Source organism: Oryctolagus cuniculus, unplaced genomic scaffold (genome assembly GCF_964237555.1).
Source record: "Oryctolagus cuniculus unplaced genomic scaffold, mOryCun1.1 SCAFFOLD_80, whole genome shotgun sequence".
Taxonomy (NCBI): domain Eukaryota; kingdom Metazoa; phylum Chordata; class Mammalia; order Lagomorpha; family Leporidae; genus Oryctolagus; species Oryctolagus cuniculus.
The window spans coordinates 247,435-319,523 of NW_027208284.1; the positions used below are offsets into that span (position 1 = coordinate 247,435).

The 72,089-nt window shown below is 39.3% G+C and overlaps 2 pseudogenes; both read left to right on the forward strand.

Moving 5' to 3' along the window:
* Positions 1–11,180: 11,180 nt before the first annotated feature.
* LOC100358844 (inducible T-cell costimulator pseudogene) lies at positions 11,181–51,071 on the forward strand (annotated as a pseudogene).
* On the forward strand, positions 34,836–34,959 carry LOC138848122 (U4 spliceosomal RNA; annotated as a pseudogene).
* Positions 51,072–72,089: the final 21,018 nt, after the last annotated feature.

Sequence of the window (72,089 nt, forward strand, 5' to 3'; positions counted from 1 at the left end):
GTGAGTGCTGATATGCAGCCAGAGAGGGTGGAGAGCCAAAGCTATGGAAAGCCAGAGCTGGCAGCATTCTTGAGATGGAGGGAGGATAGACTGTACCAACCCATGAGGTTAGAGCAGAGAGAGAATATGGTGTGTGTCCAGACTGGAGTCCAGGATGCTGGTAGTTGCTGGCAGTTGTCAGTGGTCCTAGTGGAAGTGTAGAGGGTTGTCCAATTCCAATCGATCACTCCAAAACAGAAACTGTGATCCAGCTGAGAGAGGGCAGGTGCCATTTTAAAACAGGGCAAAACTACAGAAGCCTACAGGTGTGCACATAACAGCTCACTGAGACAGGACACTTGAAGTTAGTGCTGGCAGCAGTGGCAGGCAGGCATTCAGCAAGTGACTCTAGGGTGTGTGTGATCCAGAACTTCAAACAGTGGGCATGGCCCACAGCCCCCACTGACTCAGAGCTTGGCTGGGAGGCAGCTGGACAGCAATGAAGGACAGATGGGTGCCTGTGCCAGCAATGTCCTCTGGACTCAACAACTGTGGGAGACTTGAGTGCTGAGACCACGGGGACTCGGTGGCTACAAGTAAAGGTGTAGGGCATAGCTGGGTATTGATTTCCCCCATGCTCCTGGAACTTAGGTGTTACCCTGGAAACTTGCCCCACCCTAAAGCATTGGCCAGAGCCCCTTGGCCACACTCACCATATACCTCCTGTTAGTCACTGGAAGGGCAGGCATTCCAAGAAGCCACAGAAGCATATCCCAAAGACAAAAACAAACAAAAGGAAAAATTAAAAATCAACTCCACAAATGCTGAAAAATAAGAACCAAAATGCAAGAAACTAGAATAAGGAAGTCACCATGACCCTCCCAGAGGAACACAACATTTCAACATTGGAATGCTAAAGTAGAGATCAAGGAAATGCCAGAAATGCAATTTAGAAAATTAATCATAGGATGAGTCACTCAAAAAAAAAAAATCAGAAGCAAATCCACAAAAGAAAATGATACATGACATGAATGAAAATTTTTTCCTAAGAAATTGAGAACTTAAAGAGAAATCAAAATGAAATTTTAGAAATGAAAATTTAAATGATCAAATTAAAAAAGTGGTGGAAATCCTTAACAGCAAACTTGATGAGGCAGAAGAAAGAATATCTGAACTAGAAGACAAACTTTCAGAAATCTTACAATCAGGCAATAAATAAATAAATAAATAAAACAAAAAGAAATTAGAAAACCTAAAAACAGTGTTGGAGATTTATGAGATACTCTCAAATGACCCAACATGTGCATCTTAGGAGTTCCTGAGCGAGTGGAAAGAGAGAAGGGAATAGAAAACCTATCTAGTGAAATAATTACAGAAAACTTCCCCAATTCGGAGAAAGAAAGAGATGTTCAAATAGAGGAAGCACATAGAACTCCTAACAGACAGGACCAGAAAAGATCTTCCCTACCACACATTGTAGTCAAACTTTCTACAGTGAAACATAAAGAAAAGATTCTAAAATGTGCACAAGAGAAACATCAGATTACCCTCAATTAGACTCACAGCTGACTTCTCATCAGAAACCCTACAGGTTAAAAGGGAATGGTGAGATAGAGTCCAAATCTTAAAAGAAAAAAACTGTCAACCCAGAATATTATACCCTGAAAAGTTCGCATTTATGAATGAAGGTGAAATGAAGATCTTCCATAACAAACAGAAACTGCAAGAATTTGGCAACACTTGTCCAGCCTACAAAAGATGCTTAAGTATATGCTACACACAGAAACACAGAAAGATAGCTAGCATTATGAAAGGATGAGAAGGCAGAAATCCAAAGTCAACAATAGGAATATTTATGGAAAATGGAAGAACCAAGTTATCATTTACCAACAGTCACTTTGAATGTAAATAGCCTCAGTTCTTCAGTTAAAATATACAAACTGGCTGAATGACTGTAAAACAAGAGCCATCTATTTTCTACTTAACAAGAAAAACATCTCATCAACAAAGATACAAGCAGATTGAAACTGAAATGATGGAAAAAGATAATCGATGGTAACAGAAACCAAAAAACAGCTCATGTTGCCATCCTAAAATCAGAGAAAATAGACTTTAACATAAAAACTGTTAAAAGAGATTAAGAAAGGCACTATGTAATAATTAAGGGATCAAACCAAGAAGAAGATGTGACTACAATAAATGTATATACACCCATTACAGGGCACCTGGCTACTTAAAAAATGTTAATAGACCTAAAGGTAGACAGACTTCAATACAATAGTAATGGGAGATTTCAATACCCCACTTTTAGCAACGGACATATAATGCAGACAGAAAATTAGCAGGGAACAATAAAGTTAATTGACACTATAGAATACAAATTCTTCTCACCAGTGCATGGAACTTTCTTTAGGATAGATAATATGCTAGGCCACAAAGCAAGTCTCAGCAAATTCAAAAAAAAAATTATTCCATGCATCTTTGACCACAATGGAATAAAACTAGAAATCAACAACTCAAGAATCTCTAGAACATATATAAACACATGGAGACTGAACCACAAGCTCTTGAATGAACAGTGGGTCATTGAAGAAATCAAAAAATTTCTGGAAACAAATGAAGGTGATAATACATCATATCAAAACCTATGGGATACAGCAAAAGCAGTGTTAAGAGGGAAGTTCATAGCAATCGGTGCCACCAGGAAAAACTGAAAAGGTACCAAATAAATGAGCTATCCATGCATCTCAAGGACCTAGAATATCAACAACAAACCAAACCCAAAACAAGTAGGAGGAAAGAAATAGTTAAAATTAGAAAAGAAACAAAATTGAAACAAAAAATACAAAAAATTCAGTGAAATAAAAAGATGGTTTTTTAAAAAGATTTAAAAAAATGATACACCATTGGCACAACTAACCAAAAAAAAAAAAAAAAAAAAAAAAAAGAAGAGACCCAAACCAATAAAATCAGAGATGGAAAAGGAAATATAACAGCAGATATCATAGAAATAAAAAGAATCATCAGAAACTATTAAAAGAGCAGTATTCCAACAAACCAGGTAACTTAGAAGAAATGGATATATTCCTAGAAATATACAATTTACCAAAGTTGAGTCATGAAAATATAGAAAACCTAAATAGACCAATAACCAAGATGGAAATTGAATAAGTAATAAAGACCCTCCCAACAAAGAAAAGCCTAGGACCAGACAGCTTCACTGCTGAATTCTAGCAGATATTTTAAAAAGAACTAATTCTAACAAATAGGAGGGAACCATCCCAAACTCCTTCTATGAAGCATACATCATCTTAATGCCTAAACCTGGAAAAGATGCAACAGAAAAAGAACTATAGATCAATATCCCTAATAAACATAGACACAAAAATCCTCAACAAAATAGCTGATTGAATCCAACAAAACATCAGAAAAATCATTCATCATGACCAAGTGGGATTTATCCCAGTATTCAGTGATGGTTCAACATTCACAAATCAATTAATGTGATACACCACATTAGAAAACTGAAGAAGAAAAATCATATGATTATCTCAATAGATGCAGAAAAAGCATTTGATAAAATACAATATTCTTTCATGATGAAAACCCTAAGCAAAATGGATGTAGAAGGGACATTCCTCAACACAATCAAGGCAATATATGACAAACCCATGGCCAGTATCCTATTGAAAAGGTAAAAGCTGGCAGAATTCCTCCTAAGATCTGGAACCAGACAAGCATGCCCACTCTCACCATTGTTATTTAATCTAGTCCTGAAGGTTTAGCTCTAGCTAAAACCTTAGGCAAGCCAAAGAAATCACAGAGATACAGATCAGAAAAGAGGAAGTCAAACTATTCTTATTTGCAGATGACATGATCCTATATATAGGAGATGCAAGACTCCACTGAGAGACTACTGAAACTCATAAAAGAGTTTGGTAAAGTGGCAGGATATAAAATCAACAGAAAAATCTATAGCCTTTATATACACAGACAATGTCATGACTGAGGAAGAACTTTTAAGATCAGTAGCATTCACTATTTGTTAAACTCTTTACTTAGTGTAGGGTTAATCTTATGAGTATAAAGTAAAATGAAAATATATCTTTATAAAAATTAAGACTGCAAAAGGAGAGAGGAGGAGGGAGGGTGGGATGAAAAGTATCAATATGTTCCTAAGTCAGTATATATGAAATACATGAAATTTGTATACCTTAAATAATTTTTTTTAAATCAGCAGTGAAGCCATTTGGTTCTGGGCTTTTCCTTGTTAAAAGGTCTTTATTACTGATTCAATCTCCATCTTGGTTATTGGCCTATTTAGGTTTTCTATGTCTTTGGGAGTCAATTTTGGCAGATTGTATGTGTCCATAAAACATTCCATTTCTTCTAGGATTTTCCAATTTATTGATGTATAGCTATTTGTAGTAGCTCTTCATGATTTTTTTAAAGATTTATTTATTTATTTATTTGAAAGGCAGAGTTGCAGAGTCAGAGAGAGAGAGAGAGAGAGAGAGAGAAGGTCCTGGCTGCTCCACTTCCAATCCAGCTCTCTAGTGATGAACCTGAGTAAACAGCAGAGGATGTCAAGTCCTTAGGCCCCTGTCCCACCATGAGACCTCAATGAACTCCAGACTCATGACTTCAGATTAGCCCAGCTATGGCAGTTGCTGGCCACTTGGGGAGTGAACCAGTGGATGGATGATATATGACTGAATGAACAGATACTAACATGTCTCCCAGGAATGAGAATGTTCTTGTGAGAGGAGAATCTTAATGTCCCTATGGGTTAGCTCTTCAGATCAAGGATATACCACAGCTACTTCTCAGGCTTAGGGCATAAGCTACTACCTTGCTTTCTTCCAGAAAGAATGAGCTAGGATTAAACTGCACAGTCCTAGGGACTGAGCCACTGGGAGCATCTTAGATCACCACTCACACAGTTTTGAAACTTAGGACAAGGAAAAGAGTGAAGGGAGCTTTCAGGAGACACCACCTTGTAAACTTTACAAGGGAACAAGCCGACAATTCATGATGAGATATCTGCATTTATGGTAGCTAAAAGGACATGTGCAGATATTTTTTAAAATTATTTTACTCATTTGAAATGTAGAAAAATAGACAGAAAAAGAAAGAATTTTTTTCCTCCTTCATCGATTCACTTCTCAAATGCATGCAACAATGATGACCAGGCTGAAGCCAGAAGCCAGAAACTGAATTTGGGTCTCCCATATGGGTGATAGAGACCCAAGTATTTAGGCCATCATCCACTGCTTACAAGAGTGTGTAATAGCAGCAAAGTGGCTTGGAAGGAAGGCTGATACTCTGATATGGAATATGGACATCTGAAGTGACATCTTAACACCTGTTGTAGAATCAAAATCAAAATGGAGTGAGTGTGGCTAAGATATGATTTCAGATCTCTTGCTTCTGTACATATTAGCTTTGCTTGATAATGGCTAATGGTGTATCTTGTAAAACTATGTGGGCCAAAATTCCAAGGAAATAAGTTGAGAGAAATGTGTCCTGCACTGTTATCTTGCAACCATATTTTATAGTTGTTATTGTTCCTGGGTTTGTTATTGTTAACTGTTATCTTACAACCATATTCTGTTTTTTTTTTTTTATTGTTCACTGCATACCAGGGGTTTGAAATTGTGAGCCTTAGTGGAAGAATGACTGTAAAAAACTGTGTAACTCGCTGTTGGGGACCACACTCTGGTAAGGAGTGATGGTCCCAATCAGAGGCCTTGCCTCTCATTTTCAATTAAATTCACATATGACTGTCACTTGTTTTTGTAATATTCTATTTTAGCTGATGAATGGATGCAACACTGCTCTAAACATCCACCAAAGCAGAGTTTTTACATGAGAATGATAAATAGATTTTCTCCACTGTCTTCTTATGTGAAATGTTCACAAATAGAAAACAAACCATTTTTTATTCCTGGGGGAAAATCCTGATTGTTCTTTGGAAAAATGCTGAAATACTGAAGCTGAATGAAAGGTATCATGGCAGAAAATATTTAATAGTGTTGGGAACTTCAGAGGGGAAGGTGCCATTTGACAATGTGGGGCTAAATGCAGATATTTAGGATTTATTTCCACATATAATGGTTTGTCCCCTTTGAAACCCGTGGGGAAATTTAATCCAAATTATCATAGTAAGAGATGAGATCATGTGGAACCTGAGAGGAGGTGATTAGGATCAATTCTTTCATGTGATTAATGGGTTGCAGGTTTATCTCCAGGGGTCTGTTTCAGCAGTCACTTTACATTAGCCTCTCCTATACTCAGCTTTATTGGTCCACATGGTTCTTGTGCTAGGCCTTTGCCAATAAGAAGGCCAGCACCAGATGTTGCCCCCAAACCTGGGACCTAATCCTTGAGCCAAATAAAACCATTTCTTTGTAACTTACCCAGTCTGATACTGTGTCACTAACAAGAGAATACAGATTAAGGTCCCGAGGAAGAGCCATGCTGAGAGGTCAGGGTCATGGACTAGAAATCTTGTTTCCCAACTCAGGGGGACCAGATCACCCCAGGTATGAGAGGAAGGTTTAAGGATCCTACAGATAACAGCAGATCCCCCCAGTGAATAGCATATCTGCAGACATACTCCCTCTGAGGACCTCTCATCCTACCACACTATTTAGGGAGATGTGCGGCTATCCAGAGGGCCTCCAGCGCTGACCAGAAGTTTCTGTGTGCAGGAACAGGACAGAATGCCCAGGGGCCCAGCTACCTGCTCAATTCGAGCAAACTGGCCCAACACACTCACCATTTCCTTGCTTCCGTGATATTCAGGCGCCCTCTTGAGGGGTCTGGTGATGACCGAAATTTGCAGAGCAACGGAGCCAGCTAAGGCCTCTCTCGGGAGCAGATCCGGGGAGTTGAGTACAGCGGTGCCAAAAAATAATATTGCACGTGGTTCCCCAATGATGCCCCTGGGCGCCTTGATTGAACAATTTGCCCAACCGGCAAGAATGCACGAAGTCAGAAAAGGTGTAGCCAATCAGAATCCCGTTAAGGTTCCTTGCGACTATTCCTGGAGAGGGGAGAAGCTTGGACTTAAGCTGCCTCCTTCTCTCAGATGGCAACTCTTCTGGCGGTAGGAGGCACTTTCCCCTCTTGATAGTCCCACCTCCTTGGATCCCCCCTCTTTCTCCTTCCCTCCAGTGATCACAATCCTACTGAGATCTCGTGATCCTGCGCTTGCAGTAACCTGCTTCACATGAGCTACAATTTACAAAATGTTGGCTGGATTGTGGGCCTTTCTTTTTCTTTGTATTCATAGCTTATGTTATGAGGTTGTTTGACAATTTTTTATATTGATTTTAAGACTAAAAACATTATGTAGGTTAGTTTTTTGTTTCATTTCTCTTATAAGCATTTGATTTCTAGTCTGTGTTTTGTCCTTTAAAAAGTTTTCCATTTGTTTCTTGCTGGTACATAGTAACCCAGTTGATTTTTATGTATTTATTTTATACCTAGTAAGCTTAATTCTCTTATTAGTTTTATTTACCTAGGGATTATGTTGTATTTTCTCTGTATACAGTAGTATCATCCAATATATTAACAATTTTGTTGCTTAAAAGTTTATCAAAAATTTATACCTAATTTTCCTTTTTTGTTGTTTTATTTACCTGATTATACTTCCAAGATGAAGTTGGAAAGAAACAATGAGAAGAGATAGACTTATCTAGATCTGTTCCCAGGAAAAAAGCTTGCAATGTTCTGTAGTAATTATGCTGCCTTAGGTTCATTTTATACAATCTTAGTCGGAATGTGGAAGTTGCTATTTTAATATTCTATTAGTTGTTGTGTGTTTATGGCCCAATGATGAATTTTATTACATGTTTTTTAACATTTACTCTAAATGATCACATTATTCTCTTGTATTTTTCACCCATGTGAATGTTTACTCTATTTGTTCTGGTCTGTTAACCTCCTTTGAACATTTTAGTATATTCTGTTCATTATTAATTTATTATCATTTCATATTTTTGCAGAACAACCCCCCAAACCAGTTGGAAGTGTTGTTTTAGAACCCCAAACATGGCCTACTTGTCCAACATGCCGAAAGCCAATTACTGACATCAATGTAGAAGGAAAAAGGTGTTTATTTTAAAGACAGAGCAAGAATCCATGCAGCTATTGCTTAATTCCTAGACTCCCCAAGGAGTAAGGGTTGAAGGTTTTTATAAATGAAAGCTAGGACTGACAGGTGGAGGTTTATCTTGTGCGCAAGGCCCTGGTGTTTCAGTGGTACTCATGACCTTCCTTTGATTGGTGGCATGGTGCACTTTAGGGAATTTTTTTTACAATGGCTCAGTGGGCTTCAGTTAGTCTGGGGGACTACATATAAGTGGTGGTTGTCTTTTGCCCAGACCTGGAATTTCCATGCTGAACCTGGAATCCCCCTAAACAAACCCATCCAGGGAATATTGACCAGCAGGATTTGATCTACTACAGGAGCAAGTGCCTCCTTGTACTGTGGGAGAAGGGCATTTAATTTTAATCATATCCTTTGCCTTTTACATTAAAAGCATTCTAGGTGCAAGCACATAGGTGATGAATGATGTAATAAAGTATATTTAAAAGGTAAGAAAGCAAGCACAAATATGAGTGGGCATAATTGAAGAGTAGAGTTGGTCAGAGAGAGAATGAGTAGGGGAAAGGAAATACAGAGATGGCACCTCATCACCTGCATTAGTCTTGATCTCCAATGGAAGACAGCATAAGCACCTCCCAGCACCTCCTTTTATGAGATAATGTGGTCACTTGTGAGGTATATGGCAGCTCCATAAAATTCCAAGTGGAGCTCAATATACATATTTACATGACTTTCCCCTAGGTCCCAGATGAAAAGAAGGTTTCCTGGGAAAGGAGGTGTTCTGACAAATATTGTAGAATTACACGGGGACAAGGCTTTATGGCTTTTGACCTCCAGCTCACTTAGCTACCTTATCCCATATCACACGAGCCTGATGATTTGTCAGTACAGCTGTATCACTTCTTCAATTCAGTGAATTTCTTTTGCTAAAGGACAAGCAAGGACCTTGGTCTAGGGAAACAAATGAAATGATGGGTCCTGCCTTTACATTATAGGAGTTCAGTCACAATATGTAATTTAATATAATAATACTTTGTTTAAAATATTTGTATCTCTTATATAGAGAGATGGTCCTTAAGTTCATTTTTATTTCATGTCCTTGTCTGACTACGTCATCAATGTAATGCTGATTCACACCAAAACTATTTCCTGTTTGGTTCCACTTTGGATGAATCTGCAAAATTTAGAAATTTTTTTCTTCCTTAAAAGTTATCTCACTGTCCACTCTGCCTGTCAAAAAAAAAAAAAAAAATTGGGGGCTGTTCCATAAATCTGGGATTGAAATTTTGTTTGTAGAAATGGTTTGTTGTCTCTTTTCATTTGTAAAATATTGATTCACCCTGTTTAGTTCATAAGACATTTTCCTATTTATGTTACATTCACATTTTAATATTTTGAGTTCAAAAATTTGGTGGACTTTTGTGGTGCAATGAGAAGGCTATGCCAAGATGGCTGCTGGCAATGGAAACTGCCTGGCAACAGGCTGTGATTGGATGGCTTTGGAAACCACATGGCAATGGAGCCTGCCTGACAACAGGCTATTATTGTATGGCTTTGGAAACTGCCTGCCAACAGGCTGTTATTGGTTAGGGCATAGACAGCCCCTTGACCAGATTGGCTGCCTTGGCTATTTAAGCTGCTGTACCAACTGAAATAAATGTCTGTGGGCTGCTTGCCTCAGGCTGACTCCCGGGGTCTGTGTGGTGGCTCCATGCCTCCTCTCTCACAACACTCCTCCTCTCAGAATGCATCAACCTCAAAATCTGGTGCCCAATGTGACTGAGAGAGAAATAGGCTGTCAAACTCGACAAGGTCCCCCCTTGATTTTGGCAAGTAGGCCCCTCGGTGTTTTGTGTGCTGTTTGGTTCTGTAAGGGTGAGCACAGAACCCCCTCCTATGCCCCTTTCCTTCTCTTTGTCCTCAGTCTAAGTGCCCCAGGTAGGCACACATCACCCAGAAGTGTAACGCTCCTTCTCAGCTCCTCCTTTTACTTTCAGGTTGCCCGTCAAATTCACATAAGGGGCTGATCATCCCAGAATTCAGAACCAAGTCATCTTCCCTCACTTGACAGAGGTGACACTCCAGAGACACCATGTGGGCATATGGCCTTGACCTAATGAATCAAGGAAGTCCCCACTAAGCACAGGACATATGTACAATCTGATACACCACAGTCTGTCCGTCTAAGGCAGAGAACCCCTGCAGAATGCCATCAGCCACTGAGGTGCTAGCAATTTGTTTTGTTATGGCAGCAGTGCTGTGCATGTCTCCTTTGGCTAGAATTGGTGTGGCACACTGCTCTTAAGTGTTCAAACATGGGAAAGATACCCCCCTCTCAGAAGCACACACATATTACCAAACACAACGAATCTGTGAGTAAAAAGAGCCTGTCACTCCAGGCCTCTGCCTCACAGGCAACAGTTGATGATTTAGGGAGAGAGAGTTCCCACAGTGAAAATGACATGGCAGCAGACAATGCAACAATACCTAGTCAGCCACCCCCAAATACTCATGGAATGAACTTAGACAACCTCGAGGCAATAACCCATGCAAGGTCATCCCATCCTCACCCAGTGAGGACCCCCACACTTGTGGTAGTCCTCAGGCACCTCAGGCTCTCAGGGCAGCCCCATCCATATGTTTGCCATTAATGTAGGAGTGGACACAGAATTCAGGACTGGATGACCTTACTATGCTAAAAAATAAATGATCTTGGCCAGCACCACAGCTCACTTGGCTAATCCTCCACCTGCAGTGCTGGCACTCTGGGTTCTAGTCCCGGTTGGGATGCCAGTTCTGTCCCAGTTGCTCCTCTTCCAGTCCAGCTCTCTGCTGTTGCCCGGGAAGGCAGTGGAGGATGGCCCAAGTGCTTGGGCCCTGCACCCACATGGGAGACCAGGGGGAAGTACCTGGCTCCTGGCTTTGGATCGGTGCAGCACACTGGCCGTAGTGGCCATTTGTGGGGGGTGAACCAATGGAAGGAAGACCTTTCTCTCTGTCTCTCTCTCTCTCTCACTAACTCTGCCTGTCAAAAATAAATAAATAAATAAATAAATAAATAAATAATTTTTTAAATGACCTTACTATGCTAAAAAAGGCTTCTCAAGAGTCAGGCCCTGACACTCCCTACTTTGAACAGGTGCTCACACAATGGGCAGTGAATCTTCAAACTCATTTTGAGTGGATTACACTGCTCAAAGCATATCTGTCAAGACCACAGTTCTTACAGTCGAAAGCCTCCTATGAGGAAGAGGATGAAACCGTGGTGAGGAATAATGCTGCCTATGGAATAGCAGTAACCTTTGATATGCTTAGAGGCCGTGGCACCTACATATATTCTCATGAACAGGCCCTCATTGAAGTAGTTGCCTGTTTTGACCAGGTCAGAGATTTGGCACTTAGAGCCTTAAAAAATATAAATCCTCCTAAATATAGTCAGCTCTTTAGAAACCTAGTTCAAGGCCCAGGTGAATGGTTCCCCTATTTCCTTTCCAGAGTATTGGAAGCAGTAGAGAAAAGATTACTGCTTGGACCCAATCAAGAAAATCTGGTCAAACAATTAGCTTGGGAAGGCGCTACTAGAGGCAAAAGCTGCAATTGCCCCAATCTGTAAAGAAGACCTTTCTAAATGGATAGTAGCTACAAAGGAGGTAAACCCTGCTGATACACCATACAAGCCATACAAGCCCTAACTGCAGCCATTAACAAACTGAACACAAGGAAGTCTAATGACCCTCCAGTTTATTGGGGATGTCGGGAAACAGGACACCTATGGCAAAACTGCCCAAACACTGACAGATGGGGCAAGCCCAAAATGCTGTGTCCCAGATGTAAAAAAGGCTTTCATTGGGCAAAAGATTGCAAGACCAAGCCTTTAAACACTCCCAGTGGGGCGGCCCTCAAGCCAGCAAGTAAGATATTGACCATTAACTGGTCAATATCTTCAATCTGAGGCCAAAATGGACCCTATACTTAGATGACATTGCCTTTGTGGGTTTAATTGATATGGAGGCAGATGCCACTATCTTAAAAGCTAGGGATGCAAGAAAAATTCAACATTAGAAGACAGCGCCCAGGCCCAACCTCCAAGGTGTTGGAGGATTAAAATTGGCTGATCATGTCATCATGCCTATAATGTGGTGAGATGACAGCAGAGATACAGGAACCCATCCAGGGGCCATTCCTAATGGATAGCACATAGTTACCATTGATATCAAAGATTTCTTCTTTTCCATTCCCATCATGGAGGAGGATAAGGCCTACTTTGCCTTTACAGTATGGGAGCCCAGTTTCAAGCTCCCTGCAAAAAGATTTCTCCCACAAGGCATGAAAAATTGCCCTGCCATTTACCAAAGATACATTTCTCATGCGACCAGCACACTTAAAGGTCACTGCTTGGTCATACATTATGTGGATAATATCTTACTTGCTTACGAGAATGCAGCAACTCTGAAGGCCTGTCTAATAGAGACAGTAAGAAATTTACAATTCCGGGGCCAGTGCAGTGGTGCACTAGGTTAATCCTCCACCTGTGTCACCAGCATCCCATATGGGCACTGAGTTCTAGTCCCAGTTGCTCCACTTCCTGTCCAGCTCCCTGCTGTGGCCCAAGAAGGCAGTGGAGGATGGCCCAAGTGCTTGGGCCCCTGCACCCACATGGGAGACTGGGAAGAAGCTCTTGGCTCCTGGTTTTGGATCAGCATAGCTCCAGCCGTTGCAGCCATCTGGGGGGTGAACCAAGGGAAGGTAGACCTTTCTCTGTCTCTCTTTCTCCCTATTTGTAACTCTACCTGTCAAATAAATAAATAATCTTAAAAAAAGAAATTTACAATTCCTGGGTTTGTCTATTGCCACAGAAAAGGTACAACATTTTCCTCCCTTTCAATTCTTGGATTATCAAATCTCCTCCCATATATCTCCAATGGGCCCAAACCTAAAAATCAAGCATAAATACTCACTTAATGAACTTCAGCAACTATGCAGCCAAATCAATTCGCTGAAGCCCTTCCTTCCCCTAACACCTGCAGAGCTTAGACTGCTATTCGATTTACTAAGGGGAACAGCCCTTCTTCAAAAATTATATTGACACCAGCAGCCAAATCCACTATAGGAAAGATCAACACCCAGTTGTCAAATTTTAAAACATTTAGATATGACTCTCAGGTGCCTCTGTTTGCCATAACCATATGTACCCTCAAGACCCCCTTAAGGAGTTATTTGGCAACAACACAGACCACTTTTTTGGGTGCACATAACCTGGAGCAAGTGTCATAAAATAGTTAACAAAGAAGATGCCATCCTTATGATGGGACTTAAATTAAGATAGTATGCCAATAAGATATTTAACACAGAACCAGACATAGTGGTCCTATCCCTATCACAATTAGAACTGTCCACATTGATGCAGAATAGCATGCTCTTTCATACTTTAATGACAAATTTCCCAGGACAGGTTGACAATCACCTGCCAGTGGACAGGCTACTCCAGATGTTACAAACCTCGGAAATAGACTATCCAAAACATGCTTTCCCTGCTAATCAACCTATACCCATGGCACCGTGTGTGTTTACGGATGCCAACACATCACTGTTTGGAATAGTGATCAAATCCTCAACAGAAAAAGATAAGATCCATGTAGAACCCCACAGGGCATCAGTACAGTTGGGAAAAATAAGAGCAATAGTCAAGGTTCTACTCCTTAGCCAGGATGGGCCAGTAAATATATTTTTGGAAAGCAAATACTCAGTACAGGTAGCAAAGGTGATCCGTTTTGCAGTCTTTAACCTGATCAATAAGCCAATTGACAGATGTCCACAACACTTAAAGAGCTGAGAACAGAAAACACCCATGGTATATCTCACACATAAAATCACATACTGTGTTACATGGCTTTATTTTCCAAGGCAACAAAAAGGTTGATCATCTTATCTCCTGCAACACGGCTTATATTGGACACCTAGAACAAGCCCATATTCTACACCAAAAATTTCATATGTCAGCAAGCAACATAAAATTGCTTTTCCCAGAGCTAACAATGATCCAATGCAAACACCTAGTGCGCTCTTGCAAGAATTGTGCACCCCTCATCCTGTTAGGCTCACTGCAACAAGCAGGAGTGAACTTGTGAGGCCTTGCTCCTAATAAGCTCTGGCAAGTGGACACCACTCACATTAACTCCTTTGGTAACTTAAGTTTGCCCATGTGGTGGTAGATACTTATTCAAAGGCAGTATTTGCAACAGCCCAATCTGGAGAAAAGGCTAGTAATGTGATAAAGGCTGTCAAGTCAGCCATGCTGGTCCTTGGTGTCCCCTGGATCATAAAGACTGATAACAGGCCAGCATATACATCACAGGAATTTAATTCCTTCCTGAAACATACAGTCTGCCACAGGTATCCCATTCAACCCACAGGGACAGGCAATCATAGAAACAACTCATAGGACAATTAAAGATCTCTTTCAAAAACAGAAAAACAATCATATGCCTCCAGACCCACAGCTTGCTTTGACTGAGGTCCTTTTCACTATCAATTTTCTTACTTTTGATTCCCAAGGGATAAGCCCAGCTTATAAACACTGGGGATCCTTTCCATCCCAGACCCCAGCCCCTATGGTTAGGTGGAAAGACTCCCCTGATAGGAGAATGGAAGAGACCACACCCTCTGCTAACCAAGGGTGGAGGATATGCTTGTGTCTTTCCAGAGAATGCAGGATAGCCCATTTGGGTAGCAGCCAGAAACATCAAGCCTGCAACTGACAGTCAACCAGAACCAGTTGAACAAGACTGAGAGTCCACCTTGTTAGCAGACGCACCTGCCCTATCATCCTAGCCTGAGAAACTGCCCATGGCCACATCCGCTACTGCTTTATACCCCACTTAGCTCTGGTCAGCCACTCAAATGGCCCACAGCCTGTGTGTGGTCATGCCATTCCTGATTACCACTGTCCCTCATTCCTACCTCTATCTGAGCAAGCACTCCTGTGGTCTCCCATTTTGAGCACTGGTTAGTCAACAAGGGCAAGATCCCCTGGGGGACTACCTAAGACAGGCACAGCCACATATGGAGTCCACATGGAAATGGAGTCAACAATTGTATGGCCAAGAATCATGCCTTCTATTGCTCAAAAATAAGCAAAAAGGGGGAAATGTGGTGGAATGAGAAGGCCATGCCCAGATGGCTGCTGGCAACAAAAACTGCCTGGCAACAGGCTGTGATTGGTTCGGGCATAGACAGCCCCTTGACCAGATTGGCTGCCTTGGCTATTTAAGCTGCTGTACCAACTGAAATAAATGAGTGTGTGGGTTGCTCGCTTTAGGCCTGCTTTTACCCAACTCCTGGGGTCTGTGTGGTGACTCGCGCCTCTTGCCCCACCACACTCTTCCTCTCAGAATGAATCCACCTCAACAGATTTTTATCTCTTTTAAAAATTATACTCCTAATTCAGAAACTCCTCAATATTTTTAAATACTTATTTATTTATTTGAAGGCAGAGTTACAGAGGCAGAGGCAGAGAGAGAGGGAGAGGGAGAGGGAGAGAGAGAGAGAGAGAGAGAGAGGTCTTCCATCTGCTGGTTCACTCCCAAGATGGCCACAACAGCCAGAGCTATGCCAATTGAAATCCAGGAGCCAGGGGCTTCTTTTGGGTATCCACACAGTTGCAGGGGCCCTAGGACTCGGGCCATCTTCTATTGCTTTCCCAGGCCATAGCAGGGAGCTAGTTTGGAAGTGGAGTAGCTGGGACTTGAACCAGCACCCATATGGGATGCTAATACTGCAGGTGGTGGCTTCATGCACTACGTCACAGCGCTGGCCCCTTTAATGTGTGTGTGTGTGTGTATATATATATATGTGTATATATATATATATATATATATTTGAAAGGCAGAGTTGAGGAAAGAGAGAGATCTTTTTTCCACTGGTTCACCCCCCCAAATGGCTACAATGGTCAGGGTGGGACCAGACTGAACACAGGGGCCTGGAATTCCATCCAGGTCTCCCACATCAGTGACAGGGGCCCAAATATTTTTTCCATCTTCTGCTGCTTTCACAGGTGCTGGGACTTGAGCAGTGCCCATGTAGGATGCAGGCATCACAGGTGGAGGATTAACCTGCTTTTCCACAAAGCCAACCTCTCCTCTTAATATCTTGTTAAGATCTGTGACATCTGTAAGACTAATTCTATTTGATTTGTGGAATTTGTTATTTGTGTTGCTTTCCTGTTTTTCTCTTAAACACTTTTATCAGATACGAATTTTGTCAATATTGTCACATCTTGTTGGGGAGCTGCATCCCATGGTCTATGGACTTGTTATTCAGCATAGAAATAAAGAGAAGAGGGAAGCACTGACATATCGGGTTAAGCTACCACCTACGATGCCAGCACCCTATATGGGTGCCAGTCAATGTCCTGGAAGCTCCACTTCTGATTCAGCTTTCTTCTTGCTAGTGTGTCTGGGAAAGCAGGATAAGATAGCTCAAGTACTTGGCACCCTGCACACACATGGGAGACCAAGAAGCTTCTGGCTCCTGGCTTGTGCTTCACCCAGCCCTTGCTGTTGTGGCCATTTGGGGAGTGAACCAGCACATGGAAGAACTCTCTGTCTCCCTCACTCTCTCCCCATACCCAACACTAACTTTCAAATAAATAAATAGCTCTTTAAAAAAGAAATAAGGAGAAAAGTCCAAGAGAGAGTACAAGAGTGAGAGCAAGCTTATTTGCAATAAATGACAGAAGCTCGCACATGTTGGGGAAGGGACTTGGAGCTGGCAATCCATTGCCTCCAGGAGGTTGGTCTGTTTTATGCTATTTCTTTTTTCCCTCTCTTACGTGTTATGTACTAGTCCCTCACCTAGTTCATGTAGTAGAGGTTATGTTTGGGTTGGCTTCCCTGTCTCTGTCCAGGAGTACAGAAGGGATAAGTAATTGGATCCCCTTCCTCTGTGCAGGAAGTGTTGGTAATTGACTAATATTTTCCATATCCTTGTCTTAGGTGCCATATCACCCCACTTCCTCTCTTTGGTCTATTCTAAATTGTGCTTTGTTACATTTTGTTTTTCCCTGGAGAGGTAGAATTTTTCTGGAATTTTCCCAAAGCCTACTCTTTTCTCTAACCCTGCTTCAGGGTCCCTCTTGCCTTACAATATGATTTAAAACTTTTTTCTTGCTTATTAGTTTCTGTTGTACATTTTTACTACAGGTATTTCATGGATGTTTACTATTCTTTTTTTCTTTGCATTTATTCTATGCTATTTTAGGATGCTCATTTTAGTTCTTAAGAAGAAAACCAAAATGAAGAGCTTTCAGTCTTCTGTTCTAACGTATTCACTTGAGGCTAAAAATTTCCTCTAAGCACTGCCTTAAATAACACCTGATATATTCCTTCTTATGTTCCAGGTCCTGTACCTGCAGACCCTGTCTGCCTCCCAGTTTCTCTATCCCCTTGTGCCTGTAGCTATGCCAACAGATTTATACATCCAACATTGTGCCTGAAATCACAATATTTGCTATCCAGTATGACCATCTCCTATAACTCTGACCCATGCTCATCCTTGCATTTTTCTTACTTTAAAATCTTGTCTGTCTATAGCCCAGGCCAGTTTTCAAAAATTTCTCAAAAGGACTCAAACCAGCACCCATATGAGATGTCAACACTGCAGGCGGTGACATTACCTCCATGCCATCGTGCTGGCCCTGACCAAAAACTTTTAAAAGCATGATAGTCATGAGAGCCAGGAAATTCCCTTAGGTATTGTTTTTTTTTTTATTGAATGTTTTGGAAGTAATAACTCCCTTCGAGCACTTTAGCAAACTGAGAGAACTTGCTGAGATGAAGCTGTTTCCAGGCTTTCCTGTAAAATTAGCTATACCTGGGCCCGGTGCTGTGGTGTAGCAGGTAAAGCTGCCATCTGTGGTGCCGACATCTCATATGGATGCTAGTTCAAGTCCCAGCTGCTCCACTTCCAATCATCTCTGTGCTATGGCCTGGGAAAGCAGTGGAAGATGGCCCAAGTCCTTGGGCCCCACATGGGAGACCCAGAAGAAGCGCCTGGCTTCTGGCTTTAGATCAGCCCAGTTCTGACCATTGCAGCCATTTGAAGAGTGAACCAACAGATGGAAGACCTTTTTCTCTTTCTCTGACTTTCTATAACTCTACCTTCCAAATAAACAAATAAATCTTAATAAAAAAAAAAGTCCTTGGGGCCGACACTGTGGCACAGCCAGTAAAGCTGCCACCTGCAGTGCTGGCATACCATATGGGTAACTGTTTGAGTCCTAGCTGCTCCACTTCTGATCCAGCTCTCTGCTATAGCCTGGGAAGCAGTAGGAAATGGGCCAAGTCTTTGGGCCCTACACCTGAGTGGGAGACCCAGAAGAATCTCCTGAATCCTGGATTTGGATCAGCCCAACTTCAGTCACTGTAGCCATCTGGGGAGTGAACCAGCAGATGAAAGACCTCTCTTTCTGTCTCTTTGCCTCTGCCTCTCTGTAACTCTGCCTTTCAAATAAATAAATAAATATTTGTTTAAAAAGTCCTTGCTATGTTCATGGTAAGATATTGTTAGCATGCTTAGAGAGTCCTCTTCCAAATCTCAGCAATTTAAACAAAATCCAAATGTTTAAAATTGCTTCCTAGTAAGTGCATACCAGTTTGATTATTGTATTTGTTTTTAGTGGAATAAGGATGTACTGATGTCAGTTTTAAAAAACAACCTACATATTTTGGAAAATCCTACATAATGTATTTACTATTTTCAAAATAAAGAATTATTTTATATGCTAACAGACTATATTTGCTGCAAGTTAAAGTCTAGAAGCATGTGTTGGTGCTGTGTTGTACTAGGTTATGCCTTCACCTGGGGCATTATCATCCCATATGGGTGCTGGTTCATGTACCAGCTGCTCTTTTTCCAATCCAGTTCTCTGCTAATGGCCTGGGAAAGCTGTGGAAAATGGTGCAAGTGCTTGGGTCCTGCACCTTCATGGGAGACCCAGAAGAAGATCCTGGATCCTGGCTTTGGAATGGCCCAGCTCCATCTATTGAAGTTATTTGGAGAAGTGAATATACAAATTTAAAACATTTGTCTCTCCCTCTCTCTGCCTGCAACTCTACATATGTTATAATACATAACAGCCATAAAGTGTCATGTTGTATTAAAGAGCTTAGTTAAATGTTTTTTTTTTTTTTACAAAAAATTTCACATCCAATAAGTCCTTTATTCAGGAAGAAGGGTGGAGGGCAGGAAAAATTGTGGGAATAACTTGATCCCATTCCCTGATAAGCTCCTGTATGAATATAGACTATGTACTCAGCTCTTTCCTGAGATGTCCACTTGATCTATCAGGAGTATTTCAGCCCCCCTAGTTCTTTGCTGAGATGCGCATCTGAGCAGTCAAGTGTGTTCTCTCCATTAAACTGTGTAACTTTGCTTATACCTGTCTGAATGGCTGAGTACTCTCTCAGATTCTGTCTAGAGAGGGGTCCATCCATTCTGACAAATTCTCTACCCATTAATTCTTGCTACCTTCCTTATCACTACTCTCTTACATCTGTTCAAAGTCCACATTATGTTTATGGGTAATGCTTTCAGTATTGTATGTAAAATTAATTTTTGTACAGAAATCTTATACATTTTATTCTTACATATCTGTGCTTTCTACTTTTTTTAAAATACAAGTTTATTCAGCACGTTTGTGCTTGTTTTCTAAAAATTTATTTGTTTGAAAGGCAGAGTTATATACAAAGAAAGGGGAAGAGAGAGAGAGAGAGAGAGAGAGAGACCTCTCATCTGATGATCCACTATACAAATGGCTGCAACAGCTGGTGCTGGGCCGATCCAAAGCCAGGAGCCAAGAACCTCTTCTAGATCTCCCATGTGAGTGGCAGAGGCTCAGAGACTTGGGCCAATTTCTGCTGCTTCCCCACGTGTATTAGCAGGAAGCTGGATTGGAAATGGAGTAGCCAGGACTCAAATCAGTGTTCGTATGGGATGCCAGCACTGCAGGCACCTACTTTGACCTGCTAAACCACAGATCTGACCCCTTATTCACTAGAGTGACTTCATGTGTTATTTTCACAGTATGCATCTTTTGATTTTTCCCTTATTGTCATCCATTTGCATTTTCACTATTTTTGTAGACTACATTACCTGTACCAGGCTGCCTCTGTCCCTTTGACAAAGATTAGTAAAATAATAAGTATTTGAGACCATTTATACCTTGCCACTTACCAACATGAATATTCTTTGTCCAACATTATGAACTTTCTTTAGATTTATTTATTTGAAAGGTAGAGTTTCAGAGAGAGAAAGAGAGAGATCTTCATCCACTGGTTCACTCCCCAAATGGTTGCAATGGCCATAGCTGGGCTTATCCAAAGACAGGATCCAGGAGCTTCTTCTGTCTCCCACCTGGGTGCAGGGACACAAGGAGTTGGGCCATCTTCCACTGGTTTCCTAGGCACATCAGCAGGGTGCTGAGCAGGTGGCCATATGGGATGCCAGCACTACAGATGGAGGCTTTACCCACTAAGCCACAGTGCTGGCCCCATATTCTTGATGATTGTATGTTTAGATTAAAGCATAAAATTAGGAATTGTAGATTCCTCAAATTTGCTTTTATTTTTTATTTTCCAGACTTCTCAAGGATGAAAAATAGCTTTTAATTGTCTACAGAATAGCTTACTGAGATTATTGTTGAGATTGTACTGAATCTATTGAAAAAACTTGGAAGAATTTATGTCTTAATAATATATCATTTGATCAATAAAAAGACATATATACACAAATTGATTTAAATTTTCTTGTCTTTCAATAAATTTTCAAAAAATTTCCACACACATCTATATAAATTTGATGAATTGATGCTTCAATAATTCTATTATTTTTATTCTCAATTATTCTTTTTATTCTCACTTCTTTCTCTTATTATATCTTGTTATTTTTGGTTTATTGTAAATTTTTGTGTTATTTGAAATTCAAATTGTCCATGTCTGGTATATATAGTATTATTTTACTTTCTATATTGCCAGTTAAGTTGGTTTCCTGTAATTTCCATCAAGTCTCATCATATATGAAATAATGGGATGTATTTCTGTCTGAATTTCCAAAATAACGTCAGTGGATTGTCAGAAAAATGAATTTTTTTAAACTTTTATTTAATGAATATAAATTTCCAAAGTACGACTTATGGATTACAATGGCTTCCCCCCCATACCGTCCCTCCCACCCACAACCCTCCCCTTTCCCACTCCCTCTCCCCTTCCATTCACATCAAGATTCATTTTCGATTATCTTAATATACAGAAGATCAGCTTAGAAAAATGAATTTTAATGATTTAGTGAAAGAACATGAAGTGCCCATGACTGCCACTTTACCAAATCCTCTTGCTTTCCTTTTCTATGTGTCACAGCTGCTAGAGGGGTTGCTAACCTGCCTTTTCTGCCTGCTGTGGATGGCATGCATGCACTTGGTATGAGACAGTCATGGTATCCCTTCTTTTTGTTGAATTCTCCCTGAAGTGGATTAAGGGTTTCATCTCATTGGACACAATTCAGACATATCTAGAATGGTTGGTCTGAAATTTTGTTGGTGTATACTGATTTGTGAAAGCCACATGGGAGTTCAGTTTAAATGCAGGTGCGGTCTCCTTTCAGATATTCAAAAACAAAAATATAATATTGTGTTCAAATATCACAACTATAGAGAAAACATGTCCAGAAATAAAGAATTTAAACCTCTTATTGAGTAGCATGATCATGCAGAACAGGCAGTTTTTCCTTTTAAAAGATTTATTAATTTATTTGAAAGTCAGCATTACACAGAGAGAGAAGGAGAGGCAGAGAGAAAGAGAGGTCATTTGTTCATTTGGTTCACTCCCCCAATTGGTTGCAATGGCCAGAGCTGTGTGATCTAAAGCCAGGAGCCAGGAGCTTCCTCCAGGTCTTCCCATGTGAGTGCAGGAGCCCAAGGGCTTGGGCCATCTTCTATGCTTTCCCAAGCCATAACAAAGTGCTGGATCAAAAGCGGAGTAGCTGGGACTCAAACCAGTGCCCATATGGAATGCTGGCACTGCAGACAGTGGCTTTACCTACTACACTACTGTGCCAGCCCCAGAACAAGCATGTATAACACAGCAAGTTGGAATATTGGATTTTGAAAATATGAATTCACATTAGGATATGCTTTATATTGTAGGAGTTTATGGATAGAGGTTATGGGCAAATACAAGACTTGTGTAGGTAAGTTTTACATAGATACTTAGGCATGAAGACAAATTTTTCATTACCTACACAATCATATTATTGAAAAATAAAAATAGAGATAAAGGATGGAAAAAGAAAGCAGAGGAGTCATATGTGATTTTTTTTCAGGTCCCATATAAATAGTGACATTTTGGTAAGGGATTTTTCATGAGATTGTTTTAAGGAAAGAAATTTTTCTGAAAAGGAAACTCAAATGTAGCACACACTTATTTTCTATGATATTTATGTTTAAGCAAAGTGCTTATGCATGTATTACTTTCTTGTAAATTCAAAATTATCAGACAGTTCATCTGGAAAAACAACAGGAGAAAGTAAAAAAATTGATTTAGAGTTCATTTTTCTTTTACAATGTAGACTGATTGACAAAATATTTTTAAAATAAATGTAACCCTTGATATTGTAGAAATATTGCCATATTGCAAATGTGTGAAATATGGGAAATACTTATAAATAGTAAAAACACAAAAAGACACACACACACACACATAAACTGTACACATACTAGGGTCCATTCTTATCTTTAGGGGGAAAGGACTCAAAGACAAATGTCTCCCCAGTTCTTTAACTCAGAACTACTCTCAGTGGTTCACACATTTTACTGATGAGTAAACTTGCTTCAAGTTTTCCATGAATAGAAATTGAGAAATTTGTCAATTGTACTTTATGGAGCATGTAAGTGACCATACCATAAACTCTCAAATGCAATGGTGTGTTGGAGTTGTTTCCTGGATATTGTTCCTGACCATGTGGGCAGTGAGAGCCATGGGAGAATTAAAGGTACTTCAGCTGACAGATCTGTTACTTGGAGGCTCCACAAAGGAATCAATGACATCTTTGTGCAACTTGAGGGCTCGGCTGCTTCTCTCCTGATCCAGCTCTCTGCTATGGCCTGGGATAGCAGTAAAAGATGGCCCAAGTCCTTGGGCCCCTGCACCCATGTGGGAGACCAGGAAGAAGCTCCTGGCTCCTGGTTCCTGGCTTCGGATTGGTGCATTTCCAGCTGTTGTGGCCAATTGGGGAGTGAACCATTGGATGGAAGATCTGTCTGTCTGTCTCTCTCTCACTCTCTCTCTCTCTCTGTGCCTCTTCTCTCTCTGTGCCTCTCCTCTCTCTGTAATTGAGACTTTCAAATAAATAAATAAATCTTCAAAAAAAAAAAAAAACAATCGAATAACCCAGCATACAGGTCTTAAGAGTACCTGAAGATGTAGAAAGAGAGAATGGAATAGAAGGCCTATTTTGTGAAATAATCACAGAAAACTCCCCCAATTTGGAGAAAGAAAGGGATGCCAAGTACAGGAAGCACATAGAACACATCAGAAACATGACCTGAAAAGATCTTCACCATGACACATTGTAGTCAAACTTTCCACAGTAAGGCATAAAGAAAACATTCTAAAATGTGCATGAGAGAAATGCCAGATTGTTTTCAGAGGATCTCCAACTACACTCACAGCTGATTTCTCATTAGAAACCCTACAGGCTAGGAGAGAATGGCAAGATATATTTCAAGTCTTAAGAGAAATAAACTGTCAAGCCAGAATATCATGCCCTGCAATGCTCTTATCTAATAACGAAGGTGAAATCAAGACCTTTAATAACAAACAGAAATTGACATAATTTGTCATTTCTCATAGAGCCTTACAAAATATGCTATAGGATTTGCTACACACAGAAATACAAGAAGAAAGCCATCATCATGAATAAATGTGATGGCAGAAAATTCCCCAATAAAAGTATGAAAGAAATCCAAAGTAAATGATAGGAATATTCATGGAAAATGGCAGGGACAACAAGTTACTTATAAATAGTTACTTTGGATGTAAAGGCCTCCACTCTCCAGTTAAATGATACAGGCTGGCTAAATGGATTTTTTTTTAAATACCAATCTATTTTCTGCCTACAAGAAAGACATCTCACTAACAAAGATACATGAAGACCAAAAGCATGGAAAAAGATATCCCATACTAATGAAAAGCAAAATAGGCAGATGTAACCATCTAATATCAGAGAAAATAACCTTTAACAGAAAAACAGTTAAAAGAGACAAAGAAGGGCACTATGTAATGATTAAGAGGGAAGTTCATAGCAATTGGTGCCTACATCAAGAAACTGGGAAGTCGCCAAATAAATGAGCTGTGGATGCATCTCAAGGACCTAGAAAAACAACAAATTAAAGTCCAATTTAGTAGGAAGAAATAAATAGCTAAAGAAGAAATAAACAAAATTAAAACAAAAAAAACACAAAAGATTAAGGAAATGAAGAACTGTTTTTTTGAACAAATAAATAAAATTGACCTACCATTGGCCCATATAACCAAAGAAAAGAGGGAGAGGACTCAGATAAATAAAATCAGCCATGAAAAAGAAAATGTAGATATGGTCACCCTATAAATAAAAAGAGTGATCAGGAGTTATTACAATGAGTTATATACAAACAAATGAGGAAACCAAAAAGAATAGGCCCAAGTCTAGGAGAAGACAGTTTAAAAATGAAGTGGAAAGAGTGCAGTCTCAGGGAAGAGTTAGGGAGAGAACAGCAGAGGAAACTACACAAATTGGAGGAACATAATGGAACTACTTAGAGGGCAAGGACATGCACAACTTAGGAGTCCAGCAGCAGAAAGCCTCTGCACCAGTGTTGGAGAGTGAAGTAAGACCAGACTTCAGCAGCACAAACCACTGGCAAAAAAGCTGTAGGAAAAGCCTAGAAGGAATTCAGCTTGGAGCTCTGTGGGGGATAGTGTACCTGTCATACCAGAGAAAAAAAGACAAAGGGGGGGCATGTTTTCTCTCTCCCTGATCATGCTGCAAAGGCATATAACAAGCTGACACCAAGAAAGTGCCATTTTGGACATATGTAACACCTGTGCCAGCTTGTGTCCGCTCCCAGCAACCAGCCAAGCAGACTCCTGAGTGTGGTGGGGAGAACAGACAGGGAGCTGGGTGCTCATGACCATGGGAGGCTTGTGCATGTGGACTGTGAAAACACTGAGGCTTCGTGGGAGGACTCAGGGTGTGGCTGAAGCAAGAGCAGTCACTTGTGGGAGGCTCCACATGATCAGGGCTCCCTGGTTACCTGGCAAAGAACATTGCTGGGGAATCTGAGCTTACACTGAAGACTGTCCAGATCCTTTGGGTGGTTCTTGTGGCAGAATGGACAAATAATATACTCATTGGGGCTAGCACCCAGGCACTGGCCTCTTTTTAGGTGAGGAGCTCGACTAAGTCTATGCAAACAGACAAGAAGAAACCTCCCCTCTGATTAAAAATGAAAAGGAGATTTACCACACCAAACCTGGATGTGTCACCTCAGACACACCCTTCACCCTGGAGTACATACCCACCAGACACCTCTAGATATTTCCTGAAAGCAGACACTAGTCACTCAGACACAGCTCAAAGACAAAAGCCACCACACCAAAAAAAAAAAAAAAGAAAGAAAAAAGAAAAAGAAAAGAAAAGAAAACAACAATTATCTCCACAAATGCCAAAAATAAATGCACCAATTCAAGAAACAAGAATAAGGAAGGCAATATGACACCCCCCAAAGAATACAACACCTCAAACCTAGATTGTAAAGATGATGAGATTGAAGAAATGCCAGAAATGCAATTCAAACAATTAATCATAGGATTACTTAGGAGTAATCAAAAGCAAATTCATGAACTAATGAAATCCATACATGATATGAAAGAACATTTCTGCCACAAAATTGGGATTCTAAAGAGAAATCAAAATGAAATATTAAAAGTGAACATTTCAATAGAACAGATAATACTTACAGTGGAAATCATTAACAGAATTGGGGAAACAGAAGAAAGAATATCCAACTTAGAAAACAAAGAACAGGAAATTATATAATCAGATCAAACACAAGAAGAAGAAATTAGAAAACTAAAAAATACGATTGGAAATCTACAGGATACAATCAAATGACCCAACATATGGATTCTAAGAGTTCCTGAAGGTGTGGAAAAAGAGAAAGTATTAGAAGGCCTTTTTGGGGCCAGCGCTGTGGCACTGTGGGTTAAATCCCCAGCCTGCTGTGCCAGCATCCCATATGGGCACTGGCTTGAGTCCCAGCTGGTCCTCTTCCGATCCAGCTCTCTTCAATGGCCTGGGAAATCAATAGAAGATGGCCCAAGTGCTTGGGCCCCTGCATCCATGTGGGAGACCCAGAAGAAGCTCCTGGCTCCTGTTTCCTGGCTCCTGGCTTTGGATCAGCTCAGCTTTGCCCATTGCAGTCATCTGGTGAGTGAACCAGTGGAATGGAAGACTTCTTTTTCTCTGGCTCTACCTCTCTCTCTGTAACTCTGTCTTTCAAACAAATAAAGTAAATCTTAAAAAAAAAAAACCCAAGTCCCAAAGGGACAAATGCCATATGTTCTCTCTGATTTGTGAGAACTAATAGAGCACCTAACAGGAAATCTGTAAAAGTGAAATTGACACTTTGAGAAGTGATGACTTGAACAGTTCTTGTCTTCACTGTTGAGGAATGAGTTTTTTTCCTTAATAGAGAATGGGACTGGGAAGGAAAAGGGAGGAGAAGGTGGGGTGGGAGTGTGAGTGGTAGGGGCTATGGTGGGAAGAATCACTATATTCCTAAAGTTGTACTTATGAAATTTGTATTCATGAAATAAAAGGTTCCTTTGGGGAAAAAAAAGATTCAAGATTCCTGGACACAATCTACCAAAATTGAGTCATGAAGACATAGAACACATAAACACACCAATAACCAGGATGGAGATTGAATCAGTAGTAAAGACCCTTCCAACAAAGAAAAGCCAGACATTTAAAGAAGAACTAATTCCAACTCTTCTCAATCTATTCAAAACAATTGAAAGGGAGAGTATTCTTCCAAACACTTTCCATGAAGCTGGCATTACCTTAATTCCTAATTCAGAAAAAAAAGAATAATAGACCAATTTCCCTGATGAGCATAGATGCTAAAATCCTTAGCAAAATACCAGCCAATTGAATACATCAGAAAGATCATTGACCCAGACCAAGTGGGATTTATCCCTGGTATGCAGGGATGGTTCAACATCTGAAAATCAATAAATATGATACATCATATTAACAAACTGAAGAACAAAACCATATGATTATTTCAATAGATGCAGATAAAGCATTTGATAAAATTCAACATCCTTTTATAATGAAAATGTTAAGCAATTTGGGTACAGAAGGAATATTCCTCAACATAAGGCAAAATTATGACAAACACACAGCCAGCAACCTATTGAATGGGGAAAAATGGAGGTATTTCAGTTAAGATCCAGAACCAGACAAGCATGCCTACTCTCACTGTTGCTATTTAATATTGTCCTGGAAGTTTTTTTTTTTTTTTTTTTTTTTTTTCAGGCAGAGTGGACAGTGAGAGAGAGAAACAGAGAGAAAGGTCTTCCTTTGCCGTTGGTTCACCCTCCAATGGCCACCGCGGCCGGCGCGCTGCGGCCGGTGCACCACGCTGATCCGATGGCAGGAGCCAGGAGCCAGGTGCTTTTTCCTGGTCTCCCATGGGGTGCAGGGCCCAAGCACCTGGGCCATCCTCCACTGCACTCCCTGGCCACAGCAGAGAGCTGGCCTGGAAGAGGGGCAACCGGGACAGAATCCGGTGCCCCAACCAGGACTAGAACCCGGTGTGCCGGCGCCGCTAGGCAGAGGATTAGCCTAGCGAGCCATGGCGCCGGCATCCTGGAAGTTCTAACCAGTGCCATTAAGCAAGAAAAAGAAAGAAAAATGATAAAAATTGGGAAGGAAGAAGTCAAACTATCACCATTTGATGATGGCATGATTCTATATATAGGGAACCCAAAAGACTCCACGAAGAGACTATTGGAACTCATAAAAAGGGTTTAGTAAAATAACAGGATCTAAAATCAATAGCCTTTATATAGACGAACAATGCCATAGCTGAGAAAGAACTTCTAAGATTAATTCCATTCACAAAGTTACAAAAAAAATTGAAATAATTTGGAATAAATTTAACCAAGGATGTCAAAATCTCTACAAAGAAAATCACAAAAAATTAAAAAACAAAATAGAAGAAGACATAAAATGTGGAAAAATCTTCCATGTTCATGGATTGGGAAAATCAGCATCATCAAAATGTCTAAACTACCAAAAGCAATTATAGATTCAATGCCATCCCAATAAATATAACATTCTTCTCAGATCTAAAAAGCATGATGCTAAAATTTATATGGAAACACAGAGATCCTGAATAGCTAAAGCAATCTTAAACAACAAAAATAAAGTTGGAGGCTTCACAATACCAGATCTGAAAGCATACTACCAAGCAGTTATACTCAAAACAGCCTGGTAGTGGCAAAAAAAAAAAAAAAAAAGACATGTAGACCACTGGAACAGAAAAGAAACTCCAGAAATCAATCTATGTATCTACAACCAATTGAAATTTTACAAAGGAGCAAAAATCAATCCCTGGAGCCAAGACAGTCTCTTCAACAGTTTGATGCTGGGAAAACTGGACCTCTGCAGAAGTATGCAATAAAATCCCTACTTTACACCTTACAAAAAACTCCACTCAAAGGCCAGCGCCATGGCTCAATAGGCTAATCCTCTGCCTTGTGGCACCGGGACACCAGGTTCTAGTCCCGGGCAGGGTGCCAGATTCTGTCCCGGTTGCTCCTCTTCCAGGCCAGCTCTCTGCTATGGCCCGGGAGTGCAGTGGAGGATGGCCCACGTGCTTGGGCCCTGCATCTGCATGGGAGACCAGGAGAAGCACCTGGCTCCTGCCTTTGAATCAGCATGGTGCGCTGGCTGCTGCGGCCATTGGAGGCTGAACCAACGGCAACAGAAGACCTTTCTCTCTGTCTCTCTCACTGTCCACTCTGCCTGTAAAAAAAAAATAGCCAAAGGAGCTGAACAAACATTTTTTTTAAAAGATTTATTATTTATTTATTTATTTGAAAGAAGAGTTACAGAGAAGCGGGGGCAGAGAAAGAGAGAGAGAGAGAGAGAGAGAGAGAGAGAGAGAGAGAAGCCTTCCAGCCACTGGTTCATTCCCCCAAATGACCACAATGGCCAGAGCTGAGCTGATCTGAAGCCAGGAGCCAAGAGCTTCTTCTGGGTCTCCCACATGGGTGCAGGGGCCCAAGGACTTGGGCCACCTTCTACTGCTTTCCCAGGCCATAGCAGAGAGCTGGATTGGAAGTGGAGCAGCCAGGACTTAAACCAGCATCCATATGGGATGCTGGCACTGCAGGCAACAGCTTTACTCGTTACACCACAATACCAGCCTCTGAACACTCATTTATTTATTTGAAAGTCAGAGTTACACACACAGAGAAGGAAAGGCAGAGAAAGAGAGGGATCTTCCATCCTCTGGTTTAGTCCCCAATTGGCTGCAACAGCTGGAGCTGTGCCAATCCAAAATGAGAAGCCAGGAGCTTCTTTCCAGGTCTTCTATGCTTTCCCAGGCCATGGCAGGAGCTGGATATGAAGTGGAGCAGCTGGGACTCAAATCAGCATCTATATAGGAAGCTGGCACTGCAGGCAGTGGCTTTATCTGGTATGCCACAGCACCGACCCAAACACATTTTTCAAGAGAGGAAATTGAAATGGCCAACAGACATATGAAGAAAAGATTTCTATATTAAAATTGAATTTAAGGATAATTTAGAATAACTCCGTTTATTTATATTTGATTTTGTTTTTTTCTGCCCAATTTCATATCTATATGCATTTTGGTAGATTAATGCTTTTTTTTTGAATGGTTAATAGTGAATTACTTGATTTATTCATCATATTTAGAGCTTAAAATGCAGAAGGTGAGGATTATTTTCCCTCCCATTTTATTTTTTTTTTTTTTTGCTTTCAAACTTTTATTTAATGAATACAAATTTCCAAAGTACAACTTATGGATTACAATGGTTCCCCCCCCCATAACGTCCCTCCAACCCGCAACCCTCCCCTTATCCACTCCCTCTCCCCTTCCATTCACATCAAGATTCATTTTCAATTCTCTTTATATACAGAAGATGAGTTTAGCATACATTAAGTCAAGATTTCAACAGTTTGCTGCCACACAGAAACATAAAGTGAAAAATACTGTTTCAGTACTAGTTATAGCAGATTAATGCTTTTTTTTAAAAGATTCATTTATTTATTTCAAATTCAGAGCCTCATAGAGAGAGAAGGAGAGGCAGAGACAAGTCTTCCATCTGCTGATTCACTCCTCAGTTGGCTGCATTGGATGGAGCTGTGCTGATCTGAAGCCAGGAGCCAGGAGCTTCTTCCAGGTCTTCCCATGCAGGTGCAGTGGCCCAAGGACTTGGGCCATCTTCCGCTGCTTTCCCAGGCCATACTAGAGAGCTATATCAGAAGTAGAGCAGCCAGCCGGTGCCGTGGCTCAATAGGCTAATCCTCTGCCTTGTGGCGCCAGCACACCAGGTTCTAGTCCCAGTCAGGGCACTGGATTCTGTCCCGGTTGCCCCTCTTCCAGGCCAGCTCTCTGCTGTGGCCCAGCAGTGCAGAGGAGGATGGCCCAAGTCCTTGGGCCCTGCACCCCATGGGAGACCAGGAGAAGCACCTGGCTCCTGCCTTCGGATCAGCGCGGTGCACCAGCTGCAGTGCGCTGGCCGTGGCGGCCATTGGAGGCTGAACCAATGGCAAAAGGAAGACCTTTCTCTCTCTCTCTCTCTCTTTCACTGTGCACTCTGTCTGTCAAAAAAAAAAAAAGTAGAGCAACCAGGACTCAAACTGGACCTGTATGAGATGCCAGCATCACAGGTGACAGCTTTACCGGCTACACCACAATTCTGACCCCAGATTAATACTTATTTTTAGGGGTATTGCAAATGGCATATTTTTAACATTTGAATCCCAACTGTTCATTTTGATATAAAGAAATTTCTTACAATAGTTCATATACTAATTTTGTATGTTTCTCCCTGTATCCATCTACAATCACCAACAGTTAAGATATTGCACTTTTTAATGTTTATTTATGTATTTATTTGAAAGGCAGGGTTAGAGAGAATGAGAGACAGAGGGAGAAATCTTCCATCTGCTGGTTCAGTTCCCAAATGGCTGCAATAACTGGGGGCTGAGTAAAGCTGAAACAAAGAGCCAGGAGCTTCTTCTGGGTCCCCATCGGTGCAGTGGCCAAAACATTTGGGCCATCCTCCATTGCCTTTCTCGGTGCATTAGCAGGGTGCTGTATTGGAAGTGGGGCAGCCAGGACTTGAACTATCATCCATATGAGATGCCAATACTGCAGGCCATGGCTTTAACCCACTGTGCCACAGTGCTGGACCCAATACTGCACTTTCAAATGCTAACATTAAAATTTTGAACACCACATTTGAGTGATTCAGTCTGAGATCCAATAGAAGCAGTGGGGAACCACCAAATTGCTCTGAGCATTTTGTGCTCAAATGCCTGTTCCTGTAATTGATATTATACAACTCTCCTTATAGAGAGCTAGTCTGAAGTTCATGGCCTTAGAGCACATTGGTAACTTAAACTTATTTAAAGATAATGATCGATGCTCTTGCAGAAAATTCTCTGAAATGCTGACCAGAAGAGGCCCACAACCACACAGTGGGGGAGTCTGTGCACAGTCATGGTGGTTTTTGATAGAAGTTTAGAACTTTGACAGGACAGGAGCTGGCATGTAGCATAGTGGGATAAGCCACAACCTGTGATGCTGAGATAAGCTACAACCTGTGATGCTGGTTCAAGTCCTGGCTGCTCCACTTCCAATCCAGCTCCCTAGAAATGTACCTGGGAAAGCAGTGGCAGATAACAAAGTACCTGGGACCTTGTGATCCATGGGGGAGACCTGGATAAATCTCTTGGTTCCTGGATTGAGTATAACCTAGCCCTGGCCATTGCAGACATTTGGGGAGTGACCTGGAAAATGAAAGTGCTCTCTTTTTCTCCCTGTCTCCCCCATCTCTTTTTTAAAAAGATGTATGTATGTATGTATGTAATTATTTGAAAGGCAGAGTTAGAGAGAGAGATGGACAGAGAGAAGTCCTCCATCGGCTGGTTCACTGCCTGAATGAACACAGCAGTCAGAGATGAGCCTGTCCAAAGCCAGGAGCCAGGAACTCCCTCTAGGTGCAGGGGTCCAAGCACCTGGGCCATCCTCTGCTGCCTTCTCAGACACACAGTCAGGGAGCTGGATCAGAAGTGGAGCAGTTGGGATTCAAACCATTGCCCATATGGGATGCTGGCACTGCAGTCAGAAGCTTAACATGCTATGCCACAATAAGTTTTATTGTAGTTGAGTCCCTTCAGGTCTTTGTAGATATTGGATATTAACCCTTTATCAATTATATAGAGTACAACTATATTCTTCCGTTCTGTACGTTCACTTTGCTGCTGAGTGTTTTCTTTGCAACACAGAAGCTTCTTTGCTTTTGGCTTTCTTCTTTCATTGCCTGTGCTTCTGGGGTCTTTTCCAAGACATCTTTGCCTGTGCCAATGTCTTGCAGAGGTTCCCCAATGGTTTCCTCTAGTAATTTGATAATATCAGGTCATAGATGTAGATCCTTGATCAATTGTGAGTTTATTTTGTATAGGGTGCTAATCCAGGTCTTATTTCATACTTCTGAATATAGAGGTCCAATTTCTCTAGCACCATTTGTTAAAGAGATAATCCTTTCTTCAGAGATTGATTTTCAGTTCATTGGTTGATTGTGGATGCATTGATTAACTTCTGTGGTTTATATTTTCTTTCTTTGGTGTACATGTCTATTTTTGTGCCACTTCTAGGCTGTTTTGTTTATAACTGCCCTGGCCCTGTAGTAATTCTTGAAATCTAGTATTGTGATGATTCTGACTTTATTTTCCTTGTTTAAAGTTGCTTCAGCTAGTTGGGGTCTCTAGTGTTTCCATACAAATCTGAGAATAATGTCCTTGGTATTTTTACTGGGATTTCATTGAATCTATAAATTGCTTTGGATAGTTTGAACATTTTTATGATATTAATTCTTCCAATCCACAAACATGGAAGATTTTTCCATTTTCTTGTGTGTTCTTCTGGTTTTTTTTCTTTAATGTTTTATAATTTCCATTGTGGAGATCTTTCACATCTTTAGTTAAATTTTTTCCAAGATATTTAATTTTGGGGTAAACATGTTTATAGCATCAACTTCCCAAGTGTTTCAAGGATTATTTTTGATACAATATTAAAATTATAAAAGGCATTGTTAAATACCCATCCCAGATAATAATTCCTGTCAAATCATGTGGAAGTAGATATAATTATAGATGTGAATTTTAATTACAAATATAGATATTGATGAATCCCTCAAAATTCACTATGGTGTTTTTGTTTAAATTTTAAGTCATTCCTGAATATAAACTCATGAGTATCATAAAATTTGTGGCAGTGAAGAGTGTTCATAACTTACATTCCTACTTTCTCTGAATTCTGAATGATTTAAAGCAGACATGGAAGGAAATGTGAGCTTTATAGCCCACAGAGTTGTTAGTCTTGGTGCTTAGCAAAAAAGACTCCCTTCTGTTGCCCCAGTACCTTGTATCCTTACCTAGTCACTTGCAGTGCACAGATTATGTTCTAAATTTACAGTATAAATGAGGGCAGACAAGAACTCATGTTCATTTGTAGGCATCCTAAAAACATCCTAAGTACAACACAAGGAAGTATGGTAGCTCATTTACTGCTTCCCATATCTCCAATCATGTAAGTCATTAAGAAATCCCATATAGAAGAACAACTGAGGAGGGGTCAGGTGCAATGTTCTAATATTTAGGCATTTTTCTTTGTGCAGTGGGCTGAATCCTTGTCAGTCTAAATTCAAACACTCTGCCCCCCCCCCCAAAAAAAGAAGGCTAGAAAAGTGATCATACCCAAATTTCTTCTTTTAATTGTAGAGAATCACTTGTGTGGGGCCAGCATTGTGGCACAGCAGGTAAAGCTGTTGCCTGCAGTACTGGCATCCCACATGGGTGGTGGTTTGAGACCTGGCTGCTCCCCTTCCAATCCATCTCTCTGCTATGGCCTGGGAAAGCAGTAGAAAATGGTCCAAGTCCTTGGGCCTATGCACCCACATGGGAGACCTGGAAGAAGCCCCTGGATCCTGGCTTCAGATCAGTGCAGCTCCCACTGTTGCAGCCATCTGGGGAGTGAACCAGCATATAGAAGACCTCTCTCTGACCACTTCTGCCTCTGCCTCTCTGTAACTCTGACTTTCAAATAAATAAATATTAAAAAAGAGAATTTCTTGTGCCAACTACAGTCACCATATTAAATACTGATAAGAATGTGAAAATTTTGAAGTTGAGCAAGGAATTCCTCTCATGTGACATGGGTATGAATCTATTGTAAGAACAATATGTATGAGTACATGTTTATAGAATATTCCTGCAGTTGTTTTAGAGTTCTGTGGACTTCAATTTTGTAAAATGATGCCAAATTATTTTTACTTGTTTTCTCAAGAGATATATCAATTATTTTTCTTTGAAGTGAAGAGACAGCTTTGCACAGTGGCAGTATCATAGCCAATGAGGTTTATCCGAGGTGCGATTATTGTTAATTGAAGTCAAGAAACAAATTGTAAATGGTTGGAAGCAATTAATTCTGGTAGGTGGTAGTTTGCAATAACCAGTAAGGATGAATGAAAATACTTATATATAGATAATGTTACAACTTTAAAATGCAAATGAAGTAAAAATGCATTTCAAAATGAACATTTTATAAATAGTTCAAAAATGAACATTATAAATTCTCTCCTTAAAATGTATTTCACTTTATAAACTCTCACTTCTTATTCTCAAGACATAAAACTGCGACATGCTTTTATTGGGAAGCAAAGAAAAATGTTCCATTTCACAATATTGAAAACATACAATTTTAAGTTTTGTTAAACAGTTTGTAATAGTTGTACTTAAATTTTTAGGCATAAATATATTTTCTTCATGATGCACTATGATAGATATATTATTTTAAAGGTAGTGGAATATCTGGGGTAAGTGATCTAACAGATTTGTTTTCATTAGAGCAAGCAACTTGCCCCTGTGTATCTAAACTTAGACTGAGTTTCATATCACAACATAATTTACCTTCTATGCAGGAAAAGTAAAGGATGTTAGATTTCAAATCACAAAATAAGACAGTCCAATTTACTTCTGGTTCTCAGTGATATATTCAGTGTGGTTTATAACACCATGCATTCATGAAAGCTAGATGTTTATTCAAAAGTTCACATTTGTACTTTTTTTTTTCTTTAGCTCTATAGGTCTAAAATTTCCCTAAAGGACAAGTTTTTTTAAAATGTATGTTCATATGTGTTTTCTGCTGTAATCAATTTCTAAAGTGTATATACTGACAAGAAGAACTGCACAAAGTGCGGTCATCGAACAAGGTATACCTCCTGAGAGGGGGTCCAGGAGGCTCAGCCAGTGCTACTGTTTGTGTTTCCCACACTGCAGGAGCCCTCAGGAGGACGCTAGGACTTCGGTATGCAGTGGGCTGGCTGTCAGGACCACGGGGTGGTGTGCAGTCCCCGCCTGCAGCTTCTTTGAACCCTGGGTCATCAGCTTTCCAATCTCTGTGTGGTGAGGAAGAACTTGAACTTCCTGTATGACCCGATTTCCTTGAGTGAGGCAGCAGATCTCAAGCAGTCCTCTCGGCGTAGGGGTCTGGGTCAGTTTTCTTGTTGCTAATCGTGCAGCAGCACAGGCTCGGTGCGTGAGAAGGAAGAGGTATTATTGACCTCACGGTTTTGGTGCAGGGTCTAGGGGCAGCATCCGGTGATGGTCTTCTTGTTGGTAGAGGCCTGGGGTGGCACAGAAACCAGTGGACAGACAGAAGGGGTGCAGAGGGGGCCAATCCAAAGTGGTCTATGTTGCAGTCCCCTAGGGATAAGGCATTAATCCATGAACACATGAATGGATTTATCCTGATCACTTCCTGCAGGGCCTCACCTGTTCTCACTGCTGAATTTCTCATCACTGGATTAACCGTGCCCATGAGTTTCAGAGGGGATAAACCGTGTTTAATACAGAGCATGCAGGCTAGCAGGAGGTCCCTAAATTTCCAGGTCTCCTCCCACCTAGTTTTGAGATTTAGCCCTTCTGCCCCTCATGTGGAAGAAGGCACCCTTTCTTAGGGCTTTCAAGGAAAGAAGGAAGGGACTTCAAGCTTTTTTTTCCTACTAGGATCACCTATTATTTTCATTGCTTGCAACCTCATCAGATTTTCTGAATCACAAACATGCATATTGCCTGAGTATTACCAAGAAAATCTTACAAGTTGTCATGTGACATGCTAGAAAGGACCCGTGTGTGTTAAATGTCCTTATGTACTTCTGGTGTCATGTCAGGGATTTTGTGCTTCAAAAATGTTCCCAAGGTCATATGTTTATATTTGTTTTTGACAGGCAGAGTTAGACAGTGAGAGACAGAGAGAAAGGTCTTCCTTCCATTGGTTCACCCCCCAAATGGCTGCTATGGCTGGTGTGCTGCACTGATCCAAAGCCAGGAGCCAGGTGCTTCCTCCTGGTCTCCCATGCAGGTGCAGGGCCCAAGCACTTGGGCCATCCTCCTGCCTTCCTGGGCAGCAGTAGAGAGCTGGACTGGAAGAGGAGCAACTAGGAATAGAACTTGGGGCCCCAACCGGGACTAGAACCCAGGGTACTGGCGCTGCAGGCAGAGGATCAGCCAAGTGAGTCATGGTGCCAGCCTATGTACTTTTTTTAAGCACTTCATAGTGAACAACATTTTCATTATTTTCAGTTCAGGAGACCCAAAGTGTTATCTTGTAGTTTTTTTTTTTTTTTTTAAGAATAAGCTAAGAAAAATACTGTAGTACTTATAATATACAAATAAACTAAACTATTAGATATAAATTAAATGTTATATTTTTATGAAGATAAATGCCTAGTAATAAAAGCAAATTTTAAGTTTATTGATTTATAGAATTTCTCTTTTGGAAGGGAACCTTCAATATGAGCCAGTTTCATTCAAATTATAGTATTTTTTCACTTTTAAGCAACCTCTGGTGTTATTAAGATTTCTTCACTAAACTTACACATTAATAGAATTATCTTAAAATACATTATTAATTACTTAAATACATTAATATAACACATCGGAAAACAAGTCTTACTACCTGCTATTGATTATAGTTATCAGAAGTATTAAGATGTTGTCACAAATTTGAACCAAAAAATTGTTTTGTCTCTGAAGTGATTTTTCAGGAATAATGAATAATGGAAATCTATAAGAGATGTTTGGATAACATTTGCCTCATGGACAATCCATAAAAATATAATTATTTATCTCTATTTGTAGGCTTAATTTTGAAGTTATCATTTTTATGGCGATTGTGATAATACAAATGACCACAAACCAAATAATAAAATAATTGAAATTCCTATACTTTGAAAAAATGGATAGCTTTTCTGTTAATGTACCAAGCATAATTTTTCTATACTAATTTATTAGAAACATTTCAAAAATATTTCTTTCAATTTGGGGAGAGGTAAAGTAATGAAAAAAATCAAAATTTCTGAAAATTAAAATATTTGCATTTAATTTGTTCATTTTCTGCCTCATCACCAATGCAGTTCTTTAATTGGATAGAAAAAAAGTAGATTCAGAATCTACATTTGTTGACCACTAATAACAGAGTAGGGCAGTGAAGCATCATTAGCCCAATGAAACTTACAGGATTTCAGTGGTGGGGAAATCAGGACTCTTTCTGAATTTTGTTAGGTAAATATGTTCTCATTTTATGTGGAGCTGTCCACTTTTGGTAATTTTATTTTAATATATATTTTAAAGTTTCAGCAGAACTCAGCACTAGGAGTGTCTACCTTATTTTGTTGGGAAAAATCTGACTAATTTTTAAGAATGGGGCATCAATATTGTTTCATTTTCTCAGTTTTGAATATAGTGTGTCATTCTGTGAAAACCACCTTGCCAGTGTGCTTTTTGTTTAGTTTGGTTTTTAAGAGCAAACTTGAAAGTTTTACTTTTAAAAAGTGACCTTTATGTTTTTCCATATGATTGACAGAGCTTTTACCTAGTTATCTTCAGTGTATGACAATAAATCTATTCAATAAAGATTAACAAATGCATTAAAAGTGCAAATAATCACTATGGTATGCTTGCTGGTTTTATTTATGATGATGTATTGATCATCTCTGTCAGGTACTGTGATAGATATGTCTATTGGAAAATATAATTTCATTTCCCAAAAAGGCAAGCAAGTTAAAACCCTTCTGCAATTATGAAGTCATCCTCTGATAACTTACTGATTCATTTCTTGGTGTCAAAATCAAGAAACCAATTATCTGTTTGACTTGGAGATATTAGGTCCCTGTGGTACTATGAAGAAAATTATTTAGTGCCTTTCAGCTAGTGAAATGATGATTGGTGGGTCTGTTTGTTGAACAAATGGGGGGGCGGAGGGGAAGAGCACACATTAGCTATAAGGTTGTAGCTATCTCAGTGGAGGTAATCATTTCAGTCTTTGGAATTAATTCTAGAATTTAATGATAACTTTAAGTTTGTGTAAAAAGTGGTTAGTAAAAAAATTATTTACCTTATTATATAAACATAAGACTATGTTTTAAAACCTTCTTTCCCAGCCAAGATACTCATTTTAATACAAAATGGGAAAATATTCAATACAGTGTCTCCTTTTGGAGGCTTTCTACAAGTGAAAGCAGATTTGTGGGGGATGATTGGGTTTTGAGCAACTTCCTTGCTTCCAAGACAAAACCCACATTGCCTTCGTCTGTCCCTAAAGTGCCAGACCCAAGCTACTTTTAAGAAGCTACTGTACTCCACCTGCCTTGGATGAAGCAAGCAGCCCCTTTGCTACCAGAATTCCCCAGAAACAGCATGGGCATTTTCCATGGTAGAGACAGCCCTTGTGAATTCTGCAACTGCAGGAGCTCTGGAGCTCTACTTGCTTGCTCTGTATGATATAGAGAAATTCTCACAGTCTCATATGGCTAGTAACCAGTAGCATCTCATACAGAATTCCAGAGTACCAGAACTAAAGAGGCCTCTTCTGAAACTCTTGGCACATGGTGCTGGAAGGCAGGACAGTGCATCATTTTTGCATGCCTTGTAGGCACAAAGGAAAGTTCTCTCCAATATCTGAAGCTCTAGGATTGCTGCTGCTGGTGTTATAAACCCTGGAATAACACTCATCTGTGGGAGTTATACAGTCCTATCTTTGCATGCTTCAGGCTGGAATTCAATCCCTGGAATAATTGGCAGTCAACCTGAGAGACCTGGATAAGGACCCCACTGTATCCTGTATCTCCAGGGCTGTCACTCTGTGTACTGTATTTCAGAGAGTCATGTAAATACACCTAGACCCTAGGGAATGGAACCTATAAGCATTACAGTGCTCCAGACCCAGACCTGCTGATACACAACCCTCAGCATAAACTGTATTCACCCTGTAGGACTCAGGGAATGTCTCCTTAACATTTCCCAGACTTGGGACTTGAACTCATGATGCTAAATTTCTGGATATTAGTCAGGCTAACATATCAGGACCTGGGGAATGTCTTATCCACATAGTATAGTAAAAAGGCCATAAATTTTGCTGCCACAAGCACCAGAAAAATTCATATTTGCCTGGTAGAAAAGGGTAGCATGACCAGAAATGTGGATACAGACATCACAAACCCCAGTATGACTGACAACTCTAGGGACTAAGAACCTATGGAAGCTCATGCCACTTCAAAGTCATACTGTAACATCCACAAAAGGCTGAAGTACAGAAACCTGTGGCACATGTAGACAATGCTGACACTGATTACTAATGAAGAAATCAAGTCTCAAAAACTTCAAAAGATTGAAATCATATCATGTACCTACCTTCTCAGACTGAAATCAATCAAACTAGACATCAATAATAATAAAAAAAAGGGCACTGGAAAGTTCACAGGTATGTGAAAATTAAACAACATGATGACCAATGTATCATTTTAAAAAATTAAAAAGAGGTCAGAAAATTTCTTAAATGAATATGAAAATACAACATATCAAAGCATAGAACACAGCAAAAGCAGTATTAAGAGGAAACTTTATAATGACAAGTGTTTACACTTAAATTTGAAAGATCTTAAATAAATGGTCTAATGCTGCATCTCAAAAACCCAGAAAAAGTGGCCAGCACTGTGGTGCAGTGGTTTAACACCCTGGCCTGAAGTGCTGGCATCCCATATGGGCACTGGTTGGAGACCCGGCTGCTCCACTTTCTATCCAGCTCTTCTTCTTCTTCTTCTTCTTCTGGACAGGCAGAGTTAGACAGTGAGAGAGAGAGAGACAGAGACAGTTATAGACAGTGAGAGAGAGACAGAAAGGTCTTCCTTCTGTTGGTTCACTCCCCTATTGGCTGCCACAACTGACACTGTGCCAATCTGAAGCCAGGAGCCAGGTGCTTCCTCCTGGTCTCCCATGCAGGTGCAGGGACCCAAGCACTTGGGTCATCCTCCATTACCCTCCCAGGCCACAGCAGAGAGCTGGACTGGAAGAGGAGCAACTTGGGCTAGTACCCGGTGCCCCAACCGGGACTAGAACCTGAGGTGCCAGCACTGCAGGTGGAGGATTAGCCAAGTGAGCCATGGTGCTGGCCTCTATCCAGCTCTTTGCTATGGCCTGAGAAAGCAGTAGAAGATGGCCCAAGTCCTTGGTAACCTGCACCTATGTGGGAGACCTGGAAGAAGCTCCTGGCTTCAGATTGGCACAGCACTGATCGTTATGGCCAACTGGGGAATGAACCAGTGAATGGAAGACCTCTCTCTCTGCCTCTTCTCTCTGACTTTCAAAAAAAAAATCTCTGACTTTCAAAAAAAAAAATAAATCTTTAAAAAAAAGCACAGAAAAAGAAAAACAAGCCATAGGCATAAATTAGCAGGGCACAAGAAAAAGTAAATATAAGAACAGTCATAAATGAAATTGAAACTAAACGAATATTAGAGATATAAAACAAATAGCTGGTTCTTTAAGAAGATAAAGAAAATAGAAAAGCCTTTATCCAGAGTAACAAAAGAAAGAAGAAAAAACCTCAATAAATAAAATTTGAGAAGAAAAGTAGACGTTACAATTGATACTACAGAATATGATGGGTCATAAAAAGCTGCTATGAACTGTGTGTTAACAAATTAAAAGCCTCAAATAAATTCCTGAATATGTGTAACATATTAAGATTAAACAAGGAAGATATAGAAAATATAAGTAGGCCATAGGAAGAAATACTACTGAAGTAGTAATTAATAAAAGTTTCCCAACAAAGAAAACCCTAAATTCTATAAAACATTTAAGAAGGAATAACTCAAATACTCTTCAAATTATTGCAAAATATTTTAGAGTATACAAAACTGTAAGGGGCCAGCACTGTGGCAGAAGCAGGTAAAGCCCCGGCCTGAATGCCAGCATCCCACGTGGGTGCCAATTTGAAAATTTGGAGCCTGGCAGCTCCACTTCAGATCCAGCTCTCTTCTAATGGCCTTGGAAAGCAGTAGAAGATGGCCCAAGTCCTTGGACCCCTGCACCCATGACGAAAACCCAGAAGAAGCTCCTGGCTCCTGTCTTAGGATTTGCTCATCCCTGGCCTTTGCAGCCATTTGGGAAGTAAACCAATGGATGAAAGACTCTTTCTCTCTTGCTCACTCTTGCTTTTGCTGTTTCTCTTACCCCTCCTCCACGTCTGTGTAACTGCCTTTCAAGTAAATAAATATTTTTTTAAAAGAAAACTATAAAATACTTTTCAGAAAGCTGGCATTACCAATACCAAAACCAAAGACACAACACAAAAAATAAAACTACAGACCAGTATGCTTCATGAACATAAATGCAGAAGTTTTCAACAAAACATTAGTAAACCAAATCCAAAGCTACACCAGTGATTATACATAACAGTAAGTTTGGTTTCATCTAAAGATGCAAGGGTGAGTCAACATTTGAAAATCAAAAACCTCATAAATCACATCAACAGAATGAGGGAAAAATCATGTAAGCATTTTAACAGACACAGAAAGCAGTTGATAAAATCGAATATCTCTATAATAAAAAAAATCCTCTACAAATTAGATTAAAAAGAACACATCTCAAAATTATAAAGCCTTTATAAGACAGACCAACAGCTACTTTTATACTGAAAAGTATAAAGCAGAAATCACTCTTTTCAAATATGGAATAGTAGAAAAATGTCCATTTTTCACCATTCTTATTCAGTATATTGTTGGAAGTACTCGCAAGAACATTTTGGGAGGGAAAATAAATAAGGTAATTAAAATTGCAAAGTAGTAATTCAAAATAGCCATATTTGGGACCAGCTCTGTGGCATCATGGGTAAAGCCACCGCCTGCAGCATGAGTATCCCATATGGTCACCAGTTGGATTCTTGGATACTCCACTCATGATCCACCTCTCTACTGATGCACCTGGGAAAGCAGCAGAGGACGGACCAAGTGCTTGGGCCCCTGAACCTATGTGGGAGACTTGGATAAATCTCTAGCTCCTGGCTTCAGACTGACCCAGGCCTGGTTGTTGCAGCCATTTGGGGAGTGAACAAATAGATGGAATATTTCTCTTTCTATGCCTTGCCCTCTCTGTAATTGCCTTTCAAATAAACTTTTAAAATTAACATTTGCAAATTTCATGATGTTGTACCTGGATGAAAACCAAGCACTACAGCAAAAAGCTGTTACAATTAATAAATCAGTTCAGTGAAATCAGTTACAAAGGGAGCAAACCAAAACAGTAGGATTTTTATGTACCAACAATGATCTCAATGAAAGAGACGTCAGGTTTGAAATCCCATTCACAATATCACAAACACAATCCAATATTTAGGAATAAATTTAACCAAAGAAATGAAAGATCTCTACAATAAAATTTATAAAATATTGATGAAAGAAATCATCAAGGACATAAAAATGTGAATATATTTCTTGCTCATGGATTGTAAGATTATCATTAAGAATCTATAGTATCTTAAGTATGCATTCAGTGTAATCCCTGTCAATATACCAATGACATTCTTTATAGAAGTAGAAAAACAATCCAAAAATATGTATGAAAAAAATACCCAGAATAGCAAAGTAAACTTGAGCGAAAAAGCAAAAACAAAAACATGCTAGACAGACACAGAAAGACTAATACCACAGGTCCTCCTTTTTATGTGGGAGCTAAAATCACCAAAAAGAAATGCCTGTATCAATTTTGATGAAAATACAATGTTTTCTCAAACTTTGTTTAAAATCTTTGTCAAACAAACTGATAGGAATTATGTACTACTGTATATTTTTTAAATAACACTTGAAGATATTACATAGATTAGTCCTTCCTTGTTTCATTTCTCATATGGGTATTCATTTTCTAGTCTGTGTCCTTTAAAATTGTTTCCTATTTGTGTCTTCTTTGTACATAGCAATTCTGTTGATTAGATGGATAGATATGTCTCATTTAAAATAATTTTTAATTTTTTTCTATTAATTTGAAAGGCAGAGTTACAGAGAGAGAGAGAAAGAGGAGAGAGAGAGAGAGAGAGAGAGAGAGAGAGAGAGAATCTTCCATCTACTGCTTCAATCTCCAAATGGCTACAACAACTAAACTAGGCCAGGCCAGAGCCAGCCAGAAACCAGGAACTTCTTCTGGTCTCCCACATGGGTTCAGGGGTCCAAGAACATGGGGCATCTTCCACAGCTTTCCCAGGCTATTAGCAGGGAGCTGGATCTGAAATGGAGATACCAGGACTCAAACTGGTACCCATTTGGAATGCTGGCTTTGTAGGCAGTAGCTTTACATGCTATGCCATAATGCCAAGCCCTATATTGATCTTGTACCTAGCAATTTGTGTCATTTCATTTTTCAATAAAGGTCGAGGCATCATAGTACCTGATTCAAAGCATATTACAAAGTTTCAGTAATAATATAAAATTGTCAAATAGACCAATGGAAGAAAATAAAATGTCCAGAAATCACTTCATGTGCATTCAGGCAACTGATTTTTGACCAAAGTTCCATAGAATGTACATTTAAAAAGGGGTAGTCTTTTCAATAAACAGTTCTTCAAAACTAAAGTGTGTGTGTGTGTGGTATTAACCTCTCATTATATATAAAATCTACTCAAGGTGGATCAAAAACCTAAATTTAAGATTTTAATCTCTGGCTCTGAACTTTCTGAAAGAAAATATAGGGGGAAACTCTCCAAGATATTTGTGTAACATGATGACTTCTTGGATAAGACCCCCAAAACACTGACAAATGTAGAACTAGACAAATGAATTTATATCAAACTCAGAAGCTTCTGCACAGCAAAAGAAGCAATCAGGGAGTTAAGAGAAGTCTGAAAAATTGGGAGAAAATATTTGCAAGCTCCAACAAAGGGTTAATATGAGAGTACATATGTAACTCAAAAATCAATCCAGTTTAAAAATGAGCAAAGAGGGGCTGGCACTGTGGCACAGCAGGTTAATGCCCTGGCCTGAAGTGCCGGCATCCTATATGGATGTCAGTTCGAGACCCAGCTGCTCCATTTCCAATCCAGCTCTCTGCTATTGGCTGGGAAAGCAGTGGAAGATGACCCAAGTCCTTGGGCCCCTGCACACATGTGAGAGACCTAGAGGAAGCTCCTGGCTCCTGGCTTTGGATTGGCACAGCTCCAGCCATTGTGGCCAATTGGGGAGTGAACCATTGGATGGAGGACCTCTCTCTCTCTCTCTGACTCCCTGCCTCTCCTCTCTCTGTGTAACTCAGACTTTCAAATAAATAAATACATATTTAAAAAATGAGCAAAGGACCTGAATAGACAGTTCTTAAAAGTGTAAATGCAAATGATCAACACACACACTCACACATACACACATATATATGCTCAATAATGTTAGCTATCAGGGAAGTGCAAATTAATATCACTTCACCCTTATCACAATGATTATTATCAAAAAGGAGAGAGCATTAATATGCTGGTGAGGATATAGAAAAAGTAGAATTTTATACACTGTTATCAGGAGTGTACTTTATACAGTCACTATTGAAAACAATATTGAGATGTCCTAGAAATCTAGAAATAGAATTTCCATATGATCCAATGATACCAACACTGAGTATTATCCAAAATATTTAAACTCATTGTATCAAAGAGATTCTGCTCCACCATGTTTATAGCAGAACTGTTCACAATAACAAAAATATGGAATCAACCAAATATGCTTAATAAGATGAATGGATAAAGAAAATGGGATATATATTCACAATGAACTATTATTCAACTATAAAAAGAATGAAGTCCTGTCATTTGTAGTAAAATAGATGCTACAAATAGGGAACATAACATTGAGTGAAATAAGCCAGACTCAGAGACACAAAAACTGCTTGTTCTCCTTTGCATGTGGAAGTTAATATTAAAAGAAAAACTTATTCTAAACACAGAATGTTAATTGACAGACTCTGGGCTGGGTGGAAGAGATAAAAGAAATTTGGATTAAAAAGTTTAGAACTGTAGCTGTGGTTCATTAATTGTGATAAGTATATAAGTATAATGATATGAGATATTATTAGGGGATAAGGGGCCAGAGGTATGTGGAAATTTGTAATGTACCACAAAAATCTTGAGGGAAAGATGTCTATATCTGGAAATATTCTATTAGAACCTTTAAAAATAAAAGATAAAGTTAAAATTCCATAAAGTCCAGAAAAAGTAAAAAAAAAACTTGAAAATGATGAATTATCAAATGAGTCTAAGATATTTTTAAAAATATGTGTAAAATATGGTAGCCAGGAACATTTGTAGTATTGTGATGGAGTTGGGGACCTCATAATAACAACCAAGATGGCCATGGGATTCTACTGCTAAGATTGACTTGCACTAGGATGTTAATATACAGGTATTAGTATTAACTACAATTTATAAAACAGATGAAAAAGCATGCAGATGATATGAAATAAATAAATGATGATCACTTTGAAAGATGTGAGCAATTTTGTAAGAGCAATATAGAGTGACCAACAGATATAAATGAAATTGCTGAAAACTAAATAATTACAATATATTAAGAAGGAATATAAATCAAAAATTTTCACAAAATTTAGAAATCCACATCAAAAACCATTATAACCATGAAGGAAAAGTGTCAGTAACTTGAATTAAACTATTGACACTTTCAGAAATCAAAGATAAATGTCATAGTTCTGGAAAAATTCATAATTGCCATCAAATATGATACTTGGAAAGGGAGAATGACCAAATTTGCCAAAGAAGTCTCTGAAAAATTGTATACATGAAAATTGTCAGAAAAACTTATGCAATTTTGTGGCCAATGAAAGTTTCTTTAAAAACAAAACACAACCCTGTTGGAATAAGATTGAAGTTGGCAAACTCAAAAGGCTTCCATAGCCTTGGCAACTCATGACTAGAGCCTAGGGAGATTACTGATGCCATAAACAAGAGTGTCAAATTGTTAAGTCAACAACAAGAGTCACTGTGTACTTACTTCTCATGTGGGATCTGTCCTTAATGTGTTGTTCAATGTGAAGTAATGCTATAACTGGTACTGAAACAATATTTTACACTGTGTGTTTCTGTGTGGGTGCAAACAGATGAAATCTTTACTTAATATATACTAAATCGATCTTCTGTATATAAAGATAATTGAAAATGAATCTTGGCTGGTGCCATGGCTCAATAGGCTAATCCTCTGCCTTGTGGTGCCAGCACACCAGGTTCTTGTCTTGGGCAGGGCGCCAGATTCTGTCCCAGTTGCCCCTCTTCCAGGCCAGCTCTCTGCTATGGCCCAGGAGTGCAGTGGGGGATGGCCCAAATGCTTGGGCCCTGCACCCCGTGGGAGACCAGGAGAAGCACCTGGCTCCTGCCTTCGGATCAGCCCAGTGTGCCAGCCACAGTGCGCCAGCCACGGCAGCCATTGGAGGCTGAACCAATGGCAAAAGGAAGACCTTTCTCTCTGTCTCTCTCTCTCACTGTCCACTCTGCCTGTCAAAAAAATCAATTTCTGTTCACAATTGATCGTAATGATAGGACTAAGAACAAAAGGGATCACATAAACAAGAATAGTGTCTGCAAATACTAGCTGATAGAATCAAAAAGGGAGAGAATGATCCAACATGGGAAGTGAGATACACAGCAGACCCATAGAATGGCAGATGTCCTAAACAGCACTCTGGCCTCAGAATCAGCCCTTAAGGCATGCGGATCCGGCTGAAATGCCCATGAGAGTATTTCAGGCATGGAAAGCCAAAACACTCTGGGGGGGGGGGGAACCTAAATGAAAGATCTCCACAAGTGAGATCCCAGCAGAAAGAACGGGTCATCAAAGAAGGAGGTACCTTTCTCTGAAGGGAGGAGAGAACTTCCACTTTGACTCTGACCTTGTCTAAATATGATCAGAGTTGGTGAACTCAAAAGGCTCTTCCATAGCCTTGGCAGCTCATGACAAGAGCCTAGGGTGATTACTGATGCCATAAACAAGAGTGTCAATTTGTTAAGTCAACAGCAGGAGTCACTGTGCACTTACTCCTCATGTAGGATCTCTGTCCTTAGTGTGCTGTACATTGTGATTTAATGCTATAACTAGTACTCATACAGTATTTTTCACTTTATGTTTCTGTGTGGGAGCAAACTGTTGAAATCTTTACTTAATGTATGCTAAACTCATCTTCTGTATATAAAGAGAATTGAAAATGAATCTTGATGTGAATGGAAGGGGAGAGGGAGTGGGAAAGGGGAGGGTTGCGGGTTGGAGGGACGTTATGGGGGGGAAGCCATTGTAATCCATATTCTGTACTTTGAAAATTTATATTCATTAAATAAAAGTTAAAAAACATTTAAAAAAAAAGAAAGGAAATGAATCTTGATGTGAACGGAATGGGAGAGGGAGCAGGAGATGGGAGGGGTGCAAGTGGGAGGGAAATTATTGGGGGGGGAAGCCATTGTAATCCATAAACTGTACTTTGGAAATTTATATTTACTAAATAAAAGTTTTAAAAATTACAACCAAGATGACCTCAAGTTCACAGTGGTTAGATTAGCTTTAAATGGGATACCAAGGATACATGTAGGTGATATAAGCTCAAACACACACACAAAAAATAAATACATAAAAAGAGGATCCAGGTGTTATGAAATAAAATAAACTGGCCGATGCCAGGGCTCACTAGGCTAATCCTCCGCCTTGCGGCACCAGCACACCGGGTTCTAGTACCGGTCTAGGTGCCGGATTCTGTCCCAGTTGCCCCTCTTCCAGGCCAGCTCTCTGCTGTGGCCAGGGAGTGCAAGTGGAGGATGGCCCAAGTGCTTGGGCCCTGCACCCCATGGGAGACCAGGATAAGTACCTGGCTCCTGCCATCGGATCAGTGCGGTGCACCAGCTGCAGCGCGCCAGCCGTGGTGGCCAGTGGAGGGTGAACCAACGGCAAAGGAAGACCTTTCTGTCTCTCTCTCTCCCACTGTCCACTCTGCCTGTCAAAAAAAAAAAAAAAAAAGAAAGAAAGAAAGAGAGAAAGAAAATACACTGTGACCAGGGTAAGTAACAATTATTTTCTAGAAGTAGTAGCAGAATGACAAGCAAATATGAGGGAAATTACTGGAAATGATAACAATTACCTTAAAAAGGAAAATGAAATTATTTTCACAAAATGTAAATCAAATGAAGATCATACACTTATCAGAGAAATCTTTAAAATAGATGGATTTTTAACTCATTCTATTGAAACTTTCATATATTAATGGGAAGTTTAGAATTTCATGAAATATAGAAAAGAACCTGAAAGGAGCCTAAAAAAGTACCTGAAAAGAGTGACTATCATGTGGGTCTAAAATGTCTCTGAAAACATGTGTGCATGACGGTTGCTAGCACAACTTATAGAATTTTGATGGAGTTCATGACCTCATAATGAACACTTAACCAACATGGCCATGAATTCACAGTGGCAGGTCTGGAATACACTGGGATATTAAAGAAAAATACAGGTGATGGTAATCTTAAAGACAGTAATAAAAACATGTTGGATTTTTATGAAATAAAGTGATTACTGTGTGTAGAAATGAGCAATTCAGTAGGAGCCATAATAGACAGGCAATGAGATAATGGGAAAGCTAGTGAAAAGTAGACTATTATAATACATTAAAAAAGAAATATTTTTTAAAAAACAATAAAATTATAAGTCAAAGATTGTGCTGCTTATTAGAATTAGCTCAAAATATGTTAACTTTTAAATCTAGTGAAATTTAAAGTTCCGTAACAATCAAGAAATGTACTAAGTATATTACCTGGTACTTGTGAATGACTACATTGGACAAAGATAGCCCTGAAAAATTTTGTATATGAACTTCATCAGGACAACTTATAGAACTCTGAGGAAGCTGATGACTCAGCTTCACAGTGTAAGTACTGCCTTCAGTTAAGATACTAAAGATGCTCATAAGTGATATGCCTAAACTCAAAGAAAAGAAAGTTTAAAAGTGATACACACCTTACAATATAAAATATATTGTCATTACTGTGAAAAGAAATCAGTAGTTTGGTCAGAACAATAATAAAATGACAGAGATAAAAGGGAAATTGCTGAGAAGTAGATCATTATAATTAGATTTAAAAAACAACCTTTTCTGTAAATGTAAATTAAAGATGGTATCAATTAAGGAAATCTGAAAATTTGCCAGTATTTGTAACTAGTCTTTCACAGCTTTTTTTTTTAAAGATTCATTTATTTACTTGAAAGAGTTACACAGAGAAAGAAGGAGAGTCAGAGAGAGAGAGAGAGAGAGAGAGGTCTTCCATCCACTGGTTAACTCCCCATTTGGCCACAATGGCCAGAGTTGCGCCAATCCGAAATGAGGAGCCAGGAACTTCTTTTGGGTTTCCCATGTGGGCCATCTTCTACTGCTTTTGCAGGCCATAGCAGAGAGCCGGATCGGAGGAGGAGTAGCCTGGACTGGAACCTGCAGCCATATGGGATGCTGGCACTGCAGGTGGTGGCTTTACCCACTATACCACAGCGCCGGCCCCTGCCACAGCTTTTAAAGCCCAAAGATGGGGCTTGGCAGTGAGGTCTTCAGCAGAGAACTCCAGACACATTAACCTTTCCTTGGCTGTGTTGGAATCGCTTTAAGGAGACATCAATGACTCTGCCAAGTATGAGATGTTTACATTTCAGAATGGAGGTGTTCAAACTTTATGCAAATACCCCGAGATTGTCCTGCAATTCAAAATGCAGCTGCTGACAGGGAGGCAAGTCCTCTGTGACTTCAGGCAGACAAAGGAGAGTGGAAACACGGTGTCCATTAAGGCTCTGAAATTCTGTCAATATCAATTATTCAACAACAGTTTCTTTTTTCCTATATAATTTGGACAGTTCTCATGCCAGCTATTACTTTTGCAAACTATCAATTTTTGACCCTCCTCCTTTTCAAGTAGAGATTCTCAGAGGAGAGTATTTGCATATTTAGGAATCACAAGCTCTGTTGCCAGGTGAAGTTCTGGTTACCCATAGGATGTGCAGCTTTTGCAGTAGTCTACATTTTTGAATGCATATTTATTTTTCAGCTTACAAAAGAGAAATATCAATCAAGTGTGCATGACCCAAATAGTGAGTACGTGTTCATAGCAGCAGTGAACACAGCTAAAAAATATGCACTGACAGAACTCTCAGGCACCTGGGCATGGCACATATTGGTCGGGTCCCCTCAACTTGAAGTGAGAGTCCCTTGTTTCCTCGACTAGAGTCCGACTTGACTTGATTGGACCACATCCATCTCCTGCTCATGTTTTGTTCATTCTGTGACTCTAAAAGCCAGCAGGATTTGCACAGATTTCCTTGGTGCTGCTTCTTTCTCAGAACAAACACCTTCTTGCAACTAGCTTTATAGAAAGTCCATCTCATATGCACTCAACAAACAGACCTCACTGGGAAGAAATCCTTTTGTCTAGGCCTACTTTTAGCAATGCAGTAAAACAACTATTTTATTTTTTTCTTTAAAGCAGCCATTTTTTTTCTTTAAAGCACATCCAGCACTGTGCTGTAGCAGATAAAGCCGCCACCTGCAATGCCAGCATCCCATATGGGTTCTGGTTCAAGTCCTGGCTGCTCCATTTCCAGTCCAGCTCTCTGCTATGGGCTGGAAAAGCAGTAGAAACTGGTTCAAGTCCTGAGCCTCTAAACCCATGTAGGAGACCTGGAAGAAGCTCCTGGATCCTGGCTTTGGATCAGCTCAGCTCTGGCCATTGCGGCCATCTGGGGAGAGAACCAGCGGATGGAAGACCTCTCTCTCTTTCTCTCTCTCTCTCTCTCTCTTTCCCTCTCTCTCTCTCTGCCTCTGCCTCTCTGTAACTCTGCCTTTCAAATAAGTAAATAAATCTTTCTTAAAAATACTATCAGGAACGTTCAGATACTTAGTAAAAATCTGATCGAGTTTTTAGGTTAATCAATTCTCCTTGATTTTGATTCCGTTACTTGAGCTCTGGGCAAAAACAGAGAGTAGGGAGATATTAAATCAAGTAAAGCTGTAGAAGGGCTTCTAAAGAGGAGAAAAGATTACATGGATAAAATAATCTGATGAAAATCTTCCTGATAACTATGATTTTTGTCTGACTTTAGTACTTTCTCACTGAAGTATGGACAGGGCCAAGAATAAAGCATTGATTTACTGGCCCTAGAGCCAGAGATAATAATCTGAGGATCAAAAGAAATTAGCAATGTTTTTTCCCAACACCAAACTTTTCTATTCTTTCAAGATCACCATTTTCCAACACACACACACACACACACACACACATACACACACACATTAGGCTGAAAAAGAAAAACTTCTTTATTATAAAGAAACTTTACTGTTGACATTCAGAATGTCTTTTAATTTATTCTATGGGGCTTCCCATGTCTGTTCATGAAATTTAGGGTAGAGTTGATGTTTTTCTTCACTAACAGGTGATCAAAATACACCATTGGCACATCTAATCTTAGTAAAATAATAAAAACTTTCAATAATCAAAATTATAGCTACCTTTTTTTCCCAATTCAATCCTAATGTAGGTTGACCATTTACAGGAGAAATAGGATGTGACAGGTACCTGCAGATAATCTGATTTAGTTAAGCTCTCTCTTCACTTATTATGCTAGAAAAGATGGTAATTCACTTGACTTTTGGCATCACTGACACTTTCTATTCAGGTATATGGGTCTAAGACAATCTGTATCATCTCTCCTGTGCACATGGACCACCTCTGTTCCATGACATAAACTTAAGCAACAATTGTTCTTACAAACTCTAAGAATACAGGTCACTTAAAAAAGCCATCTCTTTGTCATTCCACTTTCAAAACATGTGGCCAATCAGTCTTGGGCATGAGTCAGATTCAAGTCCAACATGGCAGGAGTCACTATTTATGCTCCCCAGATAATCTTCTGAAAGCCCCTCTCTCCTGATCATATGAAGGGAGTTGCATCCTGACTCCTTCCCCTTGGAAGTGTGATAGGACACTTAGCACAGTAGCTAGTCTCTGTTTTTGTTTTTGTTTTTATTGACAGGAAGACCAGTCTGTTCCCTGACTCATACACTCCCAATCCTTTATAAACTAGACATGGTTAAATATCTTGAAAATCATGTAACTCATTTCCCCCTCCTCCTCATGTAAGAACTAGATCATGTTTTATTCTCTCACCTTCAAATCCTTTGTCTAGGGCCTCAGCTAACATAAATAAGGAGTCTCATTTTAAGATTCTGTCTCATGTGGTTCCAAAACTGCCTCGAGCTTATCCTATCAGCAGATGATTTCAAGATATTTACAGCTGAAGTGAGATCACCATTTGACCTGTATTCACCTATCTCCATGCTTTTATTGGCAGCCATATGCTCATCTTTATAACAATTAAAAATGTGGTGGAGTTGATGATTTTCATGTAGCAGGGATAAAGGCTCAAATCCCAAGAAAACAGATATGCTACTCTTTTCACAAAACCAATAATCTTTCTTCCACAGAGGACTCTCCTTAGAGAATCTACAGGTCAAGAAGAACTCAAGGAGAGGGATATCTGCCTTTCTGGTAATACTATCTTAGGGAACTCATAGGCTATTAAGAAATAATTAACATCAGATAGGTCAAATAATAGATTTTCCATCAAAGAAGATAGTGGCTCCCAGAAAGCCCCAAATAAAGTGACTCTATGTAGAATGAAAATCAGGAGCTGATTTTAAATCAATGGTTTTGTAATACGGAGAAACAATCTAAAATAGAGTCTGCTGGGTTTGAAAATCTCTAGAACTCTGAATTGTGCTTAATGAGAATCAGGCTTTGACTTCCACAGCATTTGGGTTTGAAATTCCTCTTGAATATCAGAAATCTTAGTATTTCAACATGACCCATTTCCACGAGCATCAGAAACACACTAGCTACAACACTGTGGAATGTTTTCCCTGTAATTTGCTGTTTTAACATGTTTTTGCTTGGCATTTTCAAATTTTACTATTTCTTTTGCCATTAACTATGTCTAGGGTAGCTTTATGAATTTAAGTTTTGGTATTTGTGCAAGATTTACCTGGTAAGAAAGAATAATTTCTAAAAATTACATTTTAATAAATCTTATCAAAGTTCAGAATATGTTAGGATGAAACCATGCACAGTTTACTTTGTGGGTGATACTTTTCCTTCATACCCACAGAAAGAACTATATAAACTACACAGATTTGCATTCAGAGGGCATGTTAAAACTAAGAGGTAGAATTGACTTAAAATTCTTGGTGGAAGTCAAACCTTTATCATGTAAACATATTTTCCTGTGTAATTTCATGAAAGCTCATTTATTTATCTTGCTAATACTACAGTCCAATATAACTTTATTTCTAAATTCATTTTTACAAGCTATAGCTTTTTGCAAAGATAATAGTAGGAAAGCATTTATAAACCATTGATTTTCATAAATTGGCCCCAATCAGATGTTTAGTAGGCATAGTATTATCTCCAGTTTTTACACTCTTTAAAAAAAAAGCACTGGAAACTTTCATTTTGTTAATATTAAAAAAGGCCAATTTATTAGATTCTGTGTCCTATGGTATTTTGGTTCTAACTTCCCTCCTTGTGTGTGTATATTTGAGTGTGTGTTCATGATCATAAAGAAATCATTATTTTTTCAGTAAATGAATTTCTGGCCTGAATGCATTTTAGTCCACTTGCTATAATTCAATTTACTTCCTTCTAAAAATAATGCCTCAGTTGCAACCATCTCCTCCTTAAAATCTTCATGCAAGCAAGCTTAGTTAATAAATACAGATTAATATAGCTGAATACCAATTCCCACCTTAAGCCCTCTTTCTTGGAATATTATCATCAGATTGGTTTATGGAGAGAAGAAAACAACAATAAGGTTGGAAGTGTTGGAGACAGTGGTAAAATAGCAATAAAAATAATTATATAAAAATGCTAAAGATATAACATCTGTTTTTTGCTTAGCCCACTGAGCTTGACAGTTCCTGATTTATGCTATAGTCCATGTTTGAACAGATATGAAAAAGGGAAAGGTAAAAGAATGTCTATGTGAGATTATTAAATAGTGCAGGAAAAATAAGAGCCGTTATTACCCTGGCAAGAAAAAGAGAAACTCAGTGAAATTTCTTTCCACAAATTTGCCTTTGTGATCTGCAAGGTGCTGTTCCTCTGCTTACATTCTGTTACTCTGGCAATGCGCTCCTGTGAAATAAAGATTATTAAAGTGCATATGATTATTTTGCTGCTGAGTGAATAAGACAAGCTGCTTCTGAAATGCCTTATCAGAGAAATTCAATTTTAGACCCAATTGTGCTTTTGCCTCCTTCTAGCTTTCTCCTCCCTCCCCTCACTTCAAATAAAGCCATCATCTCCATGGTTACTACATGATATTTTGTTACTCATTGACACCCTGAGTATTTTAAGCTTTCTTTTAATTTCATGAACCCATTTTCCCATTTTATTATAGCTTTAGTCTATTTTTCAGCTATATACTATCTGTTTGGAAATCAGAATGCAATGTGTCTTTGACTTGATTTTTAGTATAAGTAGTAATAAAAGTAATGGGTTCTGAATTAAATATAAATACATATATTACCCATTGGATATGCAATATTTGAGCAAAGGATGAGACAAAGAGCTTAGATATGGCATAAGGTATATAATGTGTACATATTTTCCTGTGTAATTTTATGAAAGTTCATTTATCTTGCTAATACTACAACCCAATATTACTTTATTTCTAAGTTCATTATCTTTTTGCAAAGATAATGGTAGGAAAACACTTATAAAACATAGATTTTCATAAATTGGCTCCAATCATATGTTCAGTAGGCATTTTCTTGTTGCCAGTTTTCACTCACTTTTAACCAATCTTTAGTCTCTTGGGTGTTCCCCATCCTGTACCACCCTAAGGTGACATTATAGAGATGGGAAGTTCTATAGTTACATTGATAGTCACACTTTTGTTGCCTGATACCTCTACATTTCTATTCAGTTATGTAAGATAGTAGAGAAAAGATTCTCACAAGTCTTAAAATTATTTAATACCAAACTTCATGAGGTTCTCTATTATTAGCCAATTTCCTGAAGAGAGAGTGATAATAGTTTTGCTAGCATTATCTATTGATTTTACAGGAACCTATAGTTTTAGCATGTACACAGTCCAAGCAAAGGCTAAGCAAACACAAATTGGCAATGGTTAGTGTGCATTGTTTTCATGCTATCTGCATGCTGATCTAAGTTTCTCACCTAAACTAGTTTACATCATTATTACATCTAGTTGCCTAAGCTGTATTGCACTACCTGAAAGGGAAGATAAAAGAGCAGCTGAAAGAGATAGAAGGAAGAATCAAAGAACATAAAACACAAAGTCTTGTATTGAGAAGCTGCACCAATTAACTCCAAATTACTGCGGAAGTCAGAAAAGAGGAGCCTTCAAGGAAAAATATCTGTTGCTGCACTGCATCTTGTTTTAGTGGGGTGTTGTCACTCATGTAACTTGCAGTTAAAGCCATCCCCTTTTAAGAACTATGTCTTTTAATCTCTGCTCTTCCCCCTATAGTTTAATTAAAAGACAATGAACCTTTTAAAGTAGTCAAATGGGAAATATAAAATAGCACCATTTTATCAAGTCTTAAGATATTCCTATTCTCAAAGCATGAGAAGAATCCAAAAAATCATACTTGGCACTTTATTATATTCCAGTTACTCTGTGCCATCTCTTCATCAGGGTTCTTGGCTGGAATAGCTAATTGAAATCATAAATGCAATTCAATCTCAGACTGAGTCCAAAATTTTAAAAACAATGGTTAAACTATACCAATCTGATGTATTATCTTGACCATAACACATGATTCTTAATTTTTAAAATGATATTTTTGTAAATCTGTATTCTTCCTATGTTGAAGTGACACAGTTCTAAAAATTAATGGACTTTCTTTTCAAGGTATTATTTACTCAAATATGTGATAGTTTTAGGGCAAGTCAGCTAAAATAAACTTAGTAAAATGTTGATAAGCAGGCCTAAATGCTTAGCTTTCGTCCAATTCCGTAGCCCAAATCTATTAATTTTGGCAAAGGCACCAAGAAATATCCATGCCATTTGAAATGTTACATGGGAGTCTTTAAAAATGAAGGTCTTGTCTACTCTTTATAGACATTAAAATGCTTCATCCCAAGGACCCCTTTATAGAAAATTGCAACCTGTTCTGTTTTACCTGCTTTGACAGGATGAAGGGCTGAGCTGGCCCTAGAGAAATGGGATACATGGGATACAGTCTGAGTAGCTCAAACTTGAGATTTCCAATAAACCCTCTCCACAATTAGAGGAAAGGCATAGAGGAAATTCATTTCATCAAAGAGCTGCAACCCATGAAGAATTATTCTATACTTCCTTACTTATTTCATAACTAAAAATCTAACTAAAATTGTATTCCTTCAATGTTTCACTCCAAGCCAACACAAAAGCTCATTTATAATCAGCCTAGTAAAGCACTGGCATGCACACATGTCCTTTTTATCACCTGACTGTAATACTCACTATCTTAATTCTTGATTTCTTGCAAACTTAAATAAGCACTACTCTTATACAGTCATTATTATTCTTTAAAATTTATTATTTTATTTGAAAGGCAGAGTTATAAAGAGAGATGAGGAGAGACAGAGAGTGGGAGAGGGAGAGAGATCTTCCATCCTCTGGTTCACTCCCCAGATGGTTGCAAGAGCCAGGACTGAGCCAGGCTGAAGCCAGGAACCAGAAACTTCTGGGTCTCCCATGAGGGTATAGGAACTCATGCACTTGGACCATCTTCCGCTGCTTTCCCAGGCCCATTAGCAGGGAGATGGATTGGAAGTACCACAGCTGGGACTACAACTGGCACCCATATCAGATGCTGGTGCTGCAGGCCAGATATTTAACACATTGAGGTACAGCACCTGCCCCAGTCATTATTATTCTTCAGCTATAAGTCCAATCGCCTAGTATAGGTTGAAAGCTTGCATAGCTTCCTTTTTTTCTTGCTGGCCTAACAATTGCTACTAAGTAAATAATGGGCATATTTTAGTTAGTTAATAATGCAGGCAAGGCATGAGATTTAAGTTTAATAATTCACCCACAAATTCCTATATTTGGAATGTTGCTAAAACTTCTCAATAAACTACTCAGTTCAGTAATGACAAATCTAACCATCTTTTACCCTTCTGTAAAGTATGTCTGTCTCATTTCTTAGAGTGATTGCATGCACAACAGATACCAAGAGTCTGAAATATTAACTTGGAAAAATTGATGCTTTCCCTTAGATTGTAAAAAGTTATTGTGATTAATCTAACATTAAAAAAATATACCAAAGCCACAAAATCACAAGTATGCCTCTTTGTAAGTCATCTACAAATATCATATTAATAAAAATGGAAGAATGGGGAAAAACAAAGTCTCTCATCACCACCTCCTAAACATTAACAATAGCATAAATGATAATTTATTAGGAACAATCCCAGCAATTCAGGGAATGTTCCTCAAACACATTCTGAAATCCTATATTACAGTAAACACAAGTTGAATTTCTGACAAATGCAGAAATCATGCAGTCTGTTCCCTTCTCTAATTTCTTATTTTTTGTATGAAAATATCATTAAATTGTACTAATCTGTCAGAAAGGAGATGAGAATATAATGCAAACTTCTCTCAATTAGCATAGAAAAGCATAAAAAAGTGATTTAAAGCTCAGACTCAAATAAGATATACCCACATTTGAATACTGATTCTACTGACTACTGACAAGTTCTTCAACAGTCTAAGATTCAAATTATTCTTTTATACAATGACAATCATATAAATTTTGTAGGGTTACTGTAATTGAATAAAATAGGTAAAATGTTCAGCATAGCAAATGTAATATAGCAAGTAAATATTCAACTGTTAGTTGAAACTGAAAGGATTTTCCTGTGAGTTGGGGGAAAATCCACTGGAGAAATATTCATTTTTTAAAAAAGTTTTATTTCAAGGTAAGAATAACATACAGAAAGAGAGGGAGAGAGGGAGAGAGGGAGAGAGGGAGAGAGGGAGAGAGGGAGAGAGGGAGAGGGGGAGAGAGGGAGAGAATGTCTTCCATCCTCTGGTCGCAAGAGACAGGACTGAGCTAGACTGAAGCCAGGAGCCAGGAGGTTCTTCCAGGTCTCCCATGTGCACACAGGGATCCAAGCACTTGGGCCATCCTCCACTTTGAATTTCTTTTTCTATGTTGGGTCATGGAGGTTTATACCTTATTTCTGAGCCTGGTTATGCTTTTTGTTTTCCATTTTATATTTCATATACAATGTTTTCTGTTCTGAGTAGCTGCTCTACTTCTGATCCAGCTCTCTGCTAATGTGCCTGGTAAAGCAGTGGATTAAGGCACCCCTTGCAATACTAGCATCTCATATAGGAGTGCTTGGTCAAGTCCCAAACGCTCTGCTCCCAAGTTAGCTTCCTGCCAACAGGCTAGGGTAGCAGTGGAAGATGTTTCAAGCACTTGGGTCCCAGCCACCCATGATGGAAGTCTGGATGGAGTTCCTGGATCCTGGCTTTGGTATAGCCCAAACCTGGCTACTGTGGCCATTTGGGGAATGAATCAAGAAGTGGAAGATCTTTCTCTTCCTGTCTCTGTTACCCTGTATTTCAAACAAACAAACAAACAAAATCTTTAAAAAAGAAAGAAAATGCAGTAGCTGAATGTGTAAACCAATACCCAGTAATACTCTGGGTTGAACATCAAACTGTCATTATAAAACCTATGGATGGGAGTGTTAGGGAACCAGATGCAGGTAATTGAAAAATCATCATAGGGAGTAATGAGCAAAGTCAAATAAAAAGAACACTAAGCTCATAAAACCTCCCACTCAAAATAGGCCTGCAAACCAAAATTCACAAAAATCTAATACAAACAAGGTATCAGGGCAGGTGCTGTGGCATAGTGGGTAAAGTCGCTGCTTGTAGTGCTAGCATCCCATATGGGCACCAGTTCAAGTTCCAGCTGCTCTGCTTCTGATCCAGGTCTTTGCCTGGATGGCAATGGAAAAGCAATGGAAGATGGCCCAAGTCCTTGGGCCCCTAAAGCCACATAGGAGACCTGGAAGAACATCCTGGCTCCTGGCTTCAGATCGGTGCAGCTCTGGTCATTGCAGCCAAATAAGGAGTGAACCAGCAAATGGAAGACCTCTCACTCTCTCTGCCTCTGCTTCTCTCTCTGTGTAACCCTGACTTTCAAATAAATAAATAAATAAATCTTTAAACAAAAAAAAAGCTATCGAACAGAAAGAACAATTGACAGTCAGAAAATTCTATCATTCCATGTAAAATTAGTTTAATTGAAACAGTTTGACAGGGGCCAGTGCTGTGGTGCAGTGGGTTAAAGCCCTGGCCTGAAGTGCAGGTATCCCATATGGGTGCTGGTCTAGTCCCACTGCTCCACTTCTGATCCAGTTCTCTGCTATGACCTAGGAAGGCAGTTGAAGATGGCCCAAGTGCTTGGGCCCCTGCACCCATGTGGGAGACCTGGAAGAAGCTCCTGGCTTGTGACTAAGGATCGGCACAGCTCTGGCTGTTGTGGCCATCTGGGGAGTGAACCATTGGAAGGAAGAACTCTCTCTCTCTGTCTCTACCTCTCTCTGAAACTCTGTATTTCAAATAAATAAAATAAATCTTAAAAAAAAATAAACCATCTGACAAAGAGTTAACAGAAGTACATTTACAATGTTTGAAAATATAAATGAAGGAAGAATCTCTGGCCAAAGGCAGAAATTGTAACATCAAAAAGGAAGAATAAAATAAGAACAGGAAGATATGGGTCAAAAGACATGAAGTAGTCAATGAAATTAACTCAATAACATGGATAAACTCTGAACTTGAATTTGAATATACAAAATCCTGAGGAATCAGCCAAAATTGCTATTAGATCTATTAAATGGGGTCAACATATTGTAGAATATGAGACCAATATACTGTACAAAGATCAAATGCACATCAATATGCTACCAATATATGGGCTACAATATTTGAAAATTAAGTAAATAATTCTTTTAAAGTGGCATCAACAAAAATCAATACATAGAAATAAATGTTAAAAGAAAAAGGCATATTTCTATACCTTAAAGTAAAAATGTTAAAAAATCTTAAGAGATCAAAATAAGTGTAAAGATATCTAATGGTTTTCCAGTAAACAGAAAGACCTGTTGACAGCATTGCTCCTCAAATTAATGTATAGATTCAAAAGGATCCCTATTAAAATTCCAGATACTTTCTTTAAAAAACTGACAAACCAATCCTAAAATTTAAGTGGAAATGCAAGGGACCCAGAATACCCCAGAAAATCTTCAGAAAGATGAATAAAGTTGTAGGATTTATAGTTCCTTATTCTAAAACTTACTAAAAAGTTACAGTAATCAAGAATCTGAGGTATTTGCCTAAGGATAAACACATAGTTCAGTAAAGAGAATTTGCCCCCAAATGGTGGAGTTAGAATCATGCCAGGGGATCCCAATACAATCCCATCAAGGTGGCATATACCAATGCCATCTCACTAGTCCAAGTGATCAGTTTCAGTTCACAACTGATCACACTAATAGGTCTAAGAGTCAAAGGGATCACACAAACAAGACTAGTGTCTGCTAATACTAGCTGATACAATCAAAAAGGGAGAGAGCGATCCATCATGGGAAGCGAGATACACAGCAGACTCATAGAATGGCAGATGTCCTAAATAGCACTCTGGCCTCAGAATCAGCCCTTAAGGCATTTGGATCTGGCTGAAGAGCCCATGAGAGTATTTTAGGCATGGAAAGCCAAGACACCCTGGAAAAAAAAAAAAGACCTAAATGGAAGATCTCTGTGAGTGAGATCCCAGTGGAAAAAATGGGGCCATCAAAGAAGGAGGTACCTTTCTCTGAAGGGAGGAGAGAACTTCCACTTTGACTATGACCCTGTTGGAATAAGATCGAAGTTGGCAAACTCAAAAGGCTTCCATAGCCTTGGCAACTCATGACTAGAGCCTAGGGAGATTACTGACGCCATAAACAAGAGTGTCAAATGGTTAAGTCAACAACAAGAGTCACTGTGTACTTACTTCTCATGTGGGATCTGTCCTTAGTGTGTTGTCCAAAGTGAATTAATTCTATAACTAGTACTGAAACAGTATTTTACACTTTGTGTTTCTGTGTGAGTGCAAACTGATGAAATCTTTACTTAATACATACTAAATCGATCTTCTGTACATAGAGATAATTGAAAATGAATCTTGATGTGAATGGAATGGGAGAGGGAGCAGGAGATGGGAGGGGTGTGAGTGGGAGGGAAAATAAAAGAAATACACAATTACTCTTAGGTGTTTAATTAATGCTATAACTAGTACTCAAATAGTATTTTACACTTTGTGTTTCTGTGTGTGTGCAAACTGGAAATCTTTACTTAATATATGCTAAAATGATCTTCTGTATATAAAGATAATTGAAAATTAATCTTGATGTGAATGGAAGGGGAGAGGAAGTGGGAGAGGGAAGTGTTGTGGGTGGGAGGGAAGTTATGGGGGAGGAAGCTATTGTAATCCATAAGCTGTACTTTGGAAATTTATGTTCATTAAATAAAATAAAAAAAGAAAAAAAGAGAATTAAGATCCTAAAAGCACACCCATATATTTCTGGTCAATTGAGTGTCAACAAGGGTGCCAAGATAATTTGATGGAGGAAAGAAAAATCTTTTCAACAAATATGCTGTGTTATCCACATACAAATAAATGTTGTAATCCCTTACCTCACAGCATATACAAAATTAAGTCAAAACAGATTAAAGACCTATAAAAATGCTAAAAGAAAACAGAAGGGGGCTGGCACTGTGGTGTAGTGGGTAAAGCTGCAGCCTGCAATGCCAGCATCCTATATGGGCGCCAGTTTGAGATTCAGATGTTCCACTTCTGATCCAGCTCTCTGCTGGGAAAAGCAATAAAAAATGGCCCAAGTCCTTGGGCCCTCGCACCCATGTGGGAGACCCAGAAGAAGCTCCTGGCTCCTGGCTTCAGATGGGTTCAGTTCCAGCTGCTGCGGGCATCTGGGGACTGAGTCAGCAGATGGAAGATCTCTCTCTCTCTCTCTCTCTCTCTCTCTCTTTCTCTCTATCTCTATCTGCCTCTGCCTCTCTGTAACTCTGCCTTCCAAATAAACAAACCTTAAAAAAGAAAGAAAGAAAGAAAGAAAGAAAACATAGGGATAGTATTCTTCACACTGGCTTAGGGTATGATACCAAAAGCACAAGCAATAAAAGGAAGACTTAATGAACAGGACTTTATCAAAGTTAAAAACTTTTGTTTTTCTTTTTTTCTTTTTTTTTCTTTTTTTTTTTTTTTTTTTTGACAGGCAGAGTGGACAGTGAGAGAGAGAGACAGAGAGAAAGGTCTTCCTTTTGCCGTTGGTTCACCCTCCAATGGCCGCCGCTGCAGCCGGCGCACCGCGCTGATCCGATGGCAGGAGCCAGGATCCAGGTGCTTTTCCTGGTCTCCCATGGGGTGCAGGGCCCAAGCACCTGGGCCATCCTCCACTGCACTCCCTGGCCATAGCAGAGAGCTGGCCTGGAAGAGGGGCAACCTGGACAGAATCCGGCGCCCCAACCGGGACTAGAACCCGGTGTGCCGGCGCCGCAAGGTGGAGGATTAGCCTATTGAGCCACGGCGCCGACCTGAAAAAAAAAAAAAAACTTTTGTTTTTCAAAGGACACCATCAAGCAAGTGAAAAGATAACTGATAGAAACTATTTGAAAATGATATAGCTGAAAAAGAACACATATTCAAAATATGTAAAACACACATAAAAATTAACAATGAAAAGACTAAAAATCCAGTTTTAAAAATGAGTAAAAGATCTGAACAGAATTTTCTCTAAAAAAGATACAGAAATGCCACAAATATATGGAGAGATGTTCATTAGTCATTAGTTATTAAGGAGATGGAAACCAAAACTCCAAGATACCACTTCATGTATACAAGGATGTATAATAAAGATACAATAACAGATATTAGAAGGTACACAGAAACTAAAAATTTCAGATATTGCTGGGGTGATTATAAGATAGTGTAGGTATTTTTGCCACTTCCTCAAAATGTTAAATATAGTTGTCTTGATCATCCAGATCAATTCTACTCCCAGACATATACCCAAGAGAAATAAAAATATATCCATAAAAATCTTATCCATCTATATTCATAGTATGATTATTCACTCTCACCAGGAAGCAGAAATAACCCAAATAATCATCAAATGATAACGAATAAATGAAATGTGGTAGTACTATTCCACAAAAGAAAATAATGAAACACAGGCACATGCGACAATATGAACGGACATCAGAAATATTGTGGTAAATGAAAGCAGCCAGTTTCAAGAGACAAAGTACAGCATGTTGTCTATAATACATACAAATGTTAGGAGAAGGAAATCTATGGAGATAAAAAGTACACCAGTGTACTTCAGATAAATAACCATATAATAATTTCTTAGGAATAAAAAACACTAACTTAAGGGGCTGAGGCTATGGTATAGTAGGTTAAGCCTCTGCCTACTGTGCCATCATACCACATGGGTGCCAGTTTGAGTTTGGCTGATCCATTTTTTTTTTCAAAGATTTTTTTTGACAGCAGACTTAGACAGTGAGAAAGAGAGAGACAGAGAAAAAGGTCTTCCTTTTCCGTTGGTTCACCCCCCAAATGGCTGCTATGGCCAGCACGCTGCACTGATCCGAAGCCAGGAGCCAAGTGCTTCCTCCTGGTCTCCCATGTGTGAGCAGGGCCCAAGCACTTGGGCCATCCTCCACTGCCTTCACAGGCCTCAGCAGAGAGCTGGACTGGAAGAGGAGTAACCAGGACAGAATCCGCTGCCCCAACCGGGACTAGAACCTGGGGTGCCGGCGCCACAGGAGGATTAGCCTAGTGAGCCACGGTGCTGGCAATTTTTCAAAGATTTTATTTGTTTATTTGAAAGTCAGAGATACAGAGAGGCAGAGGTAAAGGCAGAGAGAGAGAGATCTTCCATCTGCTGGTTCACTCCCCACATGGCCGCAAAGGCTGGAGCTGCATGGATCTGAAGCCAGGAGCCAGGAGCCAGGAGCTTCTTCTGGGTCTCCCATGTGGGTGCAGGGGCACAAGGACTTGGGCCATCTTCTACTGCTTTCCCAGGCCATAGAAGAGAGCCAGATTGGAAGTGGAGCAGCCAGGACTCAAACCAGAGCCCATCTGGGATGCCGGCACTGCAAGTGGCGACTTTACCTGCTATGCCACAGTGCTGGCCCCTGGCTGCTCCACTTCTGATCCAGCTCTCTGCTAATGCCTGGGAAGGCAGTGGAGGATGGTCCAAATGTTTGGGCCCCTGCACATATGTGAGAGACAGGGATGAAGTTCCCAGCTCCTGGCTTCAGTATGCCTCAGCTCTGGCTGTTGCATTTGGGGAGTGTACCAGTGGAAGGAAGTCTCTGTCTCTGTCTATCCCTCTGTAACTGCCTTTTGAATAAAACAAAAGCTCTTTAAAAAGTACTAAGTTCATGGTGTAACTGCTAAGAAAGGTGATGGGTCTGGTAATGAATTTTATCTACAGTGTAGCATTATTATTATCAAAAATTCTGTAGCAATCAGAACAAAATATTAATTTATTAACTTATATAATAGTCAAATAGGCACTGCTTTGATTAGTCTCCATCTTTCTTTTTAGAGATTAAAATATATTTTAACACACAAAAATGCCATGAACCAATAAATTTAAAGTTTCCCCAAACATCAAAGCTCAAAATGATTTTGTTGTTTTTCAATCAATATATCAAGGGCAAATACTCACTTGAGCCAATATTAGAGTACCACTAAAACTTAAAGGATTCACTTAGTCAAAATGATACTTTTTTTAAAAAAAGGTGAAATTACTATGCATGAATTCAAGCCCTTCAAAAATCATATGCTCTCTGGCCTTCCCAGTAAAGTGTCACCTGACAAGGTCATTATCAAAGAATGTAGTAATTATTCAGGAATGAGGGAGAACATTCAGTGAGGTATTCTCCCTACTGCTTTCTCTGTTGAAATCACAGAAATGACAACTGTAATTCAATCTTTTTTAAAAGTTACCTATGAGTTTTAAGTTGGGATGGAAATTATTTCTAACTGTATGAACTTTCACATTACACTGTACTAAAAGAAATCCTTCCAGCTTTCTTTTCAATATGACAGTTAAGTAAATAGGAAGTCTTCACTTCTGACCTTTCATAGCTATTCAAAAGAAGCAATTCTGTTTGCCACTATTCCATTTACCAAAGATAAAAATGAAGCAAGTTTAAACACTAATTCATCTCTTTTCCAAGATTTGAATGATTTAAGAAAATTATTATTACAAAAACAAGAGAGAGAGAGGGAGACAGAGGGTAATATTTAGCTCCTAAGCCACAGAAATTAACGGTTTCTTTCCTTCTGGTAACGATGATTTCAATTTCAAAAACAAAATAAAAAGGAGGATTTTTCAGGTTCAAAGGAAACATTATATAAATCTAACCATCCACAACTATTATCATTATATTAAAGTTTAACTTCTTGGCTGGCGCCGTGGCTCACCAGGCTAATCCTGCGCCTGTGGCGCCAGCACTCCGGGTTCTAGTTCCGGTTGGGGTGCTGGTTCTGTCCTGGTTACCCCTCTTCCAGTCCAGCTCTCTCCTATGGCCTGGGAAAGCAGTGTAGGATGGCCCAAATGCTTGGACCCTGCACCTGCATGGGAAACCAGGAGGAAGCACCTGGCTCCTGGCTTTGGATCAGTGCAGCGTGCCGGCTGTTTGGGGGGTGAACCAATGGAAAAGGAAGACTTTTCTCTCTGTCTCTCTCTCTCACTGTCTATCTCTGCCTATCAAAAAAATACTTTAACTTCTTCGGAAGTTTAAGATTTAACTTTTAATAATATAACAAAATAAACATTAATGTGCAGACTGCATTTTTGTTTGCCAATTTCATTTCCTTTGGGTAAATTCCAAGGAGTGGGATGGCTGGGTTGAATGGTAGGGTTATATTCAGGTTTCTGAGGAATCTCCAGACTGACTTCCATAGTGGCTTTACCAGTTTGCATTCCCACCAACAATGGATTAGTGTCCATTTTTCCCCACATCCTCTCCAGCATCTATTGTTGGTAGATTTCTGAATGTGAGCCATTCTAACTGGGGTGAGGTGGAACCTCATTGTGGTTTTGATTTGCATTTCCCTGATGGCAAGTGATCTTGAACATTTTTTCATGTGTCTGTTGGCCATTTGGATTTCCTCTTTTGAAAAATGTCTATTGAGGTCCTTGGCCCATCTCTTAAGTGGGTTGTTTGTTTTGATCTTGTGGAGTTTCTTGATTTCTTTGTAGATTCTGGTTATTAACCCTTTATCTGTTGCATAGTTTCCAAATATATTTTCCCATTCTGTCAGTTGCCTCTTCACTTTCCTGACTGTTTCTTTTGCAGTACAGAAACTTCTCAATTTGATGCTATCCCAAATGTTAATTTTGGCTTTGACTGCCTGTGCTTCTGGGGTGTTTTCCAAGAAGTCATTGCCGGTACCTATATCTTGCAGGGTTTTTCCAATGCTCTCTAATAATTTGATGGTGTCAGGTCGTAGATTTAAGTCTTTAATCCATGTTGAGTGGATTAAACCCAGCCATCCCACTCCTTGGAATTTACCCAAAGGAAATTAAATTGGCAAACAAAAAAGCAGTCTGCACATTAATGTTTATTGCAGCTCAATTCACAATAGCTAAGACCTGGAACCAACCCAAATGCCCATCAACAGTAGACTGGATAAAGAAATTATGGGACATGTACTCTATTGAATACTATACAGCAGTCAAAAACAATGAAACCCAGTCATTTGCAACAAGATGGAGGAGTCTGGAAAACATCATGCTGAGTGAAATAAGCCAGTCCCAAAGGGACAAATATCATATGTTCTCCCTGATTGGTGACAACTAACTGAGCACCAAAGGGGAAACTTGTTGAAGTGAAATGGACACTGTGAGAAACAGTGACTTGATCAGCTCTTGTCCTGATGGTTGATGTGCAATATAATACTTTATCCATTTTAGTATGCTTTTTTGTTCTAGTATCATTGGTTGAACTCTGTAATTAACACACAATTATTCTTAGGTGTTTAAATTTTAACTGAAAAATGATCCCTGTTAGGAATTTGGAAAACATTATGCTGAGTGAAATAAGTCAATCCCAAAGGGACAAATACCACTTGTTCTCCTTGATAGGTGACAACTAACTGAGCACCAAAAAGGAAACCTGTTAAAGTGAAATGAACACTATGAGAAATGGTGACTTGATCAGCCCTCACCCTGACTGTTGATGAACAACATAATATGTTATCCCTCTTAGTACTGTTTTTGTTTTTTCTACTTAATACTTTTGGTTGAATACTGTAATCAATACACAATTCTTCTTAAGTGCTGAAACTCAACTGAAAAGTGATTGCTGTTAAATATAAGAGTGGGAATAAGAGAGGGAAGAGATGTGCAACTCAGGACATACTCAAGCTGACTTGCCCCAAACGGTGGAGTTAGAAACATACCAGGGGATTCGAATTCAATCCCATCGAGGTGGCATGTACCAATGCCATCTCACTAGTCCCAGTGATCAATTTCTGTTCACAGTTGATCGTAATGATAGGACTAAGAACAAAAGGGATCACATAAACAAGAATAGTGTCTGCAAATACTAGCTGATAGAATCAAAAAGGGAGAGAATGATCCAACATGGGAAGTGAGATACACAGCAGACCCATAGAATGGCAAATGTCCTAACAGCACTCTGGCCTCATAATCAGCCCTTAAGGCATGCAGATCTGGCTGAAATGCCCATGAGAGTATTTGAGGCATGGAAAGCCAAGACACTCTGGAAAAAAAAAATGACCTAAATGAAAGATCTCCGCGAGTGAGATCCCAGCGGAAAGAACAGGTCATCAAAGAAGGAGGTACCTTTCTCTGAAGGGAGGAGAGAACTTCCACTTTGACCATGGCCTTGTCTAAATATGATCAGTCAGTGAACTCAGGGGGCTTCCATAGCCTTGGCAGCTCATGACAAGAGCCTCGGGTGATTACTGAGGCCATAAACAAGAGTGTCAATTTGTTAAGTCAACAACAGGAGTCACTGTGCACTTACTCCTCATGTAGGATCTGTGTCCTTAGTGTGCTGTACATTGAGATTTAATGCTATAACTAGTACTCAAACAGTATTTTTCACTTTATGTTTCTGTGTGGGAGCAAACTGTTGAAATCTTTACTTAATGTATGCTAAACTGATCTTCTGTATATAAAGAAAATTGAAAATGAATCTTGATGTGAATGGAAGGGGAGAGGGAGTGGATAAGGGGAGGGTTGCGGGTTGGAGGGACGTTATGGGGGGGAAGCCATTGTAATCCATATTCTGTACTTTGAAAATTTATATTCATTAAATAAAAGTTAAAAAAATAATATAACAAAAGAAATTACCTTTTATTGACATGCTCTCCAAGAGATATAATGAAACAAAATGTCATATTCTAAAATTTTCTAGACTTCAGTTACATTCATCTCAGGAATGACAAACAGGTCTCATGCTGGAAGGCAACTCTGAATGACTAAAAAGGACCCTGCTGGGGATACTACATCAGGCAATGTCCCTAGGGCATACAAGTTGATCAGTAAAGTGATAGACTTATTAGGGGAAAAAAAGTAGTGATATGTAGCCAAATGTTTCCCAAATTGGCTTTGTATCTATAGCTAGGGACAAGAAAAACTATCATGTTTATTCACCCATAAATATATTTAAGGATATGTACTAAAATTGGTTCCTGTCAAAATAATTTAAATAAAATTCAAATAATTGCTGACGTATAACATAAGAAACAACATACTGAGGGAAAAGGTAGACTTTTTCAACCAGGAGGAATATATAGGAATTGGTAGCAGGACTGGAGGGAACATGAGCCACAAAAGGAAGAAACTCAATGATTCAAAATATTATTGCTTAGCTGATTCTAAACATTTTATATAAGTAGAATCATACAACATGTTTTTTTGTGTGTGTGAACAGCTTCTTTCATTTAGCATAATGCTTTCAAAACACATCCATGGGGGTCAGTGCTGTGGTGCAGGGGGCTAAGCCTCTGCCTACGGTGCTGATATTCCATTAGGGGTACAGGCTTTTGTCCCAGCTGCTTCTCTTCTGATCTAGCTCTTTGCTAATGGCCTGGGAAAACAGTAGAATACACCCTAATCCAATTGCTTGGGCCCTTGCACCTGCATGGAAGACCCAGAAGAAGCTCCTGGCTCCTGGCTTTGTACTGGCCCAGCTCCTGCAATAGTGGTCATTTAAACTAGTGGATGGAAGACCTTTCTCTCTGTTTCTCCCTCTCTTTGTAACTCTGCCTCTCAAATAAATAAATAAAATCATTAAAAAATTCATGTTGTAGCATGTATAACTTCTTCATTCCTTTTTATGGCCACATAATGTTTCATTGAACAGATATATTTGTGATTTTCCATTCATCAGTTGATGGATTTTTATGTTATTTTTAATTTTTAACATGTTTTGTTGGATATGTTAAGTAATATGATTCTCATTTTGTGTTAGAATTTCAAAGCACATGACAATTGATACCCCTATAACATCTATGAAATTGCATAACAACCATATTTTATTTATTTATTTAAAAGATTTATTTTATTTTTTGAAAGAGTTTCAGAGAGTGATAGAGCCAGAGGTAGGCCTTCCATTTTCTGGTTCACTCCCCAGATGACTGCAATGGCCAGAGCAGAGCTGATCTGAGGCCAGGAGCCAGGAGCTTCTTCCAGGTCTCCCATGCAGATGCAGGGGCCCATGGACTTGGCCACCTCTTCTGCTTTCCCAGGCTATAGCAGAGTGCTGGATTGGAAGTGGAACAGCCGAGCCTCAAACCAGCACCCATATGGGATGCCAGCACTGCAGGCCAGGGCTTTAACCTGCTGTTCCACAGTACCAGCCCCACTACCCTATTTTTAAAGCTGTTGAAGATGGAGAAAAACCTATTTTGATACTCAGCAATAAATCCTTACAAATCAGCAGTTACTGAGACTAAATTTACTGGCTTAAGTTGCCTCTAAAAAACAGAAAAATTATGATTTCTTAAGTACTTAATCTGTTACTGAAGAGATTTCATGTTTAGAATCTGTTCCAGTATAGAAAAAGTATAAAATAACTTGTGCAAAAGAATTATTAAAAGTATCAAGAATAGATGTATTATCCATATTATAAAAGGAAGCCCCACCTATCTCAGATCTAGAAAAATGGGTATTACCACTAGAAGAAGTTATATTCCTCTGGGATCCCATTTCCTCGCAACATATTGCCCAACTACCCAGAACCTACCCAGAAAACAATGGCTGATTCTATCAGTTCCTAGGAAAAGTCTTGACATACCCCTAACACTCTGGCTTGTTTCCCATTTCTACCTCCAAGTAGATTTTTGTTCACCAACTACAGTGAAAAACTATGGGAAGGAATATTTGTGTAGAAGTTTTTCTGTGGACATGTTTTCATTCATCTTGGTTAGCATTGCTTAAGAATGGAATTTATTGGGTCATATGTTAACTCATTTTGGAAAACTGCTTTCCAACTTGGCTGTGCCATTTTACATTCCCACTAACAATATATGAGGGCTCCAACTACTGCACACCATTGTCAATGCTTGCTTTGTCTTTCTTTTATTAATTGTTCAAAGATTGTTGATCATTTGTATATAAGCTTTTGAAAACTTCAAAACATTTTAGATTTAAGTACAGTAATTTGGTGCTTTTATTGCTGTGATTTTTTAAAGAATATACTCCTTTTATAGGCCACTTATGAGGTGTATAATGTATAATTAATCTCTTCAGTTCTATGGGTTGTCATTTTATTTTCTTAATGGAGTTCTTTGAAGAATAGGTTTTAATTGCAATAAAGTCCATTTTGCTATTTTTTCTTTTGACATTTGTGCTTTTGGTGTCAAAGCTAAACACACACACACACAGATTTATTCTTATGTTTTCTGCTAAAAAAGTTCTTTAGTACTAACCTTTAAATTTAGCAATTGGATCCACTTTGAGATATTGTTTGAGGTAGGAGCCAAATTTCATCTTTTTGCATGTGGATACAATGTTATTTTCCCATTGAATTATCTTGCAGGACAGCCAGCATTCAATTAACCATAAATGTAACAGTTTGTTTCTGCAATCCCATTCATTCAT